The sequence below is a fragment of the Schistocerca nitens genome, chromosome 8 (assembly GCF_023898315.1).
Source record: "Schistocerca nitens isolate TAMUIC-IGC-003100 chromosome 8, iqSchNite1.1, whole genome shotgun sequence".
NCBI lineage: Eukaryota > Metazoa > Arthropoda > Insecta > Orthoptera > Acrididae > Schistocerca > Schistocerca nitens.
The window spans coordinates 479,726,677-479,798,765 of NC_064621.1; the positions used below are offsets into that span (position 1 = coordinate 479,726,677).

Sequence of the window (72,089 nt, forward strand, 5' to 3'; positions counted from 1 at the left end):
CCTAATGGTTTTAAATTGCAGCTAATGATACAATTAAGGAAAAGAAATCATCGAGTAACATAAAAAGGAGAGATATGTTGTGAAGCAGTGCAATACATTCATTCATAGTTGAAGGATCTAAAGTTGGAAAGGATACAGTTCTTTAGAGTTCTGAGGCATAACTATAAACAAAGGGGTCAGGTAGGATGTGATGTGAAAATCAGAGTATATAAGGGGAGGGCAGTAGGAGACAGCAATTGAAGGGGGCTGGGGTGTGGATGGGGCAATAGTATGAAGAAAAAGGAACTGGGAAAGAAGGAAAGAGAAGAGAGGGTTTTGGAATGAGGGTATAACTGTGGGAGTCAGACTGACAGTAAATTTGAAGAAAAAATAGATTAATTGTGTGGAAGTGGAATTCGGTTGAAATTTTGTTGTGAGAGGGAATATCTGTGTGCTCTTTGATTTGCTGGTAAGTGGTAAGTCTGAGATGTGATCACGAGTTCGGTGCTCCATATGTCGTCACTGATCCACCAGTAATGTTATCAGGTTTCAAATGGGGCCATAACCTCTGGCTTCCCATATGTTGCCTGGTGACGATAGTTGGTGTCAGATGGGCTTCGAATATATGTTTCGTTGATTCCCCACTAGCAGTGACAGGTCTCAGATGTCGTCATTACATCCAGTGCTGTATATGACGTCTCTGATGCACTGATAACAGTAGCTGGTCTTAGATAGGGCCATCATACCCAGTGCCACGAATGTTTTCCTGGATCCACTGGTCGAAGCGGTGGTTCATTTCTGGGGACATGCGCAGCCTGGCCTGGCCCACTTTGCCCTCTCGCATGAAGGCCTGATCGGAGGGCGGCGGCGGTAGACCAATGCTGGTCCTCAAACTGAGCATCACGTCGCTGCAATTGGTGGCCGGATTGGCCCTCATGCTGCTGAAGCTCAGGTGGTCTTCCAGTTGGTGCAACTGCTCGTCTGTCACGCTCTTACCCAGGAATGCGGCTGTCTTGCGGATGACTGCTCCCAGGTCCTGTAAAGAAATCACCAACTACGACATCCTGTAGGCATGCCACAGAACCTTTGAAAGATTATCGTCAACCAATCCAGCAAATACCAAGGGCAGACAAGTGTGTGAACTGTATGAGAAGAAACTTGACAGCACATAAATCCAAGGTACTGACCCGAACAAAATACACAAAAATGGAAAAGAAAATTGAGGATGTGTACACGACAATCAATTTTGCTTAGGGGTAGGCACCATAGAGACAGTTCTGGCATTACGCCTGACAAAGGAAGTAAGACTTGAAAAAAGAATCAAAGCACTTTCGTAAGATTTTTTGATCTAGAAAAATCCTTCGACAGGGTAAGATGAAACAGTATGTTTAAAATCATACAGAAATATTTATTTAAATCAGAAACTGTTTAATATAACACGTTTTCAAAACCAGTCTGAAGAGTAAAAATAATATCACCTAGACCCATACAGATTCCTAACTCCATACAAATAGTCCTGAAAATCTGTGCTTCTGAATTTTTTTAATATCTATGACAATATTTGTAAAATGTAAAACGTAGGGCACGTGCAACGGTTAAGTGGTGCATGAATAATTGACATACGTCACTAACAGTTTTATTGGACTACGAACAATATGAAAAGTTGCGTGATTTTTCTCAACTATGGCAACTCTCTCTATTAAAAATTCGCAATCACAAATTTCAAGACTATTTGTATGGGGTTATAGATCCGTATGGGGCTCCGAGAAACTATTTCACACTTTTTAGTTAGTTTTAAAAAGTGTTACATTAAAAAGGTTTTTGCTTCAATAATTATTTTCTGCTTTTTAGTCTTTCGTATCAGATGTTTCAGTCGTTTACAAACATTTTGAGAAGACGACAACAGAGACGTGTGCTAAATTCAGTTTTGTTCACCTAAGTCACAAAAGTCCATAAAGGCAAAATGTAGAGCTATTCGATCTCACATGGACGCTTACAGCAATCTTTGTTACCTTGAAACGTCCGCGATTGGAGCTGGAAGAAAAAAAAAAAAAGACGGTGGGTCGCAAAGTACCCTCCGCCATACACCTGAGAAGAAAGCTAGCTAAAACTGAATTATGATCCAGTTGTGAGTCATGTTCAAAGTTTCAAGTTTCTAGCTTATCGCGTAGTTCGTTTAAAACCAACTGTAAAATTTGTTGAAGTAGGTAAACGTTACAGGGAAGGAAAAGTAACATACAACAGATACAGGAAAGAGGGAGGAACGCTAAGAATGGATGGTCAATAAAGAAGTGTGGGATTAAAACAGGGTGTAAAGCAAAGATGCAGGCTTCCTCTCCTGTTGTTCAACAAATATGTCTAAGAAGCAATGAAGGAAATAAAAAATAGTTCAAGAGTCCGATAGAATTGGGTAAAAAGATACCGAATATGTGAAGGGTTGAAATGTTACTTAACAGCAAAACTGAAAGAAACGTAACAGATTAAACAAAGGAGTTTTTCTGCATCTGAAGCAAAATAACTCGTGATGGACGAAGGAATGAGGGCATAAGAAGCATACTAAGATAGACAAACGTGGCATTCCCTGTGTACAAATATTAAACATAGATCTTAACTCTGAAATAAATTCCAGAGAAATTGAGCACAGTACTGTATGGAAGTGACTGATGGGAAATCGGAAAAAAAGATAGTATGCCGTAAATTACTTGTACTACACTTGTTTGGAGATGTACAAAGAAAAAATTATTCAGTATAACACATATTGGAATATGTTACGAAAATAATAGATAATGTTGTGTGTAAGTGCTCCTCTAAGATGAAGAGGTTGGCATGGCAGAAGAAGTCATGACAGATGGCGATAAACTGGACATAAAATTTATGACAACTTTCCCTCCTCCCATTGTCCGAAACAGAGCTCTTCCTGCTCTCATGAGTGAGAACATTTTTGTAAATAATAAGAAACACAAATACCGCTTTAGGGAAGTAAGCCATGCAGAAATGAGAAGTAAATACAAGCAGCAGATATGAAATGTTCGTAATTGCGGAGAGTGAAGTGTGTACCAGAAGATATGGCTCAGCGAAAGGGTGAAAAAATTAAGAAGGACGCACTCGCAGTTGCTACTCCAGGTAAAATTTTGAGACAGGGAAACACAGTCTGGGAGGTCATATCAAGAAGATGTCAGCTACAATCTACGCCTGATAGTTAAACACGACTACTGCACTGCAGAAAAGTGAAGCGTAAGTAACTGCGAAGAGCTTGTACAGTACATTAATGTAAATATCAAACGTACACAATAACTCTGACAATCTGGGTCCTACAGTCCCCAAGATTGCCTTTCACAAAAAAAGATAAAGTAGTAATGATAGAGAAGTAACACCTCTTGAAAAACCTTGGTCTACGCCCCCTTGGCAGGGTGACAGTGAAGACCTTACGACAATGAAGGTGAAGAAGACAGACTTAGGAACAGTGAAGGTGGGGAAAGAGGCACCCTCTTGTCTGAGGCTAAAATGGACAAAGGGCACTATGTTCCGCATTTCAGCAGCGGTAACTCGGCAGCTTTGCTTCACACTTCACTGACGGCTGAACTAGATGAATTCCTAACTAACAACATGGTCACACTGCGAATTCAGGAATAAACCTGGATTCCTTGCTCTCTGTAATTTACAATTTCAAACAACAAAATGTTATGTTCATGCGGTGGATGCACTATCCCCGATGTAACTCATTTATATACAAGTGTACCAGTTAAGGAAACAATTAACTTCTTTGAAAATAATCTATTGGCATAAAAGAAGATGATTAATAATAAAACTGAGATGTGTAACACATTTAGTATAGTGTAATCTCGTTGTTGTGCTCTCCATGCTACTCCATCCTGTGCAAGCTTCTTCGTCTCCCAGTACCTACTGCAACCTACATCCTTCTGAAACTGTTTAGTGTATTCATCTCTTGGTCTCCCTCTACGATTTTTATCCTCCGCTCTGCCCTCCAATACTAAACTGGTGATCCCTTGATACCTCAGAATATGTCCCACCAACCGATCCCTTCTTCTAGTCATGTTGTGCCACAAATTTCTCTTCTCCCCAATTATATTCAATACCTCCTCATTAGTTATGTGATCTACCCATCTAATCTTCAGCATCCTTTGTGTAGCACAACATTTCGAAAGCTTCTATTCTCTTTTTGTCTGAACTATTTATTGTCCACGTTTCACTTCCACACATGGCTACACTCCATACAAATACATTCAGAAATGACTTTCTAACACCTAAATCTATACTCGTTGTTGACAAATTTCTCTTCTTCAGGAACGCCTTCCTTGCCATTGCCAATGTACATTTTATATCCTCTCTACGGTCGGTCGGGGTGGCCGAGCAGTTCTAAGCGCTACAGTGTGGAACTGCGCGGCCGCTACGGTCGCTGGTTAGAATCCTGCCTCGGGCATTGATGTGTGTGATGTTCTTAGGTTACTTAGGATTAAGTAGTTCTGATGACCTCAGAATTTAAGTCCCATTGTGCTCAGAGCCATACCCTCTCTACTTCGACCATTAACAGTTATTCTGCTCCCCAAATAGCAAAGCTCATTTACTACTTTAAGCATCTCATTTCCTAATCTAGCTGCCGCAGCATCACCCGACTTAATTCGACTACATTCCATTATCCTCCTTTTGCTTTTGTTCATATTCATCTTATATCCTTCTTTCAAGACACTGTCCATTCCGTTAAACTGCTCTTCCAGGTCCTTTGCTGTCTCTGACAGAATTACAATGTCATCGACGAACCTCAAAGTTTTTATTTCTTCTCCATGGATTTTAATTCCTACTCCGAATTTTCCTTTTGTTTCCTTTACTGCTTGCTAAATAGACAGATTGAATAACATCGGGGATAGGCTACAAGCCTGTCTCTCTCCCCTCCCAACCACTGCTTCCCTTTCATGCCCCTCGAGTCTTATAACTGCCATCTGGTTTCTGTACAAATTGTAAATAGCCTTTCGCTCCCTGTATTTTACCCCTGCCACCTTCGGAATTTGAAAGAGAGTATTCCAGTCAACATTGTCAAAAGCTGTCTACAAATGCTAGAAACGTGGGTTTGCCTTTCCTTAATCTATTTTCTAAGATAAGTCGTAGCGTCAGTATTGCCTCACGTGTTCCAACATTTCTATGGAATCCAAACTGATCTTCCCCGAGGTCGACTTCTAGTTTAATCCCAAAATTATTTTTTATTCAATGGTGCCTTCTATAAAAAGCGACATGGTTAGCCATGAATATTTGCCTGGCAGGAACACTAGGAAACATTTTAAAATGATCTTGGGGACAATTGTTTCTCTGAACAGCAGTAGCAAAGTTACAAAGGATGCACAACAGTGTTCAAAGTTTACATAACAAATTTAATGATGTATAGCCGAATATCAACTTCAAAACTGAAGTGAGAGAAAACAATTCTAAAAGTTTTATTGATTTAGGGACAATCAGACTTAACTTACAACATATTTAGAAAACCCACTACCACACCTCTAGTTACAGCTGTCTTCTCATCCTTTGAGATATAAACATGCATTTTTCCATGCCATGCTTAACAGGTTGGTTAGAACTCAGCAACTTATTACTATATATGACTATGTTAGTGGATAAGTTATGGATGAAAAAGGTTAGACTAAAAGAAAACTTAAGGCAGCAGGAGATCACATTACAGAAACTTACAAATGGGAAAAATCCTATGTTTGTAATCTAGCTATATTTGGGAAAAATCGCTGATAAAATAGGGCAGCTTTTCAGAAACAGCACTGTGAAAGTTGCTTTTGAAACAGAAATGAAGTAAAGACAGTGTGAGACATAAAACTGAGGAGGAATGAATATATATCAGTTGGGGATACATAAGGTCACTTGCAGCCAGTGTTACCACATATACCACAGCCACAAAGCTGCTTTGAGTGACCACCTTTAGACATGAGAACATACAACAGGGGACACTCTAGAAGGAGACACGAAAGTAGTACATAAAGTCGAAAAAGTATTCACATGAATTTTCTTGAAGAAGTGGAGATATATACCACCCTTAAAGTTCACCCTGACAAAATATTTATGACTGAAAAGTTGTTCAGAGTGTGAAACATTTTACTAATTTTCTGAAGTTTTAGCAATAATGGAAGCTTAATTACCAATGCAGGCTTAATTAACAATGGTAACAGACATCTTTATACCTTATCACTAACAACTGTTGACTATTGGGTACACCTACACTACAACACATATTATCTTAATTAATATGTTGCTCCCACATTAGTATCTCATGAGATAAAGGTGTGGATCGAAGGACTTTTTACTTCAACCTATTTATATATCTGCTCTTAAAAAGTTGTGACAGTTATCAAATCATCAAACGTATCTGGTACTGCTGATCAGACATAAATAGATTTTAGGTTTATTCTGTTATTGAGCTGTTGTCCACTTATATATCTATGCACATTTTGTTTAGTTAGTAACTGTTTTAATGAAATAATACTGTTTACAGTGAGACAGTGACGGTTTTGTTCAGCTAGTGACTATGGGGAGACACACAGATAAAAAAGTTCTTCTTTACAGTAATTAGTTATGCACTGATAATTTTAAAATATTGTATTTCACTTTCTGTGATTTGACAGAGGCAATTACACCTGCACAGAAAATGTGTGATTTCCTGTTTTGTTACAGATGTTAACCCAAAATGACATAACGTTTTATTTGGTACAATGTACCAACCATGACATACATAATGTGACTTATTATGTTGGCTCCCACAGTCATATTCATGCAATATGAAGCTGTGACCAATGAAAAAGTTTTGCTACAAATTGCTAAAATAGGTGCCAATGACATTCCAGCGTGATCCACAGACAACATTAACCGTCCGAGTATTGATCAACCAAGTACAAAAGGTATGGAACTCCATCTCATGTACTTACATCTGACACCAGTGCAACACAATGCATGCATGTGTGTATCCAGAATTATGGCGGTTACATCGGTTATTAATATACCAGCATTTCACATTTTCAATGACTTATCTCACATTTACATTAACCTGTGATCTTGCAATATTAATCAGTTAAATATATTACGTAGGCAAATGTATTCCCAAAATTTCATTACTCTAAATTAATTATTTTTTGGTATTGCATTTATTTTTCTGTTAGTTTATTTTAGTGTCCGTGATTATGTAGTTTCTTTTCACCTGAGTAAAATGTTTGTAGTTAAAGTACTTTGTAAAAGATGGTAAATAAAAATGATATAATATTGTATTTGGTATGGTCTATGTAACTATGACTGTATGTGTTTGGAGAAGTATTTTTGTTTTAATGTTCTGCTGTGAAACTAAACACAGTAAAGGGATCAAAGTGTTAGAACTACTACTGATTATAAAATGGTATAAAATTAGTTGCTTCCAACATAAAAAAATGAAATTTGTACATGAAATTATTGTACATCTAGATGATCGAATAACATAAGCTAAATACCTTCAATATATAAAGCCATATTGCAACTTCATACTTTTTTTATTCTATGTTTAATGACAGTGGGCGTCATTACTTCATGTATGTCTATGCAATTTCAGCTCGTTACAGATATAGTTATATAATGTAGATTAACACCTCCAGACGATGTTATATGGAAGTGATGGGGAAGCCCATAGCTCATTTGCTTAGGTAAATCTTTAAGAAAATGAATAATGTGGCATATGTTACTGAAATACAATGATACACTTATTATTTTATCATTAAGGAGAAGTTACAAAAGATCGTACTAATAAATTTTTTACTGTATGTTAGTACATAGACAGCCTTTTTGAGATATGATTTGTGGCTACAGATAATCATTAAATTAGACAGCGAGTGCAGCTTAGTGGACTTGGTGGAGGTAACCAACAGTGATTGATTATTATGTTACAGAAAATGTGGGGATATGCCTCTGCAGGTCCCATCAATAAGTTCCATCTTTTATACTATTATATAAAAACTGTACCTGTAGAAGTAATTCATTGTTTTGAAACAAAATCAATGTAACAATAACCATGTACGTGGCCAAAAAGAAATGTTGGAAGGTATTGGGGCTCATAGCCAATCTATTATTTTAAATAGTGTGACATGAATCAATCAGACATTGGAATAGAAAAGGTTTTAATAACTTAGTATGGTGTATGGGCTGCAATTTCAGGTTATAACTTTTAAGAAAAATATTGTTGTGCATAGGCTGCTATAAAAGGGGAAGATGTAAATTCGATCTAGAAAAAATTAAGTTTTAAATAATGTATGGTACGACAACGTTATATGCTATGACAAGGAACTTTATTATTTTCATCGTATTTATTACTTCATTGTAATACACAGTTCTTTTACGTATGTTATGCAGCCACCAGTAAATACAATTAGACAGTGAAATAATAATGTTGTAAAGTCTAGTGTACACATTCAGTAGTAGCATCTATGATATACTGACAGTCGATTTAATCTGTAGTCATTATATCATTTTGGTACCTTAAGTCATCCAACGAATGGTCTTTGACTCAGTACACCAAAAACCACAAGCACAAGCACACACAAGTGTCTCCAAGGCTGATAGAACTTATACGTAATTTACTTTCAGCTAATACACTGAAGAGCCAAAGAAAGGGGTACATCCGCCTAATATAGTGTAGGACCCCCTGCGAGCCCGCAGAAGTGCCGCAACACGACGTGGCATGGACTCCAGTAATTTCTGAAGTAGTGCTGGAGAGAACTGACATCACGAACACAGCAGGGCTGCCCATAAACCCGTATGACCATGATTTAGTGGAGACCTCCTCTGAACAGCACTTCGCAAGGTATCCCAGATATGCTCAATAATGTTCATGTCTGGGAAATTTGGTGGCCAGCGGAAGGGTTTAAACTCAGAAGAGGGGTCCTGGAGAAACTCTGTGGCAATTCTGGACGTGTGAGGTGTCACATTGTCCTGATGGAATTGCCCAAGTCCGTCGGAATGCATAATAGACATGGATGGATGCAGGTAAACAGACAGGATGCTTACGTACGTGTCACCTCTCAGAGTCGTATCTAGACGTATCAGGGGTCTCATATTACTCCGACTGCACACGCCCCTCACCATTACAGAGCCTACACCAGCTTGAACAGTTCCCTGCTGACATGCAGAGTCCGTGGATTCATGAGGTTGTCTCCATACCCGTACACGTCCATCCGCTCGATACAGTTTGAAACGAGACTCGCCCTACCTGGCAACATGTTTCCAGTCATCAACAGTCGAGAGTCGGTGTTGACGGGCCCAAGCGTGCAGTCATTACGGATACATGACAGGGCCTCCGGCTCCGAAAGCCCATATCGATGATGTTTCTTTGAATGGTTCGCCTGCTGACACTTGTTGATGGACCAGCACTGTAATCTGTAGCAATTTGCGGAAGGGTTGCAGTTCTGTAAAGTTGAACGATTATCTTCAGTCGTTGGTCCCGTTCTTGCAGGATCTTTTTCCGGCCGCAGCGATATCGGAGATTTGTAATTTCCTAGATTCCTGATACTCACGGTACACTCGTGAAATGGTCGTACGGGAAAATCCCCACTTCATTCCTACCTCGGGGATGCTGTGTCCCATCGCTCGTGCGACGACTATAACACAACGTTCAGTTTCACTTAAATCTTGCCATTGCAGCTGCAGTAACCGCTCTAACAACTGCGCCAGACACTTGCTGTCTTATATAGGCGTTGCCGACCGCAGTGCCGTATTCTGCCTGTTTACATATCTCTGTATCTGAATACTCATGCCTACAACAGCTTCTTTGGCGCTTTAGTGTATATGGTTAACGATGAACCACGTAGGCACTTTAGAAAGTAAGTTACATAGTTCATCCTACTCAGACCACTGCGCAACAAGATTGGCGTTGTGTGAGAAGAGAGTACATGTTACAGATTTCCTGCAGACGCCTTTCTGTTGCTGTACGGATAACAGGTTCATGACAGGGTGCAAATGAAATGTCGAGGTAGCTGAATTCGTACTCCAGAGTTGAACTAGACGGGACAGTAGATTCTTGTGCGCAAAACGTAAAGAAAAAGTGGTGTGGAAAATCAAGCAAACGCATTGTTATCCTGTATGCCAAAGTAACTCACTACATGGTTCACACAATACGTGCTTTGCTTGAGCGTTTTCGATGGGAGGTTTGGAAGCGCCCACCGAACAGTCCATATCTTGCACCTTCCGATTTTCCATATTTTTGGTAGGTTGAAAGAACATTTGTGGGGAAAGAGATTTTCCAACAATGAGAACGTTCTTACAGTGGTTATCGAATTGATTCCTCGACAGCGAAGATGATTTCTATCGTCGACGGTCATGGATTTCCGTTATTTTGTTATGTAGTGCAGCATTCAATAAATGTTACTTTGCATGCCATAATAAAGTGTAATTTACTTATTGATGTCCCCTAGTACAAGGTGCACAGAACAGAGGTACTTGGGAGATCAACAATTAGAAAAAGTAATGGCTAAAATAGAAACTACAGATGGCTGGAAAATGAGATGGGAGAAGTCCTATCAAAATGTAGAGAAAATATCGGAAGCAATGGCAAAGCGATGGTTAATCTTGTTCGGACACTTCTACCGAATGAGTGAGAACAGACCAACGGAACAAATATTCTGTATGTAGATAAATGCTCAGCAATCCACTGAAGCTGTGTGTCAGAGGGCACTTCTTGTACCACTAACTGTCCACCCCCCCCTGCCCACCTCCCCTCCACCCAGTTCCCTGTTCCACTCTCTGATGGTACGTCAGAAGAATGATTAACGGTAACCTTCTGCATTGGCTTTAATTTCTCGAATTTTTTTCGTCGTGGTCCTTTCCCGCTCTTTACATGGGACCAAGTAAGACGTTGCCCGACTTTTCCCGGAAAGTACTCTCTCGAAATTTCAGTAGCGAACCTCTCCGTGATGCACAACGCCTATCTTGCAGTGTCTGCAACTGGAGATTGTTGAGCATGTTTATAACGCTCACACGCTGACAGGAAGATGATCTGTCCCCTTTGCTCTTTAGTTGTACCCACATTACGAAGATTAGGAATGGTGACCACTTACCTGTTCCATTTCTTCGTAGGTGTTCCACGAAATATTAGGTTCATTCCGCAGTTTCCAAAATTCCAGAACGCTTGTCCAGTATGGAGTGAACTGAACTGCAAGGATACAATATATTTTATAGCAAAATACATGAATTTTTTTGACAGTGAGACAAGCAGAAAGGTGTTGAGACGTTTCTTACAAAAGGGAACACCTTAATTCTGACAGTACTAGGTTATCAGTATTTTTGTTGAGATCAGGAAGTCCTTCTGGAGTGTCTATGAGTGTATTATATAATAAATGCTTTATCCCCTCCCGCTCCAAAAACGGGGTCCCATCATACTGAAACCATGAACGTTGCCTGAGCATTAGTGGGACATTCTTCGACATTCAGTTACGCAGCAGCTTTCGTCCGTGCAACAACACAGCAGAGCACAACGTATCGTTTGTGAGTCGTTATGAGCTTCTACCTAGATGTGACTCACTTTGATTTTCCTTTGTGCTTTTATTTACATTCTTAAATTTCCTGTGTGTTTGTGTTTTACTAGGAACAGTCCAGCGCGTTAACCACTGTATAGTTTGTACACTCCTGGAAATGGAAAAAAGAACACATTGACACCGGTGTGTCAGACCCACCATACTTGCTCCGGACACTGCGAGAGGGCTGTACAAGCAATGATCACACGCACGGCACAGCGGACACACCAGGAACCGCGGTGTTGGCCGTCGAATGGCGCTAGCTGCGCAGCATTTGTGCACCGCCGCCGTCAGTGTCAGCCAGTTTGCCGTGGCATACGGAGCTCCATCGCAGTCTTTAACACTGGTATCATGCCGCGACAGCGTGGACGTGAACCGTATGTGCAGTTGACGGACTTTGAGCGAGGGCGTATAGTGGGCATGCGGGAGGCCGGGTGGACGTACCGCCGAATTGCTCAACACGTGGGGCGTGAGGTCTCCACAGTACATCGATGTTGTCGCCAGTGGTCGGCGGAAGGTGCACGTGCCCGTCGACCTGGGACCGGACCGCAGCGACGCACGGATGCACGCCAAGACCGTAGGATCCTACGCAGTGCCGTAGGGGACCGCACCGCCACTTCCCAGCAAATTAGGGACACTGTTGCTCCTGGGGTATCGGCGAGGACCATTTGCAACCGTCTCTATGAAGCTGGGCTACGGTGCCGCACACCGTTAGGCCGTCTTCCGCTCACGCCCCAACATCGTGCAGCCCGCCTCCAGTGGTGTCGCGACAGGCGTGAATGGAGGGTCTTCAGCGATGAGAGTCGCTTCTGCCTTGGTGCCAATGATGGTCGTATGCGTGTTTGGCGCCGTGCAGGTGAGCGCCACAATCAGGACTGCATACGACCGAGGCACACAGGGCCAACACCCGGCATCATGGTGTGGGGAGCGATCTCCTACACTGGCCGTACACCACTGGTGATCGTCGAGGGGACACTGAATAGTGCACGGTACATCCAAACCGTCATCGAACCCATCGTTCTACCATTCCTAGACCGGCAAGGGAACTTGCTGTTCCAACAGGACAATGCACATCCGCATGTATCCCGTACCACCCAACGTGCTCTAGAAGGTGTAAGTCAACTACCCTGGCCAGCAAGATCTCCGGATCTGTCCCCCATTGAGCATGTTTGGGACTGGATGAAGCGTCGTCTCACGCGGTCTGCACGTCCAGCACGAACGCTGGTCCAACTGAGGCGCCAGGTGGAAATGGCATGGCAAGCCGTTCCACAGGACTACATCCAGCATCTCTACGATCGTCTCCATGGGAGAATAGCAGCCTGCATTGCTGCGAAAGGTGGATATACACTGTACTAGTGCCGACATTGTGCATGCTCTGTTGCCTGTGTCTATGTGCCTGTGGTTCTGTCAGTGTGATTATGTGATGTATCTGACCCCAGGAATGTGTCAATAAAGTTTCCCCTTCCTGGGACAATGAATTCACGGTGTTCTTATTTCAATTTCCAGGAGTGTAGTTCCGCCGTTTGCATTGCGACAGTCGTTTGTTTTAGTTTGAACAGCCAGTTATTCACTACTCCAGTTAGAGGTAGCTTCTGCCCATACACCGCCACAACAGAGCACACCTTTTTGTTTGTGAGTTTTTACGAGCTTCTAGCCAGTGGCAGGCAGTGAAAGACTTTCCAGCTAGGCCGAGCGACAGGCCTCATCTTTTCGTCTGGTAAACAGGCTTGGGCGCTATCTGTGGCTGGTAGGAATACTGAGCCAGAAGCCATCACTTGCCCTGTTTCAGAGGAGGCCTCTCGGCCTGCAAGATCTGGGATTACTGGTACTTGTGAAGTACAATGTTAGGCGTGTAATGGGCACCTTGGGTATGTCACTGCCAAGAAGGAGAATAAGGTCAATGTGGACTTTATCTGCATACTGAGTGGAACCATCCTAGCCGTGGAACAGGTATCACTAAGAGCACAGGGTAGGTGGTGGCTCGTGTCAGTAATAATGATGTGTGTCACTGTGGGTCAGAATAGATTCTATCTGGCTTCGGATGTCTATCTGAGGTGATAAAGACTACCTCTCCTGTTTGCGAGATGAAGGCACAGCTCACCATCTATAGCATCGTCGAAAGGGCCGGCTGTAGGCCCTCGCTACAGAGTGGAAGGTCTGAATCAGAGGCTCAGATGGTTCTACCATCGTTTAGGTCGCAGATCCATCGACTTGCACCGTAGGGTGGTAAGGTTTCGGGTTCCGCTTAATAGGAGTCTATTACACAAAGGAGGCAGCTACATGGGTAACGTGGTGTGTATGGAGTGCACTGGGTGAATTTTTAGGTCAGGTCAAAGTATCTCGGCAAAGCACTGAAAGTCTTCCATCTCAAAGGCTGCATTGCAGACACAGGACGAATGGAGACCTAGAAAATTGCGGTAGCTACGTTGCGAAAGACCCAGGGCCCCGAGTGCTAATAAAAAGTCATTGAAACTCAAATCGTTATAGGTGCTGAAAGTTGGTTAAAACTGGAAATACGTCTAACCGAAATGTTTGAAAACTACCTAACGGTGTTCAGATAGAATTGATTATATAGAGTTAGTTGTGGAGTGTTTAGTGCTGTTAGAAGTAATTTACTTTGTAGTAAGGTGGATGGATCCTGTGAGTTAGTATAGGTAGAGAGCTACACTTGACAATCAGAATAAATAAATAACTGGTTGCTCTTACCGACTCTCCGACTCAGATAATACAGTTGCTGATGAGGTGAAACCAAACTTGTGTCTCATTTCAAATAGGTATCCCCACTCATACACTTATACAGGGTGTTACAAAAAGGTACGGCCAAACTTTCAGCAGACATTCCTCACACACAAAGAAAGAAAATATGTTATGTGGATATGTGTCCGGAAACGCTTACTTTCCATGTTAGAGCTCATTTTATTACTTCTCTTCATATCACATTAACCATGGAATGGAAACACACAGCAACAGAACGTACCAGCGTGACTTCACTTTGTTACAGGAAATCTTCAAAATGTCCTCCGTTAGCGAGGATACATGCATCCACCCTCCGTCGTATGGAATCCCTGATGGGCTGATGCAGCCCTGGAGAATGGCGTATTGTATCACAGCCGTCCACAATACGAGCACGAAGAGTCTCTACATTTGGTACCGGGATTGCGTAGACAAGAGCTTTCAAATGCCCCCATAAATGAAAGTCAAGAGGGTTGAGGTCAAGAGAGCGTGGAGGCCATGGAATTGGTCCGCCTCTACCAATCCATCGGTCAGCGAATCTGTTGTTGAGAAGCGTACGAACACTTCGACTGAATTGTGCAGAAGCTCCATCGTGCATGAACCACATGTTGTGTCGTACTTGTAAAGGCACACGTTCTAGCAGCACAGGTAGAGTATCCCGTATGAAATCATGATAACGTGCTCCATTGAGCGTAGGTGGAAGAACATGGGGCCCAATCAAGACATCACCAACAATGCCTGCCCAAACGTTCCCAGAAAATCTGTGTTGATGACGTGGTTGCACAATTGTGTGCCGATTCTCGTCAGCCCACATATGTTGATTGTGAAAATTTACAATTTGATCACGTTGGAATGAAGCCTCATCCGTAAAGAGAACATTTGCACTGAAATGCAATGAACCATTCGCAGAAGTGTACCCGTGGAGGCCAATCAGCTGCTGATAGTGCCTGCACACGCTGTACATGGTACGGAAACAACTGGTTCTCCCGTAGCACTCTCCATACAGTGACGTAGTCAACGTTACCTTGTACAGCAGCAACTTCTCTGACGCTGACATTAGGGTTATCGTCAACTGCACGAAGAATTGCCTCGTCCATTGCAGGTGTCCTCGTCGTTATAAGTCTTCCCCAGTCGCGAGTCATAGGCTGGAATGTTTCGTGCTCCCTAAGACGCCGATCAATTGCTTCGAACGTCTTCCTGTCGGGACACTTTTGTTCTGGAAATCTGTCTCGATACAAACGTACCACGCCACGGCTATTGCCCCGTGCTAATCCATACGTCAAATGGGCATCAAAAATGGTTCAAATGGCTCTGAGCATTATGCGACGTAACTTCTGGAGTCATCAGTCGCCTAGAACTTAGAACTAAGTAAACCTAACTAACCTAAGGACATCACACACATCCATGCCCAAGGCAGGATTCGAATCTGCGACAGTAGCGGTCGCTCGGCCCCAGACTGCAGCGCCCAGAACCGCACGACCACTCCGGCCGGCAAATGGGCATCTGCCAACTCCGCTTTTGTAAACATTGCACTGACTGCAAAACCACGTTCGTGATGAACACTAACCTGTTGATGCTACGTACTAATGTGCTTGATGCTAGTACTGTAGAGCAATAAGTCGCATGTCAACACAAGCACCGAAGTCAACATTACCTTCCTTCAATTGGGTGAATCGAGGAAGTACAGTGCATACTGACGAAACTAAAATGAGCTCTAATATGGAAATTAAGCATTTCCGGACACATGTCCACATAACATAATTTCTTTATTTGTGTGTGAGGAATGTTTCCTGAAAGTTTTGTCGTACCTTTTTGTAACACCCCGTAGTTGGTGGGGGTTTCAGTCCACTGTTGGCATATTGGCGACAATAAACGTTCAAAGCCGGTGGTAGGCATAAAACGTCGTCAGAAATAATACTGAATGCTTTAACAGAAAATTATTTTCAACAGTTTGCTCAGAAGCCGACTCGAAGCTCAAATATTTGTGAAAACATACTTGGCTTCTTAGCAACAAATAATCCTAATCGAATAGTGTGCGTTATGACGGATGCAGAGATTAGTGGTGATACTGAAATCCGAATATTCAAATCCACCAAAAACAATCGTTCATTTAATAGAACAGATAATAATTCTCTTGACGCCTTCCTAAGAAACAGTCTCCACGCTTTCCAAACTAACTATGTAAACACAGTACAGATGTGACTTGGAATCAACAAAATAGTACGGACAGCAACTGAGAGATACAGAATATGCCAAATAAATTAATAAGATATGGTACTGATCGCCAATTGTACACAAAACATGTCAGAATACTGTTGCAGAAACAACAACAAAAAAATAGATACCATATTTGGAAGAACGCTAAATCTCAGGGACTATCGCTGTTTCACTGCAGCTCGAAATTCAGAGCGGAATTCAACGTGAAATGCTTATAGTAGTTTCTACATCGAAACTCTGTCTCGAAAACTGGTAGAAAATCCAGAGACTCTATTCGTATGTAAAGTACCCCAGCGGCGAGGCACGATCAATCCCTTCATTCCGCGATAGCAATAATAATGCAATCGACGATAGTGCCACTAAAACGCACAGTTATTAAACGCGGTTGGTTAAACGAAATTCCTTTACGAAAGAAGAAATCCATATTTCAGAATTCGAAACAAGAAGTGTCCCTCATCAGAAGCCTAGGGGTAGATATCCTCGACGTATGGAAGTACCTTAAATAAAGGCAAGTCATTTGGTCCAAATTATATACGTTACTTTCCTTTCAGAGTATGCTGACACAATAGCCCCTTACTTAGTAATCATATAACTCGAAAAAAACGATGTACTGATAAATAGAACGGATCCAGAAAATATCATCTTGTGAAAAACAATGAGCTCTTTATCCACACGATGTAATGAGTGCTATCGACAGCGGATCTCAAATTGATCTACATTTCTAAGAGTAGCAGAAAACTTTCGACACAGTTCTCATAAGCGACTTCTAATCAAAGTGCGTGCCTGTGTGCCTGGGTTCTTACCTGTAAAAAATGTCACAGTAGTAACTGACGGATAGTAATGAGTAAAACGGAAGTGGTACCTGGCACTCCCAACGAAGTGTTATAGGCCCTCTGACGTTTCCTAATCTCTATAAATCATTTAAGGGACATTCTGAACAGGCCCCTTAGATTGTTTCCAGATGATATTGTCATCTACAGTCTAGTAAAGTCACCAGAAGATGAAAACCAATTGCAATGTGATTTAGACAAGATATCTGTATTGTGCAAAAAGTGGCAATTACACCAAGTCAGGGCCGGCAACGGCGTGCCAAATTTCATGCGAGCGCGAGTTTGCGGACCCGGTACGGGCCTGCCTGGCTTGTGTCGGTTTTGCTCGGTCCTTCTCGGTAGTAGCCGAAGCAGCGCGACGTTTCGTTGACTATTGTGGTCCGGCATTTTTCGGTCGGCACAACTCGCCTCACTTCGGCAGAATCGCGAAATCAGCGCTGTTTACCACTTGGAGTTTCTTCGCGGTATGAAGGACGTCTACGGGTCCGGTGACTGTTTACACAGCGATCTCATCGGAACATGCATTTAAGAATGAATGGGAGTGACAGCGGACAGGGATGAGAATTCGCATAAGCGACGGTACTGATTTTTGTTACGAAACGACGCTATAGTATCATGCAGATAGAATTTAAACTTTTAGATGACAATGAAAGAGCAAGAAATTACTACGATGGACAGACGGGATTCATTGTTCTGTACATCAAGAAGCGCTTTGCGCTAGATTTAGAGGCATGGAGCACACGAAGAAATTGGTGGTGCGAATAAAATAATATCATTCAATCGTAAAAAAGCTGTTTTTTACTAACCAGTTGATAGTTCAGTATCATTTCTTCATTAACGCCCGAGTGTTTAATGGCGACCTCTGGAACTATCAGTTGGCCAGTTAAAACTATGTCTTTTTTTACGACTTATTGATAGTAACTGTAAGGTTCTTTGGTTCCTTCCATGAAATTCTTTACTTCCAGATTCTCTCTGTGTTAATGTGTGTTTTTGTCTTAGTATTCGTTCGTTTATCTCTGGTATTTTTATAGAAATTAAAATTTTTAACGGTTGTTTTATTTTTATTCTGATGTCATAAACAACATTGTATGCTTAGAAGATATTTTTGAGTCGTGTATGGTTTTATTTAAGGTTCCCTTGGACACCTTTATAGACTATTTCAATTTAAATTTATAAGTTAATGTGTTTGCCCTGTAGCCCTTCGACATTTGTGACACATTGTTCGCGAAAGCTATTTCTTCGGCCTCGCCATAATTTGCAATTATTTTATTAATGCTGTTATATTTATTTTATCTCGCTATTATGAGCATTCATCTTACATTATTATATTTTCTGTGTACTTTTAACTGTTATTAGCAGTTTCCGTTAGTTCTTTTCAGTTTCGTAAATGTCCTGTTATAAGCGACATCGCATATATTTTAATAAATTTTAAATTGTTGACATTAAGAAATGCAGTTAATGTATCCTGTTACATTTGAGTCTGTACTAGCGTGACATGTCCGGTCGCACGCCTCACATCTCTTTCTTGTGCTGGGTGGAGTTGCTTAGCCGATTGTTTTCTACTTTGCGTCTTTATATTGTACGCGTGGCTATTTACTGTCTAAATCGTGCTACGAATGCATTAATACACATAAGGTACCCTACTGGTCTAGTATTTTACCTGCTTTAGATTGACGTTTCTCCCAACAATCAATATTTATCTTGGTTAATTTTACGTTTCACTTTTACTTCCCATTTAGTTCCTTAACGTATTTGATGAGACATTTGACGACCGTATGTTATATCCAGGGGCTTCTTATTCGTATTTGATGTTCTTCCGCGTCAACTGAGAGATCAAGGCTATTCTAATACATTTTAACGTGTCTATGCATATATATTGTATTTACCATTCTGTCATATTAATTTTTTGTTCGATTTTCTCCAGATAATCTGATGATGCTATACAAGAAAGAAACGCGTAATTACTGTCAACAAAAAATATTGCAAGCGAAACCGGTTACATTTAATAATATTAACAACCGGTTGCTACGTCAGACATCCAGAATGGAGTAGAGCCAATATTATTAGTAAAATTAATTTTTTTTATATCTTGTATAGGTGAGCCAGCTACAAAGCGGCGTCTTTTGGATGAGGCTCAGCAACAGCAAAGTTTCACCTGTATGTGACAACCAGGGCGACTGTCGAAATATTGTGTCAAACTGAATCGAATACCCGACTGCAAACCCGGGTAGAGTACTCAAGTTACTCCGCCAGAAAGTTTACTGTCACAGTATTCAGACCTACTCACAAGCTTGCATTGATCTGTTACTCCATCTTTTCCTGGAGATTTTATGGAACTAAATAAAACTGTCATCTGCAAATCGGAGGGAGAGTCAGGCAGCCGTTTCTACGTATTCCCACTTCATCGCAGTCCCTACGAATTCCTCTCCAACGCGAACCTTTCCATCTTCCTACGTCTTCAGTTATATGCTGGATGTATTCAAATCTCTGCCTTTCTCTCCAGTTGTTACCCTCTACAACTCCTTCTAGTGACATCCAGAGTTATTATCTGTCTTAACAAATGTTCTACCATCCTATCCCTCCTTCCTTTGGTAAGGGAGGCTATCGTTGTGCGTGCTTGTCTATTTATGTTCTCCTTGCCTCATCCGTGAAGTGTTATTTGGCTTCGAAGTAGCAGAATTTCTTAACTTAGTCTACTTCGTGGTCACTGATTTTGATGTTAATACACTCCTGGAAATGGAAAAAAGAACACATTGACAACGGTGTGTCAGACCCACCATACTTGCTCCGGACACTGCGAGAGGGCTGTACAAGCAATGATCACACGCACGGCACAGCGGACACACCAGGAACCGCGGTGTTGGCCGTCGAATGGCGCTAGCTGCGCAGCATTTGTGCACCGCCGCCGTCAGTGTCAGCCAGTTTGCCGTGGCATACGGAGCTCCATCGCAGTCTTTAACACTGGTAGCATGCCGCGACAGCGTGGACGTGAACCGTATGTGCAGTTGACGGACTTTGAGCGAGGGTGTATAGTGGGCATGCGGGAGGCCGGGAGGACGTACCGCCGAATAACTCAACACGTGGGGCGTGAGGTCTCCACAGTACATCGATGTTGTCGCCAGTGGTCGGCGGAAGGTGTACGTGCCCGTCGACCTGGGACCGGACCGCAGCGACGCACGGATGCACGCCAAGACCGTAGGATCCTACGCAGTGCCGTAGGGGACCGCACCGCCACTTCCCAGCAAATTAGGGACACTGTTGCTCCTGGGGTATCGGCGAGGACCATTCGCAACCGTCTCCATGAAGCTGGGCTACGGTCCCGCACACCGTTAGGCCGTCTTCCGCTCACGCCCCAACATCGTGCAGCCCGCCTCCAGTGGTGTCGCGACAGGCGTGAATGGAGGGACGAATGGAGACGTGTCGTCTTCAGCGATGAGAGTCGCTTCTGCCTTGGTGCCAATGATGGTCGTATGCGTGTTTGGCGCCGTGCAGGTGAGCGCCACAATCAGGACTGCATACGACCGAGGCACACAGGGCCAACACCCGGCATCATGGTGTGGGGAGCGATCTCCTACACTGGCCGTACACCACTGGTGATCGTCGAGGGGACACTGAATAGTGCACGGTACATCCAAACCGTCATCGAACCCATCGTTCTACCATTCCTAGACCGGCAAGGGAACTTGCTGTTCCAACAGGACAATGCACGTCCGCATGTATCCCGTGCCACCCAACGTGCTCTAGAAGGTGTAAGTCAACTACCCTGGCCAGCAAGATCTCCGGATCTGTCCCCCATTGAGCATGTTTGGGACTGGATGAAGCGTCGTCTCACGCGGTCTGCACGTCCAGCACGAACGCTGGTCCAACTGAGGCGCCAGGTGGAAATGGCATGGCAAGCCGTTCCACAGGACTACATCCAGCATCTCTACGATCGTCTCCATGGGAGAATAGCAGCCTGCATTGCTGCGAAAGGTGGATATACACTGTACTAGTGCCGACATTGTGCATGCTCTGTTGCCTGTGTCTATGTGCCTGTGGTTCTGTCAGTGTGATCATGTGATGTATCTGAACCCCAGGAATGTGTCAATAAAGTTTCCCCTTCCTGGGACAATGAATTCACGGTGTTCTTATTTCAATTTCCAGGAGTGTATTTCTGCTACTCCTCATTACTTTCGTCTTTCTTCGATTCACTCTCAATCCATAGTGTGTCATCAGTAGGCTGTTTATTCCATTCAACACGCTCTATAATTTTATCTCACTTTCACTGAGGACGTCAGTGTCGTCAGCGAATCTTATCATTCTTTTCACCCTGAGTTTTAAGCCGTTCATGAACGATCTTTTATTAACATCATTGCTTCTTAAAAATGACGAGTGCAAGCAAACAATTTTCTAGATCTGTGTCAAAAATGCAAACTGATAGTCTCCTGAGTAGTAACTGCCATAAAACGGAGGTAGAATGCCCAGACATTTGCTACTCGTGTATATCCAAATTGAAAAATGCAAACGAAATCATCGCAAGGTGCAAGGCAAAACTTCAAACAAACGAATCTGAGAGTGCAAATCAAAACAAATACACTGAATGTATTAATTTATGACGATAAATGGCAATAAAAGCATTAGAGATTAATGATACTAAGTTAACAGTGAAGCACTTATTGAATAATTTTCATGAAATAGGAAACTTAAAACTGTGAGTGGTGAGTTTAACGAACCATGTTAACGAGTTTCACAGAAGTTTAACAGAAAATAGAAACCGTGTGTGTAGTGTCTGGGACCCAGTTTCTACTATTACTCCTGCTACCTGTATAATATTACCAGCACATCAAGTTAGTAAATTCAGTGTGCTTGAAAAGAATGATCCTGCCAATAATGTAATACCTCCATCGAAGAAGTGAGTCACGTAACTCTCGTTAGTCCTATTCCTGAGTGTAGCTCGTGAATCTAGGACCTTTGTCAGGTTGGATAAATAGGAAAGATACAGAAGATCCGAAGAAATTAGGTGGCGAGTTCCATCACGGGATCGTTTAGTCAGTAAGGGAGTGTTACAGAGAGGCTCAGTAAACTAACTCCAGAGGCAGACGCTACAACAGGGGCATTGTACGTGTGTAGAGGTTCACTAATGAAATTCCAGGAGCGCACGTTGCGGGGAGAGACGAGCAACATACTACCTCCTCCCAGACACGTCTCGCCAAATGACCACAACGAGAAAAGCAAAGAAGTCAGAGCTCACACGGAGGTTTACCTACGCCCATTACTTACAAGGTCCATTCGCAACTGGAGCAGGGAAAGGGAGAAATAATGGTGATACCACAGATACCCTCCACCACTCACCATAATGTGGGTTGTAGACTACAGATGTAGACGTAGATTCCAGCTGACTATCTACACGTTAAGGTCTAATAATGGTGATACCACAGATACCCTCCACCACTCTCCATAATGTGGGTTGTAGACTACAGATGTAGACGTAGATTCCAGCTGACTATCTACACGTTAAGGTCTCAACACGACTCCCACGGAGACCGTTAAGCAAGTAGCTGTCGCACCGAGAAGCGCTGGAGTTATCAGCGACTGCTGACCGCTGTCCGCTGTCCCACCGTAACACATTGCTTGCCCTCTGACCAGCGCTGCAAATGGGAAGATGGATCCCACTCTGCATCACTCCACACACACTGCTTACGTGCATAACGATAAACAAAGTGACTTTGATAGCGCGAATGTTCCCGCGATGCTGAATAAGGGACATTTGAAAATACTGCGCCGGCCGTTGTGGCCGAGCGCTGTTCTCGGCGTTTCAGTCTGAAACCGCGCTGCTGCTATGGTCGTAAGTTGGAATCCTGTATCGGGCATGGATGTGTGTGATGTCCTTAGGTTAGTTAGATTTTAGTAGTTCTAAGCCTAGGGGACTGATGAACTCAGATGTTAAGTCCCATAGTGCTCAGAGCCATTTGAACTATTTTTTTGAAAATACTGCTGTTTGTTAACTTCATAAATCATCTGCCTTGAATACCAGTCAGTAGTTTCATGGTGCTATAATAGTGTTGATATTCTATCTCCTAGACCTATAGTACTACATCACTACATTGCCTCTGTGACACCATGTAGTACTACTACAGCGTTCTACTTCCTAGACGCCATGTAGTCGTATCATCGAGTTCTGCTTCTTAGACACTGTGTAGTCCTGCTACAGTGTTTTTCTTGTTGGACACCAAGTTGTGCTATTATCGCGCACTGCTGCTTGGGCACAAAGAAGAACTTTGTTAGTGCTTTACTTCTTAGGCACCAAGTACAACTGTGCTAGTGTACTACTTGTTAGAAAACATTTAGTCATACTATAGTGCTCTGCTTCTTACACATCACGTAGAGCAATGTTAGGGCTCTACTTCAAAGACAGCATGAAGTCCTACAACAGTGCTCCGTTTCTTAGACATCATGTAAAACTGCAGTAGCTTTTCAGACACTCTGTAGAACTACGTTAGCGTTCTGCTTTTGAGACACCACGTAGTCCTGTTATAGTGTTCTGCTTCTTATACACCACGTAGTTCTACGATAGTACTCTAACTTTTAAACACCGTGTAGTCTTACTATAGTGGTCCATTTCCTAGGCATAACAGCGCTCTACTTCTTAGACGCCATGTAGTCCTACTATACGAGTAATGCTCTACTTCTCAGATATCATGTAATCCTACTTCGCTGTCCTAGTTCTTACCTAGGCAATAAACCAGCTCCTACAGCTAAAACAATAAAAATGATTTCAAAATACCGTGGTGTGTCTGTTCTGACATCTATCAATGACATTTATCGGTAAAATTCTGCACTTGTTTCGGTGTTTGAAAGTTAACGGATGTAAAGGCAGCAGAAGCACAAGTGACTGATGAAACAATACTACGTACCTACAATTACGACGAGAGTTGTAAATGAGGTGTTATATGTCAAAATATGAAACATTTGCTTGAAACGTTATATGTTAACTCATGCAATGAGGGCAGGGATTCCTCAAAACAGAAGTTTTGGAATATAACAGTTCGTGGCGGAAGAGATAGGGATAATGTGATACCTATGACCTTTGATTTCGGACTACCACAGCGTGGACATACTGAAAAGATTGTAGCCCGCTGTTTTTTTTTTTTTTTTTAATCATGTCATTGAAACTCATTTACGATGCGATGGATAAGAGATCAATGTGTGAACACCTTCATTTGGGAAATATGACTGTGAGAGTGACAATAGTAGAAAAAAACACTTTTCTGAAAAGAGAAACACATCAGTACATCAGTACCTAATATAAGTTGTAGTCATAGAAATTACTGTATTATCTGAGGTGTAGCCTGTTGAGGGATCGTTCGTAAATCAAGAGCCAGGAACCAGTCACAGAACAGGATACCGACACTACTGAACTGAATGGAAGGGCTATAAATAATTAGATAGTAGATATATTTAATAATCGTTACACAAATATAGTAGAAGGTATAGTGAGAAAGATTTCACGAGAAAAAACACAACAGAGAGCTGAAAAACTAAATCTCATAAAATTCAATCATGTCAATGTATCACCAATTTCTCCTCCTGAAATTAAGAAAATTACACATTCTCTCTTAAATATAAGCTCATCTGGTTCTGCCGACCGGTAGTGGCCGAGCGGTTCTAGGCGCTTCAGTCTGGAACCTCGCCATCGCTACGGTCGCAGGTTCGAATCCTGCCTCGGGCATGGATGTGTGTATGTCCTTAGGTTAGTTAGGTTTAAGTAGTTCTAAATTCTAGGGAACTGATGACCTCAGATGTTAAGTCCCATAATGCTCAGAGCCATTTGAACCATCTGAATCGTCTCGTTCTGATGATGTTTCCAATAGAGTGCTAAAGATTTGTTCCCATATAATAAACCCAGAATTACCTGAAATATGTATTTTTCAGAGAGAATGCCGTTGTCAAACCGCTACTTAAGGAAGGTGATAGGAGAGACGTCAATAACCACCGACCTTTTTCACTGCAAACATAATTTTACAAAATTTTTGCGAATCAGATTTATTCTAGAAATTTATCTCGCCGTAGCAACAACAATATCCTCAGAAAATCATAGTCTGGGTATCAGAAGAGTTGCTCTACTGAGAAGGCCATTTACGTTTTCAAATTGTTCAAATGGCTCTCGGCACTATGGGACTTAACTTCTGAGGTTATCAGTCCCCTAGAACTTAGACTTACTTAAACCTAATTAACCTAAGGACATCACACACATCAATGCCCGAGGCAGGATTCGAACCTGCGACCGTAGTAGTCGCGCGGTTCCAGATTGACGAGCCTAGAACCTCTCGGTCACTCCGGCCGGCAATAATCAGGGGAAGTGGCAACAAAACGACTGTTCAATTTGGTGTGTAGAATGTATGCGACTGGCGGTAAACAATCTAACTTCCGGAAAAAATATCATCCACACAATTCTGAAGACTTCAAGAGCTCACACGTGCGAGAATTATCACACAGTCAGCTTAACAGCCCATGTATCCAAGTTGCTGATAAGAAAAACTTAGAGAAGACTGGAAAAGAAAATTGGAAACGTGTTAGATGACGCTCAGTTTGGCTTTATGAAAGGTCAAGGTTCGAGACAGACAGTTGAGCTTCATAGTGGAAATGATCTTCGGTCTAATATCCAACAAGAAGAATTAGTTCTTTTTGCACATGACACTAGTATTGTAATCAATCTGAGCATACGTAGAAAAAGAGAAGAAATGGTAAACAATGTGCTTAATAGTATCATTGACAGGTTTTCTGGGAATGCTCTCACCCAATTTTAAAAGGACACAATATATTCAGTTTTTCCCATCTAGGGGTACTAAACCAGTTACAAGTGTAACATATGGTAAGGACATAATAAATAGAGTGGAAAGTTCAAAATTCTTAAATGTCAGTATCTCCAACAGCCATGTCACTAAGATGTGATTTTATTTTATTTTGACGACAATCAGTTTCGGCATTCCACTATGGCATCTTCAGGCCCCATATGCATCTCTCAAAATAAACGATAATGCCATACACTACCATATATCTCTGGGTTTCGCGAATTCAAGCCGTTTCACAAGTGGTTCGCTCGGAAACTTAGTACCAAAAGTTGTTATGTATAGGGAGACCAAAGCTTGATTACATAAGCAGGTTAGCTGGTTGTAGGGTGCATTAGTTATACAGTGTGCAGAACTGCATCAAACCTGTCTTTGGACTGAAGACCACATCAACAATCTGATTTGATTAATTTCATCGTTGAGCTCTAACAAGTCATATCGCGAGGTTTACTTACCAACATCCGCGAGAAAACACTCGAGGAACTCATCCAGCGAGAGACTAATTCCGTGAACGAGACGATTGAAGTAGTAATAGGAGGTGGCGGCGTCCGTAGGACTTCTGGCAACGTATATGATCTGGAAAACAGAGACACTTTGCAGTACATGACGGAGGATATATCGTACCAGTATTACCGTTTTTCTCACCTTTTACGTTTGCATATCGAGCACAAATAATTGGTGTGAAGTTTGTCGCAGCAGAGAAATTCGTGGCGGGCCGCATCAAAACAGTCAGAAGATTGTGACTCAAAAAAAATATATATATATATATATATATATATATATATATATATATATCCTCATAATCGCTAAGCAAGATATACAGGGGTTGTCAAAAATACGGAAATCCACAAAATTACATTACAGTGCTTAATACGGTACAGGAAACCGTTGACCTTCGGAACAGCTCCCAGTCACCTCAGAATGGAAAAATATAGGTCTTGTATAGTTTACAAGGGAACCTTATTCTATGATTCCTGCAAAATAGTGGTAAGTTCAGGTAACGGTGATGTAGATGGAAGTGAATACGCACCCTTCTCTCCAACGTAGACTGCAGACGCTCAGTAATATTGAGATCTGGCGACTATGGTGGTCAGAGGAGATCCGATAACTAATTCTCGTGTTCACAAAACCAGTTTTAGACGATGAGAGCTGTATAAATAGGGGATCTATCTTCTTGGAGCATAGCATCATCTTTGGGAACAAAAATTGTACCATGAAATGGACCTATTCAGCCAAAATGGTCACATAATTGTGGGCAGTAATGCGACAGAATACCCATTGAGCCAATAGCATAACATACATGGCTGACCAGATCATCTCTGCAGTCTCTACCCTACTTTACTCTTGGGACATAAACTCGGCCAAAAGTATGAAACAAGGCTCATGCTACCAGATGACTTTCTTATTCCTTCCATGGCTCCATAGTGGCTTCAGCTCCATGTTTTTATGTTATGAGCGTTTGTATCGCTGATGAGTGCTGTTGGAATTCCAGCTCACACTGTAATTTCCTGCTTATGGAGAACAGTTCTTGATGTTTTGGTGCTCACAGGGCTCGCGAGTGTGACACTCGGTTCTGCGGTGACTTTGGTAGCTGCCGTTCTCTTATTTTTCGCCATGAGCTTCCTCAGTGACCATCTCTCACAATCACTCAGACATCCGACCACGTTGAGACTGCGGATGGTGGTTTTCTGCTTTCCCTGTATACGGTATAAACTCTGGATATGGTGCCTCTTGAAACAAAAAGTCTGGTTATCTTGGTTACAGAAGCATCCATCATATGAGCACCAGCAACCTGCCCACGGTTGAGTTCACTCACGACTGTACTTACCACTGTTGTGACTACGACTGGCAGTTCCAACGTACTGAAGATGTTTCGCAAGTGCCGCTCATGAATAAACAGAACAGTCAATCTGCAGGCTCGGCTAGTTTGCTCAAGCATGTATTTCTTGCGACCTTTCTCCCTTTTTATCCAAACCCCGTACAAGTTTTCTATTCTTCTTCCCTGGTACCGATTTTACGACGACATCCAATTGCGTGCCGCTTCTTACACGACTCAGCTTCCTGAAAACGTTTACCACTAGCGCTGTAGTCAGATGATATCGGTTGGTTTGTTCTTTTATGTAGGCATTATGTTGATCTATGCACATTTAAGCAGTGGAAATTTTACATTCCCCTACGATCGTCAAACGGCGATAGATTCCTGTTCACAACATCGACGGCGACGAATGGGATAGTGCTGCTGACACTAATAGACCGTTTGTTTATATCGAGAATATTGGAGGTGCTACTACGCTTCATTGTGGCGCACCCTACATTCCTTTCGCGTCTCTTTATCCATGTAGCCCGGTGTAAGATAGTTCTAGTAGCCAAATATCCTTCAAGGCAACGACATCTCCGCGGATATACCTCGTATGATGGTATCGTGTTTAGCTGTCGAGGACACAGCGTCGAAAACCTTTCGTAAATCTAGAAAGACTAAATCTGCCTATTTATCTACATCTATCGTTTCCCAGACTTCTGTATGAATAATAATATGCCCCAGGAAACTGCAACAGACGTGCCCTAACGATGTTAATCTGTGACTCTGTGCATCGGACCTATAACCCTTTTGGCACACAGAAGAATCCTTAGCCGTTTTCCATTTAAACGTGACTGAAGTTGCTCAAGCGATTCTAGACAAAAAGAATTCTAATGGTACCCAACAGCAGCCTTAATTTGAGGAGAAATTTCTGAGAAAGTACTTTCGGAGCGCAGCATTGTATGGTAGTGCATCATGGACTGACAAGACTGGATTTGAAGGGAATGGGAGCGTCTGAGATGTGTTGCTTGCGGGCTTTCATATAATGAAATGCGGAAAGAAGGTGGTGTGGTGGCCCTCAACTACATACCCTCCGAATCAGAGTTGAAATATTAAAAGTTTTGGCTGGTTTAGTTGTCTAGGGGCTGGGATACGTAGTTGCCGCATTACAGGCCAAATACTGCTGAGTCTATAGTATACGATAAGAATACACACATGAATCGAATGATCGAAGGTTCCTATCACTCGGCAATCGCGAATACGACGTGGAAATTTATAAATAAAAGATTGCAATAAATAAAATCTGCAGGTACTATCTTAACGACTTTAAATGATGAGTACGATAGTAGAAGTGCTTTTGGAAATGTGGTATATTTTTGCAAAACAGTTATTGCTGTCGATGATCCAGCAATTAAATGAAATATAAGTTGAATAACAGGGAAGCAATAGATTCCTACTGCACGTAAATAGTTATGAACGACAACGCATACTACATATTCACTGTAGAAACCTCGGAAATCTCACAAGTTCACAAGTCCGCACTCCGAAGTATTTCTATCTCTCGCGACCACGCGCAAACCGCTCCACACTCCAAGTCTCTCTCGCGACCATCGCGTCCAGAACTTCCCGTGTCCTGTGCCGTACTTTCCCTCGCGCCGCACTCTTCCAAGCTACCTCATGTCCTCTGCGGAAACGATGCTCCTCCCCAACCGCCATACATCTCTCTTAGTAACGAGCGCTATGATTGGCTAGAGCGCTCCCTCCCTGTCTCCAAGCCAAAGTACCCACACAAACATAATCAAACACATTCGAAATACTGGATTTACATTTGAATAACTTGAAATTAAATAAATATTCCTAATGCTGGACCATCAACACGTTCTAACACACATTATTAAATACATAAACAAATTAAATAAACATATATAAAGCTTTACTGTATGACTAAATGATGATGGCGTCCTCTTGGGTAAAATATTCCGGAGGTAAAATAGTCCCCCATTCGGATCTCCGGGCGGGGACTACTCAAGATGACGTCGTTATCAGGAGAAAGAAAACTGGCGTTCTACGGATCGGAGCGTGGAATATCAGATCCCTTAATCCGGCAGGTGGGTTAGAAAATTTAAAACGGGAAATGCATAGGTTAAAGTTAGATATAGTGGGAATTAGTGAAGTTCGGTGGCAGGAGGAACAAGACTTTTGGTCAGGTGATTACAGGGTTATAAATACAAAATCAAATAGGGGTAATGCAGGAGTAGGTTTAATAATCAATAAAAAAGTAGGAGTGCGGGTTAGCTACTACAAGCAGCATAGTGAACGCATTATTGTGGCCAAGATAGACACAAAGCCCATGCCTACTACAGTAGTACAAGTTTATATGCCAACTAGCTCTGCAGATGATGAAGAAATTGATGAAATGTATGACGAGATAAAAGAAATTATTCAGGTAGTGAAGGGAGACGAAAATTTAATAGTCATGGGTGACTGGAATTCGTCAGTAGGAAAAGGGAGAGAAGGAAACATAGTAGGTGAATATGGATTTGGGGGAAGAAATGAAAGAGGAAGCCGCCTTGTAGAATTTTGCACAGAGCATAACTTACTCATAGCTAACACTTGGTTCAAGAATCATAAAAGAAGGTTGTATACCTGGAAGAATCCTGGAGATACTAAAAGGTATCAGATAGATTATATAATTGTAAGACGGAGATTTAGGAACCAGGTTTTAAATTGTAGGACATTTCCAGGGGCAGATGTGGATTCTGACCAAAATCTATTGGTTATGAACTGCAGGTTGAAACTGAAGAAACTGCAAAAGGGTGGTAATTTAAGGAGATGGGACCTGGATAAACTGGAGGAACCAGAGGTTGTAGAGAGTTTCAGGGAGAGAATAAGGGAACAATTGACAGGAATGGGGGAAAGAAATACAGTAGAAGAAGAATGGGTAGCTCTGAGGGATGAAGTAGTGAATGCAGCAGAGGATCAAGTAGATAAAAAGACGAGGGCTAATAGAAATCCTTGGGTAACAGAAGAAATATTGAATTTAATTGATGAAAGGAGAAAATATAAAAATGCAGTAAATGAAGCAGGCAAAAAGGAATACAAACGTCTCAAAAATGAGATCGACAGGAAGTGCAAAATGGCTAAGCAGGGATGGCTAGAGGACAAATGATGTAAGGATGTAGAGGCTTATCTCACTAGGGGTAAGATAGATACTGCCTACAGGAAAATTAAAGAGACCTTTGGAGAGAAGAGAACCACTTGTATGAATATCAAAAGCTCAGATGGCAACCCAGTTCTAAGCAAAGAAGGGAAGGCAGAAAGGTGGAAGGAGTATATAGAGGGTTTATACAAGGGCGATGTACTTGAGGATAATATTATGGAAATGGAAGAGGATGTAGATGAAGATGAAACGGGAGATAAGATACTGCGTGAAGAGTTTGACAGAGCACTGAAAGACCTGAGTCGAAACAAGGCCCCGGGAGTAGACAACATTCCATTAGAACTACTGACGGCCTTGGGAGAGCCAGTCATGACAAAACTCTACCATCTGGTGAGCAACATGTATGAGACAGGCGAAATACCCACAGACTTCAAGAAGAATATAATAATTCCAATCCCAAAGAAAGCAGGTGTTGACAGATGTGAAAATTACCGAACTATCAGTTTAATATGTCACAGCTGCAAAATACTAACGCGAATTCTTTACAGACGAATGGAAAAACTGGTAGAAGCGGACCTCGGGGAAGATCAGTTTGGATTCCGTAGAAATGTTGGAACACGTGAGGCAATACTAACCTTACGACTTATCTTAGAAGAAAGATTAAGAAAAGGCAAACCTACGTTTCTAGCATTTGTAGACTTAGAGAAAGCTTTTGACAATGTTAACTGGAATACTCTCTTTCAAATTCTGAAGGTGGCAGGGGTAAAATACAGGGAGCGAAAGGCTATTTACAATTTGTACAGAAACCAGATGGCAGTTATAAGAGTCGAGGGGTATGAAAGGGAAGCAGTGGTTGAGAAAGGAGTGAGACAGGGTTGTAGCCTCTCCCCGATGTTATTCAATCTGTATATTGAGCAAGCAGTAAAGGAAACAAAAGAAAAATTCGGAGTAGGTATTAAAATTCATGGAGAAGAAGTAAAAACTTTGAGGTTCGCCGATGACATTGTAATTCTGTCAGAGACAGCAAAGGACTTGGAAGAGCAGTTGAACGGAATGGACAGTGTCTTGAAAGGAGGATATAAGATGAACATCAACAAAAGCAAAACGAGGATAATGGAATGTAGTCAAATTAAATCGGGTGATGTTGAGGGAATTAGATTAGGAAATGAGACACTTAAAGTAGTAAAGGAGTTTTGCTATTTAGGGAGTAAAATAACTGATGATGGTCGAAGTAGAGAGGATATAAAATGTAGACTGGCAATGGCAAGGAAATCGTTTCTGAAGAAGAGAAATTTGTTAACATCGAGTATAAATTTAAGTGTCAGGAAGTCGTTTCTGAAAGTATTTGTATGGAGTGTAGCCATGTATGGAAGTGAAACATGGACGATAACCAGTTCGGACAAGAAGAGAATAGAAGCTTTCGAAATGTGGTACTACAGAAGAATGCTGAAGTTAAGGTGGGTAGATCACGTAACTAATGAGGAGGTATTGAATAGGATTGGAAAGAAGTTTGTGGCACAACTTGACTAGAAGAAGGGATCGGTTGGTAGGACATGTTTTGAGGCATCAAGGGATCACAAATTTAGCATTGGAGGGCAGCGTGGAGGGTAAAAATCGTAGAGGGAGACCAAGAGATGAATACACTAAGCAGATTCAGAAGGATGTAGGTTGCAGTAGGTACTGGGAGATGAAGAAGCTTGCACAGGATAGAGTAGCATGGAGAGCTGCATCAATCCAGTCTCAGGACTGAAGACCACAACAACAACAACAACATATAAAAGGAATAGGAAAAAAAGGTAGGCCAGTAGCCTTATGTCTCTGTACTTTCTAAAACACAGTAAATATTTAACCAGAACAGGAGTTCAAACATCAATGAATAATTTCCATGGTACTTGAAAAAGCTATACAGGATTAAAACTTTAGGAGAAGACAGATATTGGAATATATTCCATGAATGATTGAGAACGTCAGATAAAAGTCGTACTCTGAGATGAAGCAGCTGATACAATTGTGGGTATGCTAAATTCCAGACGACCTCGAATTTGTGTATTTTTGTCTCAAAAACTTGATCTAAATTTCAATTCACTGTCTGTTAATGGTCTGTAATTTTCTCCCTGTTCCCTTCATTAAGACATTTATTCAAGCAACAGGATCTCCTTCTGTAGGTGATCAAGGTTGATGTCACCACAGTCTAGGTGAAAAAAGATTAGCAATGAGATTGTTTTCATCTCCTAAGGAGATCTAAGACTTCTACCAAAACAGTCAGTAGAAGGTAAGAAACCGAAATTTCCCGTTTAAGAAATCGTTCATGCAGAGGAACTGTACCAACATGCTGTCATTTGACCATCGAATAGACTGGCATATAGAAACAAATTAAAGAATTGGAAGTACTTAAGTCCAGATGGAATGCAAATTCGGTCTTACAAAGAGCATTCTGCAGTACTGAGATCTTCCTTAGCTTACATTTATCGCGAGTCTCTCGCCCTGTACAAAGTCCCAAGCGACTGGAAACAAGCGCAAGTGATTCCTATATATAAGTCGTATAAAAGAACGGACACAAAAAATCACAGACCAAATTCCTTAACATCGGCGCGCTACAGTATTCTTAAACAGTTTCACTCTTAGAATACAAGAAATTTCCTTGAGACGGAAAAGCTCCTGTCCGCGATCGGCAAGGTTTCAGAAGGCATTGCTCGTGGGAAACTTAGCTCGCCCTTTTCACACACGCTATTCTGCTAACCATGGATGGAGGACAGCAGGAAGATTCCATACTCCTGATTTCCGAAAAGCGTTTGACAGTACCCCACTGCAGACTATTAACGAAGATATGAGTATGTGGAACAGGTTTCCAGATATGTGAGTGTCTCAAAGAGTTAAATACTAGGACCCAGCACGTCCTCGACGGTGAGTGTTCATCAGAGACAAGGGCGTCGTCAGGAGTGCCCCAGGAAAGTGTGATAATATCGCTGTTATTTTCTGTATACACAAGTGATCTGGCAGACAGGGTGAGCGCAACCAGCGGCTGTTTGCAGATGATGTTGTGATATACAGGGAGGTGTCGTTGTTGAGTGACTGTAGAAGGAAACAAGATGACTTAAACAAAATTTATAGTCGGTATGATGAGTGATAAAGATGTAAGTTAGTGCAGATGAGTAGGAAAAACAAACCCATTATGTTGGATTACAACATTAGAAGCATGCTGGTTGACACAGTCATGTCTGTTAAACATGTGGGCCCAACGTCGCAAAGCGGAATGAAATGGAACGAACATGTGAGGATAGTAGTAGGGAACGCGAATGGTCAACTTCGGTTTGTTGGGAGAATTATATGGAAGTGTGGTTCATTTATGAAGGAGACCGCCTACAGAAGACTAGTGTGACGCAATCTTAAGTACTGCTCGAGTGTTTTGGATCCCCACCACGACAAATCAAATGGAGATATCGAAGAAATTCATTATTGGGCTACTACCGGTAGGTTCGATCAACAAGCGACCATTACGGAGATGCTTCGTGAACGCAAATGTGAATCAAATGGTTCACATGGCTCTGAGCACTATGGGACTTAACATCTGACGTCATTATTCCCCTAAAACTTAAAACTACTCAAACCGAACAAACATGTCTGCGCATGCAGTTGCTAATTACAGTATCAAAAAAATGGCTCTGAGCACTATGGGACTTAACATCTGTGGTCATCAGTCCCCTAGAAATTAGAACTACTTAAACCTAACTAACCTAAGGACATTACACACATCCATGCCCGAGGCAGGATTCGAACCTGCGACCGCAGCGGTCACGCGGTTCCAGACTGAAGCGCCTTTAACCGCACGGCCACACCGACCGGCAATTACAGTATCGATAAATCTTACTACCTAAAAAAGCCGAAATAAATTAGAAAATTTTATGGCCCCTGTTATGAACAACATGATTTTAAAGCGCTTTTTTATGTAGTAATTCGATACAGATGTCCCAAATTAGTCTAATATGATATTCGTTTAATCAAATGGTTCAAATGGCTCTGAGCACTATGGGACTTAACTGCTGTGGTCATCAGTCCCCTAGAAATTAGAACTTCTTAAACCTCATTAACCTAAGGACATCACACACATCCATGCCCGAAGCAGGATTCGAACCTGCAACCGTAGCGGTCGCGCGGTTCCAGACTGAAACGCCTAGAACCGCTCGGCCACAGCGGCTGGCCATCTAACTTCCATTCGATAAACCCACAGCCCCAGACCAAACCAAACGTCAGGATCTAGAACGTACCTTGGGCCTGACGCTCCACAGCTGCCTCGGCAGCAGTGACGGCGGCAGGTGGCTCTTGATGAGTCTGGGGGACGGCTGGTCCTCGGCCAGCTGGATCGTGTCCGGGGCCCCCCGTCTGGTCACCTTGGGTAGCGTACTCATGCGCCTGTCACCAGCAAGGAGATTTTGCATGCAACACTATAAAGGAGCCATCATGACGGTATTTCTGTACGCAGTACGGTGTACTTACTCGATATAACGGAACCGTTCGGTGATGCAGATCGTTTTCGCGGTTTTGAAGTCCAACTCGTTCATCAGTAGCCAGACCAACTCCTGTGTCCAGGTGGTACCTGTTGAATGATCGTGTTGAACTGGTAATCATTTGACAAGAAACATCTAAGCTCGAACAGGTTGTGAGGTTTCAGTGTCTTCAAATGTAGAGTTTTCACGGAAATGTTAATGCTGTTCACGCGTCTAGTGAGCAGCGATAATCAATATAACCGATTCAGAACGTACGTCATCACTGCTGGACGAAGCTACGAATAAAATTAATCTTTGAATAATAAAGATGAATTTTGGATCGACAGTGTTAAACGCTGTTTGCGCAGGAATGGTAAATGAAGTCGAGTCGAAACAGTGTAGTCTGTGTTAGTGGAAGTCGTACTATCCAGTTGACTCCCGTATCAGTCTGAAGTTGAGCAATGATACAAGTATGGAATGGAGTAATGATGATTATTGACACATTGTATGAGTGATTACAATAATGAATAAATACGATGTGCTCTGTTTTGCTGCTAACCAATGAATACAGCTCAGAGTTCGTTACTCTTGCTAGTGATTTTTAGTTACAAAAATGAATGGAAATTGAACCACATGGCTTGTATCGTCATACTCAGGTGGAAACAGGCGGGTACCGTCATAAGGTGTACGCAAGGTAGCTCTGGATCAAAGCCAGGCATGAGAGACGTGCCCTCGCTATGTTAATGTGTGCTGATGTACTCTTTTGTTGATTCGTTGGCGCTAAGGATTGAGTGCGAAATAATTACACACACTGACGCACTCAGTGAATATTGACGAAAAGTTCGAATTTGTCACGTGCCTCGTATAAGTAATCGATAAAACGCAGTCGTTACTCAGTCTGATTTTCACCAGGTAAGTTTTTCACAAATGTATAAATAAAATGTGTAACGGAAGAGTCGTCTTCAAGTTAGATAGGCATTTCCTACATTCTACAATGTCTAAACATAAAGAACTATTTCAGACCAGATATAGCTGACAAATGTTCCATAGCTATTCACATCCTAGGAACAGTCCACAGCTTCAAAAATGGCAAGACCCATCATTTCCTTCTCACTTACCTATCAGTTGGCCCATGCACGTCGCAGAGGAACAAGAATCAGCTGCTAATAAAACCAAGAGCGAAAGAGATATGCTGAACGAAGTGACAAATTTCAGGAATAATTTGCCAGAAATTCTTACCCATCTGATAACATAATAGCTATCCTTTACTATAAATACACTCTTATAGTTTGTATGTGCTCGAATTTACTCATTTCTGTAAATACACACTCTGCCTGTTGTAAATTATTAATTAATTAGTAGTAGAGAACATCGTTTCATGCCTTCAGTACCTATGTTTTTACCAAAACGTCAACAGAACATTTATCCTTCACCATATTAATTCATGTATTGTCTATTTTGTTAAAAATGGTACCGAGCTTATTAACAATTTCCCTCATCAAAATCATGTCTCTGTATATATTAGCACGGACCTCAGTGAGATAGACAAGCTATCTTAAATATGGAAAAAAGACTGTTCTTTAGTGGACCAATAGATGTTGCACAACGTATTCGCAGTTACGGAGTAACCTGTCGTACAAACGTTACGTAACGCAACAATTCCTTTTGTAAACAGAGGCCTTTCTTATGTCGTGGCATAAACAAGATGCGGTGTACTATGAACTGCTTCCAGAGGTATGCCCATCGCAGTTGGCATTTTGTGCCAACAGCTGAGATGCCTTGTTATTGCGATATAAGAAAACTGGACAATTGCGAGCGGAATTCGCACGCTGACAATCCTGCAGAAACTTAATTACGTACGAAGATAGTTCGTCTACAGATTTTGACTAGTGAGGTTGCGAGTGTCAAAATATGTGACAAAATGGCAATATCTTTTTGATTGCATTGACTTAGAACGTAAATTTTTTTTACATTGGTAAGGGACCGTAGGCCTTGGTATTTACATACATTTCAACTTGATAGTTTTAACCGATTCTGAAAAAACAATAATTAACAGACGGACAGACAGTCACAACAAAATAACGTAGGATTAGGTTCGCTGTTGTTATTTGCTCATATATTTTTCAGCAAATCTCAAGATTGGTTACAGTGCACACAAACCAGTAATCCAGTAATCAGGAAAACAATTATTGACAGACAGGATGAAAAACGTTTGATCTTTTTCCTAGGAATAAAAATCTAAGTTCACTCCTTACTGAGCAGTATGTCAAATTTCATATCTTCCATATTAAATAGCATTGTCTTATTATATGGTGAATCACTCAAGTGGAAACTAAAATCTCTACACAGCGCTACACAAACTTTGATACAGCTGTGTTACAATTGGAAATTGTGAACTACACTTTCCGCAGTGATTTGTTCACCAGGACTAATCCCATGCATGCAAATTATTCTAAGACTTTCATGTCGACATCGTGATGTAAGTAATTTCAGGTCTTCGCCACATAACAATGCTTGTTCTGCAGATTTTTTTTCTCGTACAGCTACACAACGACACCCACACTGCTACAGCCAATTACAAAGACTGGTATACAATCTACGGAAGAGCTGCTACGTGACTTGAAATCTGTAATGGTAAAATGAAAAAATTTCCACCATCCCAAAAGGTAATTAGTTGCAGTCATTTCTGAATATCTGTAGACACAGACTTGTATGAAGGGTGAAAGGCCTTTCGTGTGATTCTGAAGTTTTGTCAAGTCCTGAAAAGTGTTTTTTTCCTGCTTGCGTTTTCTCATACTTCTATCATGCGAAGGAGCAAGATCATGATGGGAAACAAAATGACTGATTTTTTATCTTAATTTTTATTACATCTGAAATTTGGCAGCTCTTGTACCTTTAACCGTCTTTCCTGAACATGAATGATTGCTAGATTGTATGAATATAGGTGTAATTGCGAATGTATTCACACTGTTAGTTGTACGTTCACTTTCTGGGTTCGCAGCCTAGTAGAGCCTGGGAATGTTCAGTTTAATTGTTCGAAGCGAGCTTGGGGTGAGGTGTCTGTCTGCAAGCGCTTCCTTGAAGCACGGCCTCTCGTTGGTTTCCTTAGATCCATGTATATGCAAATGCGTCTTCAAATTTCAGACGTCGAAGAGATGGAAAAATTTTGAGCGAAGGAAAAAAGCATTGTTTCTCCTATCTTCTAACTGAAGGAGACGCCTGGTACCACTGCAAAATTCGTCTGTCCATTGGTTAGTTCGCCGCCTGCAAGACACTTCTATCTCTGTCCATGGAATCTAACCTGGTTGGATTTTGTAGAGTTTGGATGGAAATTAGTTCCGATTTTCGTGTTAGGAACTTTCTACGATTTTCAAAGTCATTTGTCAGAAGTATTACGAGGTCCTCTATAGTGCCAATTTCGCTGTCGTTCAGCTAGTTCTAGATTGGGACGACGTTGTTCATTATCTGCTCACGATCCCCTTCATGCATCGTGATCCCGATGAAGTTTCGTGTTTCTTTTCGTTGCAAGTCACAAGCAACTGAGCTTTTATTAGGGTGTGGTGAATCCAGCCGTTGGTTATTCTTTGGATATTTAAATCTTTGGGTGTGAGTACATGAAAGCGCACATTGCGTTCCCTAGATAACAATCATCACTGAAAAATGATAATCAGTATAATGACAAACAATTTTCCCTCGTGAAACCACAGTGTTAGATTTTTGTAAGTGTTAAATGTTCACTAGAAATGAGGAATAAGCTCAATTCGTGAATAAATGTGAACTTGCAATCTACTTAGTTCGTTAAACGTTTCCGCGATATGCAACCCAACTTGTTTACCCTGTAAAAGAAAGATACTGGGAAGCATTTAGGGAAATTCATTTCCTGATCAGTTGAACTTCAGCAGTAAAATTTCTGTTACGTTTTTTTTTTTTTTTTTTTTTTTTTTTTGTGACGGAACATTGCGCCAAACTCAATTAATGTAAAATGGCATGAAGTACTGCTCCAAAATTTTTTATGTGGAAATTAAAAGTTTTTATATAAAACAGCGTTATTAACATTCACCATTTTTTTCATGTCTATACATGTGCAGCCCTCTGTCGCTACAGGACTCCGAATTGTGGCGTGTGACATGGCGGTGTTTAACGTAACTATGTCGGTTCACGAGAAACAGCGTGCTGGAATCGAGTTTCGAATTCGAAGAGTTCGTCCACACATGTCCCTCTTCTTCAGCAACTCGGCGCCCTGGGTTCACTGTCGTCGATGTTCCTCCGTACAGTCCTCACTAGGCCCCATCCAATTTTCATCTGTTTCCAAAACTTAAACAACATCTTCGAGGACTTCACTTTGATAGTGAGAAAGCGGTGCCGGCCGCGGTGGTCTCGCGGTTCTAGGCGCGCAGTCCGGAACCGTGCGACTGCTACGGTCGCAGGTTCGAATCCTGCCTCGGGCAGGGATGTGTGTGATGTCCTTAGGTTAGTTAGGTTTAAGTAGTTCTAAGTTCTAGGGGACTAATGACCACAGCAGTTGAGTCCCATAGTGCTCAGAGCCATTTGAACCATTTTTGAGAAAGCGGTGCAAGCGGAGTTGAGATTGTGGCTACGTCAAATAAATCAAACATTCTTCTGGGACGGTATCAACAAACTGGTCTCTGTTTAGGAGAAACGTGTTCGTCGCCACGCATGTTCAGAAATAAGTATGTAGACATGAAGAATAAAGGTGTACAACGATACTAACGTTTGTTTTACTTAAAAAGCCATAAGAATTTTTACATAAAAAATTCGGAGGCATTACTTCCCGGCACGTCATCGTATATGTGACTTCCATCGGCTTCGCACTCAGTGAAAATCAGAGAATGATAAGCGCTCCCGCTTCCGCCGGAGGTTGGAGTCCTTCCTCGGGCATGGGTGTGTGTGTTGTCCTTAGCGTAAGTTAGTTTAAGTATTGTCTAAGTCTAGGGACCGGTGAATTTCACACACATTTGATAAGCGCTCTTTCAATCAGTAGGAAGCTCGCGGCTACAAAAAAGGCCATGTTTTGTGGCGAAAGTACATCTCATCGAAGAGTCAGTTACTAATATTTAGACATTTTCAGTATTTTACAAACAGTGGCCGGCCTTTAAGGCTTGTGGAAAAGCCTACTGCAATTGCAAAGGAAATCGCATACAAGACGCTAGTGTCGCCGGCTTTAGTGTAGTGCTGCATGACAAAAGACGTCGAACTAACATAGAACCGCACTAATACGATCGTAACAGGTCGATATAAGCCATATCAAAGGATAATTTAAATGGGAATCTCTTGGAACACTGTTTCAAAAATTTATAGGAACTGCATTCGAGGAAGACTACGATACAGTAGTACTGCTGCAACTGTCATATTTCTCGTTCAAGAATAATGTGGACATGATAAGAAAGATAATTGTAACTACCCCTCCGTTCAGAGAATTTGTTCCACCATTAATCATAAACTGACCAGAAATAACCTTTTCTTCTTCTGCAAAGAACTCGAGGACAATTCAGAACCATCATTTGGACTGAATTGAACAAACAGCTGCAGTGTGTAAGAAAGTGTCAGCGTCAGTTCACTTCACTCACTACAAAAGTATAAAAAAAGTATTTCCTTTCGAGCTTAAAAAGTAGCTCTGAAACACTAATACGAGGGCAGCTCAATAAGTAATGCAACACATTTTTTTTCTGAAACAGCGGTTGTTTTATTCAGCATTGAAATACACCAGGTTATTCCCCAATCTTTTAGCTACACAACACTATTTTTCAACGTAATCTCCATTCAATGCTACGGCCTTACGCCACCTTGAAATGAGGGCCTGTATGCCTGCACGGTACCGTTCCACTGGTCGATGTCGGAGCCAACGTCGTACTGCATCAATAACTTCTTCATCATCCGCGTAGTGCGTCCCACGGATTGCGTCCTTCATTGGGCCAAACATATGGAAATCCGACGGTGCGAGATCGGGGCTGTAGGGTGCATGAGGAAGAACAGTCCACTGAAGTTTTGTGAGCTCCTCTCGGGTGCGAAGAATTGTGTGAGGTCTTGCGTTGTCATGAAGAAGGAGAAGTTCGTTCTGATTTTTGTGCCTACGAACACGCTGAAGTCGTTTCTTCAATTTCTGAAGAATAGCACAATACACTTCAGAGTTGATCGTTTGACCATGGGGAAGGACATCGAACAGAATAACCCCTTCAGCGTCCCAGAAGACTGTAACCATGACTTTACCGGCTGAGGGTATGGCTTTAAACTTTTTCTTGGTAGGGGAGTGGGTGTGGCGCCACTCCATTGATTGCCGTTTTGTTTCAGGTTCGAAGTGATGAACCCATGTTTCATGGCCTGTAACAATCTTTGACAAGAAATTGTCACCCTCAGCCACATAACGAGCAAGCAATTCCGCACAGATGGTTCTCCTTTGCTCTTTATGGTGTTCGGTTAGACAACGAGGGACCCAGCGGGAACAAATCTTTGAATATCCCAACTGGTGAACAATTGTGACAGCACTACCAACAGAGATGTCAAGTTGAGCACTGAGTTGTTTGATGGTGATCCGTCGATCATCTCGAACGAGTGTGTTCGCACGCTCCGCCATTGCAGGAGTCACAGCTGTGCACGGCCGGCCCGCACGCGGGAGATCAGACAGTCTTGCTTGACCTTGCGGCGATGATGACACACGCTTTGCCCAACGACTCACCGTGCTTTTGTCCACTGCCAGATCACCGTAGACATTCTGCAAGCGCCTATAAATATCTGAGATGCCCTGGTTTTCCGCCAAAAGAAACTCGATCACTGCCCGTTGTTTGCAACGCACATCCGTTACAGACGCCATTTTAACAGCTCCGTACAGCGCTGCCACCTATCGGAAGTCAATGAAACTATACGAGACGAAGCGGGAATGTTTGAAAATATTCCACAAGAAATTTCCGGTTTTTTCAACCAAAATTGGCCGAGAAAAAAAATGTGTTGCATTACTTATTGAACTGCCCTCGTATTTCCCGTGCTCGACTACATTGATGCCATACTTCCAGAATTTCTGTATGAAAGCCCACGCAGGTTGGAACTGTCGATGAATGACTGTGCACGGTATATTTGTGACGTACGCTTTTTCGGCCATAACACATCTACATCTACATCCACATTTATACTCCGCAAGCCACCCAACGGTGCGTGGCGGAGGGCACTTTACGTGCCACTGTCATTACCTCCCTTTCCTGTTCCAGTCGCGTATGGTTCGCGGGAAGAACGACTGCCGGAAAGCCTCTGTGCTCGCTCGAATCTCTCTGATTTGACATTCGTGATCTCCTCGGGAGGTATAAGCAGGGGGAAGCAATATATTCGATGCCTCATGCAGAAACGCACCCTCTCGAAACCTGGACAGCAAGCTACACCGCGATGCAGAGCGCCTCTCTTGCAGAGCCTGCCACTTGAGTTTGCTAAACATCTCCGTAACGCTTTCACGGTTACCAAATAACGCTGTGACGAAACGCGTCGCTCTTTTTTGGATTTTCTCTATCTCCTCTGTCAACACGACCTGGCAATACTCAAGTATAGATCGAATGATTGTTTTGTAAGCCACCTCCTTTGTTGATGGACTACATTTTCGAAGGACTCTCCCAATGAATCTCAACCTGGCACCCGCCTTACCAAAATTAATTTTATATGATCATTCCACTTCAAATCGTTCCGTACGCATACTCCCTGATATTTTACAGAAGTAGCCGCTACCAGTGTTTGTTCCGCTATCATATAACCATACAATAAAGGATCCTTCTTTCTATTTATTCGCAATACATTACATTTGTCTATGTTAAGGATCAGTTGCCACTCCCTGCACCAAGTGCCTATCCGCTGCAGATCTTCCTGCATTTCGCTGCAATTTTCTAATGCTGCAACTTCTCTGTATACTATAGCATCATCCGCGAAAAGCCAAATGGAACTTCCGATACTATCTACTAGGTCATTTATATATATTGTGAAAAGCAATGGTCCCATAACACTCCCCTGTGGCACCCCAGAGGTTACTTTAACGTCTGTAGACGTCTCTCCATTGAGAACAACCCGCTTTGTTCTTTTTGCTAAAAACTCTTCAATCCAGCCACACAGCTGGTCAGATATTCCGTAAGCTCTTACTTTGTTTATCAGGCGACAGTGCGGAACTGTATCGAACGCCTTCCGGAAGTCAAGGAAAAATGGAATCTACCTGGGAGCCTGCATCTAATATTTTCTGGGTCTCAAGAACAAATAAAGCGAGTTGGGTCTCACACGATCGCTGTTTCTGGAATCCATGTTGATTCCTACAGAGTAGATTCTGGGTTTCCAGAAATGATACGCCAGCAAAAAACATGTTCTAAAATTCTACAACAGATCGATGTCAGAAACATAGGCCTATAGTTTTGCGCATCTGCTCGACGACCCTTCTTGAAAACTGGAACTACCTGTGCTCTTTTCCAATCATTTGTAACCTTCCGTTCTTCTAGAGACTTGCGGTACACGGCTGTTAGAAGGGGGAAAGTTCTTTCGCGTTCTCTGTGTAGAATCGAATTGGTATCCGGTCAGATCCAGTGGACTTTCCTCTGTTGAGTGATTTCAGTTGCTTTTCTGTTCCTGGGACACTTATTTCGATGTCAGCCATTCTTTTCGTTCGTGCGAGGATTTAGAGAATAAATCAGCCTGTGAACAAATACCACGGCTACGTGCCGATAAACATAGAGACTCTCATACTTTCTCTCTCTTCTCAGTCATTGCTCTACCTCTTATTGTCTTCAACTCCTACAACTCCTATTTGAACAGGACAGCAGAAATACTCGTTCTCAACAAAATTCTCTCAATACCACCACATACTACTGCCATTATTCTAAAGCATCCTCTGTGTCAGAAATCCGACTTTGGAGCTACTTTCCTCAAAATATCATAGAAATCAAATTCCTTCCTAACTTCAAAAGGCAGCTAATGGTCAACCATCTACCACAAGGCCACGTCTCCCACATTTTGTGCAGCTCGCTGTCGTTAGTCTCCCTCCCCCACTACTTCTCCCTGCCCCTTGTCAGCAGCGTTCTCTACTTATATTCTGTTCTTTCCTAACGATCATTGTTAGTATCATTTCAATCTTTTCTTCTTCCTCGATCCATTCCGATTCTGATAACACTAAAAATGGCTTCAAATGTGCTAAGGTGATCTATATAATCCTAAATAACCTTTACTATAATAATGATAATAATAATTATTATTATTAGTATTGTCATTAGTGTCAATTATTATTTGTATTGTCATTATTATTATCGTTATTATTATTGTTATTATTATTATTGAGAAGTTATGTAATACACTTTGTATGCCTTCCTCCTGGTCGGATATAATAGAGGGCCTTAAGGCCCTAATCTCGTCAGGTTGAATAAATAATACATACACTACTGGCCATTAAAATTGCTACACCACGAAGATGAAGTGCTACAGACGCGAAATTTAACCGACAGGAAGAAGCTGCTGTGATATGCAAATGATTAGTTTTTTAGTGCATTCACACATTGTTGGCGCCGATGGCGACATCCACAACGTGCTGACATGAGGAAAGGTTCCAACCTATTTCTCATACACAAACTGCAGTTGATCAGCGTTGCCTGGTGAAACGTTGTTGTGATGCCTCGTGTAAGGAGGAGAAATGCGTATCATCACGTTTCCGAATTTGATAAAGGTCGGATTGTAGCCTATCGCTATTGCGGTTTATCGTATCGCGACACTGCCGCTCGCGTTGGTCGAGATCCAATGACTGTTAGCAGAATATGGAATCAGTGGGTTCAGGAGGGTAATACGGAACGCCGCGCTGGATTCCAACGGCCTCGTATCACTAGCAGTCGGGATGACAGGCACCTTATCCGCATGGCTGTAACGGATCGTGCAGCCACGTCTCGATCCCTGAGTCAACAGATGGGGACGTTTGCAAGACAACAACCATCTGCACGAACAGATCGACGACGTTTGCAGCAGCATGGACTATCAGCTCGGAGACCACGACTGCGGTTACCGTAGACGCTGCATCACAGACAGGAGCACCTGCGCTGGTGTACTCAACGACGAACCCGCGTGCACGAATGGCAAAACGTAATTTCTTCAGATGAATCCCGGTTCTGTTTACAGCATCATGATGGTCACATCCGTGTTTGACGACATAGCGGTGATCGCACATTGGAAGCGTGTATTGGTCATCGCCATAGTTGCGTATCACAGGGCGTGATGGTATGGAGTGCCATTGGTTACACGTTTCGATCACCTCTTGGTCGCATTGACAGCACTTTGAACAGTGGACGTTACATTTCAGATGTGTTACGACCCGTGGCTCTGCCCTTCATTCGATCCCTGCGAAACCCTACATTTCAGCAGGATAATGCACGACCGCATGTTGCAGGTACTATACGGGCCTTTCTGGATACTGAAAATATTCGACTGCTGCTCTGGCCAGCACATTCTCTAGATCTCTCACCAATTGAAAACGTCTGGTCAATGGTGGCCGAACAACTGGCTCGTCACAATACGCCAGTCACTACTCTTGATGAATTGTGGTATCGTGTTGAAGCTGCATGGGAAGCTGTACCTGTACACGCCATCCAAGCTCTGTTTGACTCAATGCCCTGGCGTATTAAGGCCGTTATTACGGCCAGAGGTGTTTGTTCTGGGTACTGATTTCTCAGAATCTATGCACCCAAATTGCGTGAAAATGTAATCACATGTCAGTTCTAGTATAATATATTTGTTCAATGAATACCCGTTTATCATCTGCATTTCTTCTTGGTGTAGCAATTTTAATGGCCAGTACTGTACATGAATAAGTAAGTAAATATTAATCCTGCGATTGATCTGTTGTGGTGCTTCATTCCTGCCGTTTTCCAGCTATGCTCTTCCACTCCAGCACACAGCTGCTCTCATTTCACGGGTGATCTGTCTTATGCATTGATAAGTCAAAACATGCTGATAATTTCCATTACGAGACTGAATATCGCCTGGTGACGCGGTAAGGGAAGCATAAAGGATGTCCCAAGGGGAATTGTCTGTATTCAATGATATGACAGAAATGCTCATTTGTAGCAAAAAACTTCATGTGGATATATGGTACGCTCTATTCCGAAAGATACAATTCGTTTAATGCAAATGTCTATGATGAATAAATTCGCTCCGGTTGTATCTACAAATATTTTACTTGGGTGAAATCATACACACAACCTGAGCTTCAAAATGTAAGTCCCATCATCAGGCGCTTGAATGAGCCCCAGAAAATCGTATCAGTCACATACAAAATGCAGCAAATTTGTCAAGTAGCATACGAGATCCCGTGCGAGTGGGGCATGAAAAGGTTCTTTGAGTCAACCAGTTCCACACTGAGTAAACGGGGCCATATAAATATCCCGCACGTCCCACGTTTTGCACGGTCAGCAAGATCGATCAACAGACACTGCGAAGGGCAAGTTAGCTTTCGTGATCGGAACCGCTTCTTCTCCATCAAGAAGCTCCTGCCTCACAAGAGCTGAGTACGTACACCGTGCTTGCCAACAGCGCTCGGCAGACCGGAACAGTAACTCATCCAGCTGACAACAATGCCCGGAAGCGCTTAACTTCGGTGCTCTGATGGAAATCGGTGTTACCACTGAGGCAGAGCCACTGGCATTTTCTCTTAACAGGTGACTAAATTTTTCTTTTGGCGTGCTTACTTGCTACAAACTAATACTACAGAAAACTAGTACGACAATAAAGACAGATAAAAAGCTTCTTCATTGGACTATTTCATACTGTCGACGAAACACCCAGCTGTCAGCAGCTTGGTCTGCACTCTAAGGCTGCCACTGTGACCTCTACCAGTTTTTTTTTTTTTTTAGGACTGACCGGACTTGGGGAAGGTGACCAGCCAGACGTCGTCCTCCCTGACTCGGAAGTCTAGTATGCGCTGCGCGTCCAGCAGGAACTCCGCGGGCATCACTATGCCACCGGGCTGCGTCACCACGAAGCCCTCCCGATAGCGGTGGTCGAACCCGGCACTCAGACGCTCCGCCAGTGGGTGTTTCAACGGCTCGCCCGTCACCGACATCGTCTTACTGGAAAGAGAGGAACGTGACTCTGCCTAAGAAGTCCATTTCTGATATTTCATTTGACAATGAAAGCAAAACTTGCTAAAAGTCTAAGACACTTTATACAGCTTGATTTTGCTAAATGGGGACAAACTGCAGGAATCGACCCCACAGAGGAGAGGGAGCAGAAGAGTTGATACTAATATATGGCCGGAAATGCGTTCCACTTGAAGGTGGAGACAAAAGATCCCTGACGATGTAGCTTTCAATGATTGAAAGCACTCGTGAGGAGACACCAAGCAACTGGGTACATTGTGTCTGTGCTAGTGTTTTCGCTCCACAGTCAAGAGGCGGCCAGAGTTAGAACACCATCACGTAGTAACCACGTTACCCTTAGCACTTCAGCAGGAGAGGCGCGGTCACCCGCAGGAAGTATAAATGTGCCTCTCTTCTGAGGCAAAGAATGAATGGTCCAAGGAGGCAGTCGTGAATAATCCGTGCCACTCACTAGGGCTTGTGACAGCAAGACCATACAGCTTTCATTTCTTGTGAAACTTTTATATAGTAATAATATGTGAGTTAAACTGATGAGATTGTTTGTAATCAATTTTCGTCCACACGCTCTGCTGCCTGACGCCTACAAAACAACAGACATTTATCTGAAAGCTCTCTGCTGAGAAACAAGATATCAGTAACAGTTCTAATAAAATTTTACAGATATCTTCAACTTTTGTAATCCTGTCCCCCTCAGTTGCTTATAAGATTACGGTATGTTGATAATTTTTCTGTTGGGAGAGTGTAATTACGACTGAATGAATCACAATTTTAGCGCCATACGCGTTTCGCCTTTATGCTATGTAAGACATCTTCAGTTACCTAGAATACATACATATTTTTGTTAATATTATTTACCGAACATTTAGGACGTTGTATGTATATATATATATATGTTATAAATACTTCCGACACATTTTGCTCTTCTACGACGAAGTAATAATTTGTAGTTCTACTTACTGATGGCGGTTGGTCTACAAGTTGTGTTTTCGATCTTTTGCTATCGCTGTTCCTATTTTTATAACTGTCATTTCAGATTTTGTTTTCAGGTTTCATAGCCCTAGGAACTGAACACTCGTTTTAATATTTTGTTGGGCGCGAGAGCGGAAAGGAGCGAGGGCGCTAGGGCGCGAGGGCGAGAGGGCGAAAGGGCGGGAGGGTGAGAAGGCGGGAGGGTGAGAGGGAAACAGGGCGCCAGGGTGAGAGGTCGAGAGGGCGAGCGCGCGAGTGAGTGCGTGTGCGAGAACTGAACTACTGATGGTTTTGGTCTGATTATGGGTTTTTTGTCTCGTAAATATGAAACAACTATACCACATTTGCAGAACACTTAAACACGACAGCCACCATCCTACAAACGTGGAATAAGATATGAAAATAATCAAAATAAACAGCCATAAGAGACACCTTACAACCACATTCAGAAAGCCATTGCTGAGAACAAACATGTCATAAATGAGCAAACCAGAACAAACAACCATAACAGGCACTTTATGACAACATACAAAAAGTCACTGATAAGATAAAACTTGCGACAAATGAGCAAACACACATCAATACAGACTCGCTACTAAACTTAATAAAAGGAAATATACGATAAAAATCATTCCTCTTGCGCCTGCACTCATATCAAAACAAATACATATTTTCTCTTCCCTCTCCTCCCTCTAAAATAGACAGAAAAACTTTCTGCACTGTTGACCATGGGGTGGACAATTGTCATGACACTGCACGACCACTAACACGACCCAGGGAACGTGCGGGATGGTCAGTTCGTAATGCTATTGTAAATATAATACTGCCATTAATCTGTATATTTTAAATTTTTTTTGTTCCATAATAATCTTGAAAAATTAAGAAAATACTATAACGAGAGTAAGCTTTTGTTAAGTGTAGCTTATCTATTAAAAATAACCTCTTCGACGTAGGTGGAATAAATGTATTAAAACATATTTTGTAAATAATTATGTAATATTATAAGTACAACTGTAATTAATTATGTCAATTTTGTATGTATATGCTGTCATGCAGTTGTAGATGGTTCATACTTACGGTTTTTGTAAGCAGAAGTGTAAATTGAAAAGGTATAGGGATCATAGGTAGAACGGAACTCCGTTCCGTGGTGGAATTGAAAAGGTGGTGGGGCGGCGAGTGAGAATTGGCGCGCAAGTGGCTCACACAGTGGGTAGCTGCCCTGCAAGTGGTGAACACGCTTTACGTTGGTCAAGCACTAGAGGCACCGAATTTACCTGCAAGACTGGGTTTTGGCCTCGTACGTGTTCCGCATGATTTGCGCAGGACGGCAATAAATTAACAGCTCAGAAATTTGCAATTTTATCGTCGCCACCAAGAGGAAGACAGAGCTATGTACATAAAGAGCCATACCTGCGCAATGTTACTACGCAGTACCGCCTCACGCCACCTTCGACATCAGTAACAGGCACAGTACTTTATTTAGAAGTATATCACAGTATGCACCATCCATCTCCAATCAGTGGAATATAAGTGTTGAATGTACCTTTGTGTTTAACCGTGATTTTCCTATGTCATTTACCTCAGTAGGGTCCTTACCTAAACGAATTTATTCCGAGCATCCTGATGTTTATTGAAGCTCGAATAATAGGAAATTACTGGCAAGAGTACTGTTTTGGTAGTAAATTCTGAAAATCATTATTATATACTAAAGTTTGCACGTATCAGTTTAAGGTCCACCGATTTGCGTGACCATGAGGATAAGTTTTCAAGTTCTAGACGCTACAGTCTGGAACCGCACGACTGCTACGGTCGCAGGTTCGAATCCTGCCTCGGGCATGGATGTGTGTGATGTCCTTAGGTTAGTTAGGTTTAAGTAGTTCTAAGTTCTAGGGGACTGATGACCTCAGAAGTTAAGTCCCATAGTGCTCAGAGCCATCTGAATCATTTAAGTTTTCAATAGTATTTCTGAAAGTAAAGTAACACAATTCTTTAACTGCAACAATCTTAACAGTAATTGTTCGTGTTGCTGCTCCATGTCAAAGAAAGCTAGATAAATATTGGTGTTAGAAAAACGTTAACAAATAACAGTCCTAAAGAAATGAAATTTAGTCGTGTTAAATAACAGTTTTGGTCATATGAATGATAGCTATAAGTTTAATATTTTTTTTGTATCCTTGTTGAAACATATGTGTGTCTTCTTTAAATAATTACTGAAGTATAGTGATAAATTCAGAAAGTGGGATTAATAGTACTTACTGCCAAGTGACCGTAGTAAGTGAAAGTAGTTATTTATTCAGTGTCGAAAATTGACTTCATATTTTTGTTTAGACACTGTGCTCGATTTGGGTTGGCGACCGTTTTATTAAGTGAAACAGTTTATTGTTACAACAGACTTCGTCTGATAAAAGGTTTCCAAAAGTAATTATTGTCACTGCTTTTCCCCCAAACTGTATGATTCGGAGAAAAATAGTCCGATACTTTACCATTAGGTTGAACACGGTTAAAATCTCTCTCCGAGAGTCGTTGGTTTGGAGTGTTAGTGTTGCGTAATTTTGTGGTGGTGTTCCTGCCGCTACTTACTACACAGTTCTGACATTCCGACTCGCGGATCTTCCGTCTTTACAGTGGTAGAACTTAAACGTTCTGGTACCGTATTGAAGAGAACGCGAAAGTACCGTTGCAAGTTGCAGCAACAGAAACATCGATGATAACTTCACCGGGATAGGACGCCTTCCTCTTCTAGGTGCCACACCAAGCTGACCCGGGTTTTCGAATTTCATTATCTTCTTTGGACCATTTAATGACATCGGCACTCTCCTCAGACCTTTCAGTCGGCGATGCTCTTTCAATGCAGCCCTGCAATTACTGCCGTTTACATAAAGCAGTTTCACTAACAGCGCACGGTCTCTCTTCTCGGAGGAGAGGGAGGAGATTAATGATAACGTCCCTTCGACAAGGAAATCATTATAGCCGGAGAACAAGTTCGGATTAGGAAAGGACGAGGAAGAAAATCAGCCGTGTTCTTTCAGAGAAATCATCCCGGTATTTGCCATACACGATTTAGGGAAATCACAGATTACCTAAATGCGGATGGCCGGAAGTGGGATCGAACCGTCATCCTCCCGGGTGCGAGTCCAGTGTGCTAACCATTGTGCTGCCTTCCTCGCTCTCTCTTCCGATGGCCATACTCTTCACTCACGATATGGCTTTTCAAACGACAGCGTGGATATCGTACCATCATACAAACAGTGCATAGCGCCAGATTTGCACCTGGTGGTCAAAACTGGAACTAATTTTTCCCGGCGTCACTTGGTTCCACTTTAGCATATCCACCTAGCTTCGTTGCCATACAACAATTACAGTCCACTCTGAACCTCAACAAAAGCTTAAATCTGGAAAGCGTGCAAATTTCAGCCAAATTTTGTACATACGCTATTTACTACCTCTTCAGACTGAGTGAAAGGCTGATCCTTAATCGAATCAATAACAACACTGATTCAAAGTCAATCCTGCAACCAGCTGGCTTCAGGCCAGGTAAACCTCGAACTGTCCAGATCTTGGCATCCACAGAGGATATAGAGGAGGTATATGAAAATAAATTAATAACGGTCTTGGTTCTGGTCGATATAAGTTCCGCCTACGATACAGCAAAACACCAAGAACTATTACTCAAAATTTATAATATTACTAGAGAATATCAAGTTGTAAACGGGTTACTAGCATTAATAGGCAGCCCAGGTGGCTGACTAGAGGGATAAGGATGTCATGTAGAACAAAGCGGGAATTATATCAAAATGTTTGAAGTGATCACAATCAAGCTACAGTAGCCCATTACAAACAGTATTGTAAGGTGCTTAAAATGTTATTAGGAAGGCAAAGAGTATGTGGTATGCAAATAGAATGGCTAATTCACAGGATAAAATTAAAACCATATGGTCACTTGTGAAGGAAGTGTCTGGTCAGCAGCACAAGGTCGACGATATAAAGCCAATTCGTAGTAAAAATATTACTGTTACTGATAAATCAGATATATGTACAGTATTTAACAATCATTTCCTGAGCTTTGCTGGTGAATTAAATAAGCATTTAGAGTCTACAGGGAATCATACAACTTTCTTGGCAAGTGCCTTTCCGAAATTGATGTCTGAAATACTCCTCTATGATACAGACAAGGGGGAGATTGAGTCAATAATTAAATCACTGAAGACTAAGGACTCTCATGGTTATGATGGAGCGCCTAGCAGTATTGTGCTGCACATGTTAGCCTTGTATTTAGCCATATTTGTAATTTTTCCATTAAGAATGGCCAGTTTCCTGAACGATCATTCAGTAGTAAAGCCGCTTTACAAAAAGGAAGAAAGGGATAATGTAGACAATTTTAGACCTATTTCTACGCCATCAGTGTTTGTTGATGTTATTGGAAAGGCTGTGTATGTAAGGATAATTGATCATTTTATACCACACGATTTGCTACCAAGTGCACAGTTCGGCTTTAGAAGTCGTTTAACAACTGGAAATGCTACATTCTCTTTTCTTTGTGTGGTACTGGGTGGGTTAATCAAAAGGTTTCGAACGATAGGTATATATTTTTTGATTTGACTAAGGCGTTTGATTGTCTTGATCACAAAATATTGCACCAGAAGTTGGAACATTACAGAATACAGAGAGTAGCTCACAAGTGGTTCACCTCTTACTTTAGCAACAGACAGCTAAAGGTCATCATTATTCAAAATGTGATGTGAGGTCTTAGAGGGGTACAGTCAAGTGTGTGTGTGTGTGTGGGGGGGGGGGGGGGGGGTGCCCCAGGGATCAGTGTTGGGGCCACTCCTTTTCCTTACTTATATAAATGATATAATCTCTAGTATTACAGGTAACTCTAAAATATTTCTGTCTGCTGATGACACTAGCTTGGTAGTAAAGGATGTAGTGTGCAACATTGGCTCGGTTTCAAATAATGCAGTTCATGACCTAAGTACATGACTTGTACAAAATAAGCTAACCATAATTCTCAGTAAGACTCAGTTTTTACACTTTCTAACACACAATTCAACAAAACCTGAAGTTTTAAGTTCACAGAATGGGCATATGATGAGTCAAACTGAACAGTTCAACTTTCTAGATGTTCAGATAGTATATTGTCGTGGAAAGGACACGTTCAGGATCTTGTTCAGAGACTGCCATTTGTACTATTCGAACGGTATCTGAAGTGATTGATCGTTCGACACGAAAATTAGTCTACTCTGCTTATTTTCATTCGCTTATGTCGTATGGTATTATATTTTTGGGTAGCTGTTCCCTTTCTAAAAGTAAAATGCAGTAACTGGTGTAAGCTCACGAACCTCTTGTCGCCCCTGTTCACGAGTCTGAGTATTTTGACACTGGCCTCTCGATATTCGAGTATATATTTCTTACTCTCATTTCTTGTTAACAATATTAGCTTATCCCCAAGGATTAGCAGCTTTCACTCTGTTAATTCCAGGCAGTAATCCAATTTGTATTTAGATCGCACTTCCTTGACTCTTGTTCAGAAATGTATGCACTATACTGCTGCATCCGTTTTCAATAAACTACCACTCGAATTAAAAAATCTTAGCAATAATCCACGCGATTTCAACTCGAAACTGAAGAGTTTCCTAATGGTTCACTCCTTGTATTCGAGGAGTTCCTTGAAAAATTAAGCCGATTCTTGTTGTATTGTTTATTGCATTTACTTAAACTTATGGATTGACTTTTTTCGGGTTCATAAACATTTTATTTTTATCTGTTATTACTTTTATGTTGTAATTTCATGTACCGACACGTTCCATGACCTTGGAGATTTGCTCCTCAGTTTGGTACTGCGGAACTTGACGTGTAAATAAAGAAGAAAAAAGTAGTAAGAATTATAGAATCCTTGCTTCAGATCCAACAGTTCTACGTCGCTATAGACGGGTAAAAAGTTGCTCGAGGAAGCTGACAAACATCCTTGATCCGAAATGTGTTCTAGCTCCCATTCCGTTCAATATATATACGAACGATCAGCCAGTACGCAAAGAAACGAGACATTTTCTCTATGCTGAATATTTTGGTATCACAGCACAAGGAAGAACCTTTAAGGAAGTCCCTAGAAGCTATGTCAACAGATTACGATGACAACTCTCCGAAGCCAAATCCAACGAAAAGGATATTTTACGCTTTTCACCTACACAGAAGCCTAGTAGATAGAAAGCTCCACGTGAACTGGAATGGGTCTACCATTCAACACACCTTGGAATGACGCCGACATTCATACAGCACTGCGAGAAGACCCGAAATAATATTGCTGCAAGGTACAATATCCTTAGAAAGCTAACTGCCAGTACGTTAGGCGCCAAACCTACAGTGCTTAGAACCATCGCGTTACCTCCTGGTTTTCCACAGAAGAGTACACATGCCTCGTCTGGTCAAGATCAACGCATGCACTGAAGATCGAGACAAGCCTTCACTAAGCCTGTAGGCTAGTTACAGGATGCATGAAACCCACTCCACTGGAAAACCTCTACCAAGCTTCAGCTTCCATCAGCTTCGTGTCTAGTATGGTAGCTCATAACGAGCAGTTCAAAAAGACTTTTGATGAGCGTCATCCACCATAAGATAGCCTTTATGGATCAAAAAGAATACAACCAGGTTATCGGTTCCTCAGTTACATGCTGGGTGAACCTCTTGCCGGGTATCATGTACCAAGTGATCATGAATAAACTACAATTGACGTAAAATGCTAAACCTATCGGAAATTGTGTAGTGCCTGTAAATATCTGTCCTATAAAATGGGGCCGCTTACATCCTGATGACAATAAGTGTAACTGGAGAAATACAAAACATGGAACATCTAATATGCCGAAATCGTCCTGCACATTGCTCCCTAGACGACCTCTGGCTAAGCAAGCCTGAAGCTTTTGACTTAGCCTAGTACTGGACCGAAAAATCGACACCTCCGGACACTAATGTAGGGGTAAGACCTGTATACACCTGTTTGCGAATTGGAGTGGGAAAACTGCTGACACGTAAGGAAAGTTGGCAACAGTCGATATCAGTGTCGAATGAACTGTATGTAAAGCAAAGCTGTACTCAACAGGATCTTTGATTATAATACCAGCACTAGACGTGGCCCTGAAGAAGGTAGTATGCCGTTGCCTTCCGGCGACCTTAGAACTGACTCACCCAGCGAGTTATAGGGGACTCCTACAGTATGAAGCAAGATGCACCTCGGGTTTCTTTACAGTTTCAAATCATTGTCAGAGATGATCTCAGAGCAGAAAAGAAGTGCAGTGGTCGATTGGAAATGGAACTCCACAACTTTTCACTTGCGGTCTAACACGTATACATTGAGTCACCGGCCGGCCGGTGTGGCCGTGCGGTTAAAGGCGCTTCAGTCTGGAACCGTGTGACCGCTACGGTCGCAGGTTCAAATCCTGCCTCGGGCCTGGATGTGCGTGATGTCCTTAGGTTAGTTAGGTTTAATTAGTTCTAAGTTCTAGGCGACTGATGACCTCAGAAGTTGAGTCGCATAGTGCTCAGAGCCAGCCATTGAGTCACCGAACCATACAAACATCACGCACTATCTACCAAAAAATTAGAAGGAGATAAGCCCCTACATCCACATTACCTGCATTTGTGGCGGAACAAAGTAATTAAAGGGAACCAGCATTAATAATCATTCAGCGCAGAGCAAGGACCTAGTTAGTGAACACGTTATTTACGTGGTCCATGAATCATTAAATACGAACACTCCCTCTGACGTGGAACCAGTCAGTTTCACAGTTACAAAACACGTTTTCAGTGGAAAATATGATGAATGCCTACCATTAACATACAGTGTTTTCGTAAATGCTCGTTACAAATTTCTAGGTCTTGTAGAGGCGAGTGAGTACATAATATTTTGAATGGGAACCCATGTCTGGAAACGCGCCGTTTCCGTGCTATAGCCGTTTAAAAACATGTTTGTTAGGTAGCTATGCCACAAGGTAGTCATGGTGGGAGATAGTTACGTCGGATCAGCTGATGTCATTTGACATCTGTCCTAACACTCTGGCATGGTTCGAGCCTCATTCACTTGTCAGTGGGTGTTACGGATTGACTAAACGTTTGCAGAATACATCGACATGGTCCTTCTGAATGCCGAAGCTCACGGTAATGGTAGAGCTGCTCGTTGCCGTTATCGAGATGGTTTTGCACAACGTTCAACTCCACCGCATACCATTTTCGCCACAATCACGCACCGGCTTCGAGAAAGAGTACCTTCGCCGTCAGCATGCGTGACTGTGGGGCTCCAAGGAGATGCCGTACGCTCAGAATGGAACAGGACCTACTGCATCACATTGATGAGAACTTGTCAACGAGTACACGAGCAATTTATTTCGCTCATCACTTAACACTTCCGGGCTGAGATGCCATACATACATAAGGGGAGAGTCTTATGTATGGACCACGGCATCTCAGCCCGGAAGTGTTAAGTGATGACAACACCTGCCGTGAAAGCCTTCATTCTATGATAAAACGCCTCTACGGGGAGGATATGTCAGCATCGGTTCGACGGTTCGATAGCATGCTCAAGAAGAAGTCACAACTGTGTTCGGTCACCTGCCTGTTACGCTGCAGGGACACGTCAACTGTTCCGAAATTTTTCCAAGTGAAGAGGACCTTCAGTTCGGCACAAGCTCATTGAATTCACAGCCGTTTGGAATCAGCAATGTTACGAGAGAGGATTCACCAGACGCGGTGAGCACTGGCGGAAACCAACAGTAAGCTATTTCAACTTCATATTCTCATTAGTAATACCATGCTGTATGACGATTGGAATAAGATTGACAACCTTCATTTAGAACCATGGAATTAAGTGCAGAAATATCAGTGGTTAGACGAAAGAGGAATTTCGATAGCTTACAGAAGATCACATCGGGAGGCACAAGAGAGGATAATTCTCGGACAGTTATTAACCTGTCAGACAAAGTCATGAGTGTAGATGAAGTTTCAGTACTTGCTTAAGGTGGAAATTTTGCAGTGGCACCCCGAATGGCTCCCACGGAAGATATTGTGGCAGGTATCCGCCAGCTGTCACGGCAGTCCGCTGATATTATAAGAATGGAAACAGCTAGAATGTTGCGCACATGTAAGCCACCTAATAGTAATCTATCAAAGGCATAAAGGAAGGCGCTGAGGGACATCAACGCAGATGAAAACATCATCGTGCTTTCTGCAGATAAAGACAATGCTATTGTCGTAATGAAGAGTAAAGACTATCATGAAAAAATCATGGACCTTTTGGATCCCAACAATTACAAACAACTTCAGAAGGATCCGACATCGAGGATTTTAAAAATGACCAGTCAATTGGTGAAAGCGTCTTCCCTCTCATCAGTTGACAAGAAGCAACTCAAAATCAGAAGCTTACTCGCCCAGACTCTATGGGTTAGCCAAGGAACATAAACCGCTGGTACCTTTGAGACCTATAGTCAGCGTAATAGGGTCTCCCACCCATGAATTAGCTGGACACCTTGCCTCGCTGCTGAAACCTAATGTTAAAAGTTTATATCACTTCATCGATATTATTAAGGAAATTAGTGTGGGCCCTAATGATTTCCAGGTCAGTTTTGATGTGGCGTCATTGTTTACCATGATTCCGGTGAATGAAGCGATCATATGTATAGCGGACATTTTTCATAATGATATTTTGGCATTATTCAGACATTGCCTTACAACAACTTATTTCCAATATAATAAAGTTTTTATGAACAGATCGATGGGGTGGCTATGAAAAGTCCTCTTAATCCAGCTGTGCCTAACTTGTTCATGGAGAACTTTGAACAACGGGCACTGCAAACAGCTAGAAAAAGACCAGCCAGATGGTATCGTTATGTAGAAGATACATTTGTTATATGGACTCATGGGAAAGGGGAACTGGAAGCCTTCCTGTTACATCTGAATAGTATTAATCCAAGAATTCATTTTACTATGGAAAATGCGATCGATGGTCAACTGAACTTCTTAGATGTGACTGTAATCAAACGAGAGGACGGATCATTGGGTCATAAGGTTTTCAGAAGAGACACACACACTAATCGTTATCTGCAGAAAGATTCTAACCACCACCCAAGACATAAAAGAGGGGTGATTAAAACATTAAAAGACAGGGCGCACAAAATATGTGAACCAGCTCACTTAGATGATGAGATTGAACACCTTAGAGCGACCTTAAAGAAGAATAGGTATTCCAACAAAGAGACAGACTGACAACCAGGACGGAGGAGGATCAACACCAACCCAAGGGGAAAGTGTTCTTACAATTCATCAGTAAGGTCACTGATAGCACTGAAAAAATTTTAAGCAAGTACGATGTGGAAATTGTTTTCAGATCCACCACGAAAATAAAAGAATGTTTAAGATCCGTAAAAGATACATAGGTACAACAAAAAGAAGCGTCAACACCCGTCTGGGTGAACATAAAAGGAACTGCCGCCTCGGTCATATTGATAAATCGGCTGTAGCGAAGCATGTGTATCAGGGAGGTGATCGTGAAATAAAGTTTAGTGAGACGACCGTCATAGCAAAAACGACGCATTATTATGCGCGAATGTACAGAGAGGCCATTGAGATTGCCAAACACTGTAATAATTTTAATAGAAAAGATGAAGGCATTAAGCTGAATAAGATATGGATGTCAACATTGCAGCAACAGTCTGAGAATCGATTAATTTCAATTGAGAAAGTTGGCAATATCAGAGATCATAGCACTGCCGACGTCACATGACTGACAGCGGCGCCCTCTGGACGGCTTATATATACGGCGCTCACTCGTGCTCTCGTTGCAGTGCGCCGATTGTTCTCGGAGGATGCCTTCTGCGGTCGAAGGCGAAACGTCAGGGGAAAGTCTTATATATGGACCACGGCATCTCAGCCCGGAAGTCTTAAGTGGTGACAACGCCTGCCTAGAAAGCCTTCATTCTACAATTTATTTAGCTATTAAGGAATGGAACTATGAAACAAGTGGTGTACTGGGTCACGTCTAATCAATTACTTGTAAAAGTAGTCGCGTTACCAACACGTTTTCAAATGTTTGGAGCACGGAAACGGTACCTTTCTTGGCTTGGGTTGTAAAATACTATCTACTCACCTTCCTCTACAAGTCTTAGAGGTCTCTCTCTCTCTCTCTCTCTCTCCCTCTCTCACTCTCTCTCTCTCCCTCTCTCTCTCTCTCTCTCTCTCTCTCTCTCTCTCTCTCATTCACACAAACAAACAACCAGAAACACACTCACCAGTATACTACCAAACAAGCGGACATGATTTCAATTTGTGTTTGAATTGAATTTCATTATCTATTAAATTCATTACACCACTGTGAAAGTGGTTAACAATTTTCCCTGTTGAACATCTCACTCCTTCCTGTACCATATCAAGGCTGATAGACGAATAGAGTGGGTCATTTCTCCTTCTAGTATAAGGGAGCGATTGATTAAAAGGAGCGATCAAAAAGTGTCTGTCCGAACGCCGTACAGTTCAGAATCGGTATGCCAATCAGGAAAAATCACGTTGAGCACTGAAGCAATCATTTGACCGACGCACCAGGTTGAAGATACACATTTTGTAAAACACCGTCTCCTGCTCGTGAAGAGGTCCGTAACTGCTTGCTGCACATCCTCGTCCGACAGGAATCGTTGACCCTTCAAGGCCTTTTTTAGTGGACCGAAAGCATGATAATCGCATGAGAAGATATCAGGACTACAGCCCATGTATTCGAATGTCTCCTAATTAAATTTGTGTAATTTCTGTACTACGACATTTGTGATATGGGGACGTGCGTTGTCATGAAGTATCAGCAACCTTTGGTGCACCATTCGACAACCGTGATTTTCGACAAACATGCTCCCCCAGACAAATTCTTCATTCTCCGATGGATGTCTACCGGTGTTCGTCCGGCAGCAGCCATAAAAGAATAGCGTCACGTTGGTTATAATCGAACACCTTTGGTAATAACGTCACCATAATCACGTTTCCTCATTTACGACAAGTTCATCACAAAGACACGAATGAAACACTAATCCGTTGCCCAACCATCGGTACTTCCATACAGGCATCGGAGTCGCGCCACGTTGTATATACGCTCCAGTAAGGCCCTCAAACGGCAACTTTTTGATCGCCCATCATATTATACGAAGTGTGTTCAAAAACTAACAACAAATTTTGTTTTTGGAAAGAATTTTTATTCGTCCACATCAATATTACAACTTCGAAAAAAGTTCCACTAGATTTTATACAATATTTCCAGAGATTTTCCCGAAGCACTTCAGGAAACCGATCCTTGGAGTAACTTATAGCTCTGTCAGCAACGCGTTTTTAATCTCTTCTTTGACTTTAAAACGTCGACCTTTAAAGTTTATCTTATTTTCTGAGACAGAAAAGTTACATCGGGCCATGTCGGTCAAGTATTATTGATGGGGCATCATTGCAGTTTTTTGGGCAAAATTTCACAAACATACAGCGAAGTGTGGGCAGGTGTATTTTCATAATCCAAAAACCATGAAATGTTACGCCACAAATCCGAGAGACTTTTATTTCGGTCAGCTTCATGCAAACGCCGTCGAACATGCAAGTTGCTTGGTATTCCTTATTGATCATTGACCTTGTGGCAAGAATTCATGGCGCATTATGCCGTTAAAGTCGAAGAACAGAGCGAACATAACCTTCACATTCCACCGCACTTATGCAGCTTTTTCCCGTCTGGCATTTCAGAATGCATTCACTGGGACGACTGAGACTCAGTTTCCACATCATGTTCTTAAACCCATGCTTCATCATCAAATACAAAGGGAGTCTGTGTTGCAAGTGTTTATTTTAAAATTGACGCAATTCGTGCAAGTGGCGCATCTTTTCATTTTCTTAAACAGTCACTGGTCAAAAAGTAAACTCTGAATGGGAAAGCGCAATTGCCAAATACAAAATAGGAAGTCAAATCATGGAGAAAATCGATATGTGGATACAATTGCGGTGAAGAAGCATATTGCAAAATAGTGATTTTCTCTGCAACAGACACTGCCTTTTTATTTGAAAATTGGATTACTGCTGCTGAACCAGGCCGGAAATGTAATGGAGAGACATATCTTGTTTCAGCACTTTTCATGACACATTTCGGTAGTTCTGCTTAGTTGTTGACTTCATCTAGCTACTACCATGCCACTTGCATTCGGCGTAGTTTTCAGTCTAATTCCAGCAATTCTTGTACTAATTCAACTGCTCTTGTTCTAATTTCAACAATTTTTGTTGTAATTTCAACCATTTTTAACAAATTTTGGTGTCACACTTTTCATACCAAATATATCCGAAACAGTGTCTGTGATTCGGCGATCAGTAGTAATCATTTCTTTCACTCTGTCCACATTTAGACGGTTGATAATGTGTGGGGCGACCTGTGTGTTCGTAAGCTGCATTATCTTCACAGCCTTCTACGACACGAGTATACCACTCGTAAACCGTTGTTTTGCTCACCAGACTCACGAAAAGCAAAATTTTAGATTTAATCCTTTGTTGAAGTAAAATTTAATATAAACTCTCTGGCAACAAAAATTCATAAAACAATTCCAAGACGCGTTTCAAGAGTTTACACTCTCATCTTCAACTGGAACAATGATATTGTGTTACATATTTGCTACATGGATGCAGCCGGTTGTTTGTTGTGGTTTCATTCTGTTACAGTAACGTATAACGGTCATTTGTTAGCATAATAAGGCACTAAGATAATAAAAACTCAGTCACCGGTGGAAATTATTATGCTAACAAATGCCTATCAAAGTGAAACAACCACAAACAACCCGCTGCATACAGATAGCAAATATGACACAATATCACTGTTCCACCTGAATACGAGAGTGTTAACTCTCTAAACGCATCGTGGGATGAAATAAAAGTAGCAACTATAGCACATAGTTGTTTTATTTGAACTTTTACTTGCATAAACAGTCGCAGCTCCTTACTAAAGCCCAACATGGACGCCATAAAGTTAAATTCTCTGATTCGTTTCCATACAAAACAAATAATCGCCGAAACCAAGAAAACAAACATAATCTTTTCGACAGCTGACAACAGACTAAATCTACATCTTCACCACATTCCGCAAGTCACTTAAAGTTTTGTGGCAGAATGTCTGATTGTATAGACATGTTTCAGACATATTTCGCACCACAAAAACGAAAAAATCACACGTATCGGACTAATTAAAAGCGCCCGTTACTTTTAGAAGACACTTCGCATTTATGAATGTTACAGTTGGATTCTAAATCTCACTGGTAGTCGAAAACGAATTTAGTAAACGTGTAAGTGTACTATCAATATGCCAAATTGTTTGAAGAGCTGTCTAGAAGAAGTTCTAGAGTTGATAAAGCGAATTATCTTAACTACGTCCTTCTGTGTAATGAATATTTTCTTTGTCAACGACGAATTACCTCGGGCATCCAGTTGTAAGAAGTTAGTGACTGAAAATGGGAAAAATACGTCAGCTTTCTGACAATTTCATCACAAAAACTGATATTATCCGTAAAGTAAAACTCACGAAGCTTGGACATGCATGACCTGTAAAATGTGCCCCCTAGTTCAGAATATTAACAAAGTAAACACCTAAGAATGGGGAATATTGTATTTCATTTATCTCCTCCCATGCGTTATTCATTATGGTGTGGTCAAGTCACGTGGAGTACGTAACTAAAAGTACAGCGTTTCATCCAAATACAATGACAATACATTTGCAGAGAATCATGTATTAGTTTTCAAGCAAATTTTGTTTATAATTACAAACGTTGAAGTTTCTCCATTAGGCCTGATTATATTACTTATACCGTCAGCAAAGACAGCTACTTGTACTTCTTGGATGTACAATGGCAAATTTATGAAAGAGAAGATCTAATATCGATCCTTGGGGGTAATCCTGTAGTGATTATTCCCCTGCTGAAGATCCTGCTACAGCATTGCACGTATTGTGCTGTATCTGTGTTCGGTGACAGCCCATTAGCACAAAAATCACCTGTATATGAGAAATTCGGCAGTACTTACGCCTTCTACTAGTGCATGTGTCTCGCCCTGGAAAGTTGGACACTCAGTGGGGACCGGTTTAGGAGACTGAGCAGCATACGCACGGATATATGTACACGTGGGAGAGGGGGCCAGCTCAGAGATTCCCTTGGCCGAGAACCAATCCCGCCTCGATCTCACTTCAGACCTACACCGGGAAGGAGGATAACCTCTCAAGGAGAGGGACTTTACTCCCGTTTCGTAAGCAGCTGGCGCGGGGCGACACAGATTAAAGCAGCCGCCGTCGCAGGGTGCACAGTTCTCAGAGCTACAACAACTGCGTTCTAAGGCTGTCAGGCCCAGAACTACGCATTCGCGCGTCGCTGATTGCTCCCAGGCCTCGCCAGAGTCGCGATAATCGTTGGCACAGCAAACAGGGAAAGTCGAAGTTAATCGCGGAATGATTTACTCCCAACCGTTATGCATTGTGTGTCGTCAAGTCTTGTACAATAAAGAACTCTTACGTATTGGGTTTTATCGAAATACAGCGACAGCATGTTTGCAGGGAAAGCCTTACGCTGCGATTAGATGCGGAGACAATTACATCTGAAATTTTAACGATATAGCCTCCCTTTTCTACAGACATGTCCATTGATTTGTACCATCTTCTACTTAACATAGTTTCAGTTTATCTGTACTAGCAGCGAAATATATTGAACCTTCGTACAACTAAATACAGTAATGTCTAGTCTGTGCGGTTTCCTGTAGAGAAAGTGTCAACTTCGTACTGTTGCATATACTATGTTTCTGAATTAGAATTTTCATTTTTGTTTTGTATCTGCTAACTGTCGATATGGATGTAATGGCATGTTCCAATGTGCATATTTTGTGTAATTGCATGAGAAACAGAAATAACTTTATTATATTTTGAAACAGGGTCATAATAATTATTTAAACACGAGATGCAGTGGAAGTTGGAGTGAAGAGTCGTGTGGCATGAGTGTGGTGCGGGAAAGTCTCCATAAATGTCTAGATTAAAAAAGCTGATGTTGGGAATACGTTGACCGTAACCAGTCAGGCGATAACATAAAGTATCAAATGATAATCGCTAAATCTAATGATTTCTTCCTGCAGAAAATAGAACTTGATGACTTTGTTTTCGATACATGGAGAGTCAAATGATTTCTATTGATACCATTATTATGAATTTTAAGGTTTATTATTGACTTTCGTGTTTCTTTGGTAACTGGAGAAAGCTGGTTCAAGTGACAGAGTAACCCCTACCGCACACGGAACTCGAAGTAGGTAGGAAGTGACAGTTTGGTAGTGAGTTGAAGAAACCAGCGAATGTGAATGGACAAAAGTTAGATGTGCTGACAGTCTGATCTATTCTGCAGTCTGAGGTCTGCGTTCGATTTAAATGCGATAATTTTCTTGTGAGCTGCTGAAGCCAACGAATTTCAACAGTACAATATGACTGCCTTAATAAAGTGACATGTAGCGTAGCCCAGGATACACTTTCGCCATTGCAATAACCTACTTACATGTCTTATTTCTGATTTTGCAGAAAATTCCGATGTTGTGGTTAAATTCTAAGAAGGCAAAATATCAGGTAATTTTGTATGCAAACCATAGGAAATTATGTACGACTGGCTGAATCAGAACCTACATCTGTCTCATGATTCGTCTTGTTGACACATTATGATTGTCACGCTAACCGTTACCAACCTCCGCACACAACAGAAAAGCTGCCGGCAGTGTAAGCACACTTTTACCTATTTATTTTGTGTGATAAGCGCCGAGTTCCTCAGAACTGGCCGAGTTGGATGCTGAAGATGGTCTCCGTATTAAAGGATGAAAACGATGTTGCACTTTACCGCCCTTAACTGAGTACAAACCTATTTGCACCATCTCTCGATCCTGCAACGTAAAAAAGAAAAGAAAAAATATCACATGGTGCAACGAACGCTCACACATGATAGCAAGTCACCAGGAACTATATAGCCTGTAGGATTGGCGGAAAGCCGTAATTGACTGATGGCATAACACAAGCCCCCACTGATAACACAGAATACCAAATCCATAACATCCGAGCGAATGCCTTTTCATCTTGTAGTCACTGGTTGTCCAGGGTGAAAGCCCATGGCTTCATGATAAAAGTGAAGTGTCTTTTTTTAACTTTGTAAAAAACAAACAAATGTTTTTATTTACATGATTTCATGACTAAGCAACAAAACGAATGAGATGCGCCGAACTACTATGCTGCATCAGTGTTGCTACCTTCTTCACACCCGGCAAAAACAATACAACGCCATTCCGAAAAGCGTACGAGTACTTCTACAACTGTCCAAGTGGCTGCCTGCTACACCTGTCGATATTGTGCCAAGAGCCCCAGCACGTGCTGAGTGATCTGCTTCTAACATGGACGCTTGTGTCATCGTTGTTATAGTGTCAACTGAGTAATATTTGACATATTACTCAGTTGACACTATAACACTCTGTCTTCTGATTCATATTACATTTCATATAATTTTTAGTTACGATAATGTCAATTATGTGGATAATTCACTGAAACCAAGTGATTTTCGGAGTCTCTTACAAATAGGCTATTCTACTCTCATGAAAATCTTTTTTATGACATACTGATTGAAATGCAAGAGTAGGTTTAATAATGAATAAACAAATAGGAGTGCGGGTTAGCTGCTACAAACAGCATAGTGAACGCATTATTGTGGCCAAGATAGACACAAAGCCCATGCCTACTACAGTAGTACAAGTTTATATGCCAACTAGCTCTGCAGATGATGAAGAAATTGATGAAATGTATGACGAGTTAAAGAAATTATTCAGGTAGTGAAGGGAGACGAAAATTTAATAGTCATGGGTGACTGGAATTCGTCAGTAGGAAAAGGGAGAGAAGGAAACATAGTAGGTGAATATGGATTGGGGGGGGGGGGGGGGAAGAAATGAAAGAGGAAGCCGCCTTGTAGAATTTTGCACAGAGCATAACTTAATCATAGCTAACACTTGGTTCAAGAATCATAAAAGAAGGTTGTGTACCTGGAAGAATCCTGGAGATACTAAAAGGTATCAGATTATATAATGGTAAGGTTTTAAATTGTAAGACATTTCCAGGGGCAGATGTGGATTCTGACCACAATCTATTGGTTATCAACTGCAGATTGAAACTGAAGAAACTGCAAAAAGGTGGGAATTTAAGGATATGGGACCTGGATAAACAACCAGAGGTTGTAGAGAGTTTCAGGGAGAGCATAAGGGAACAATTGACAGGAATGGGGGAAAGAAATACAGTACAAGAAGAATGGGTAGCTCTGAGGGATAAAGTAGTGAAGGCAGCAGAGGATCAAGTAGGGAAAAAGACGAGGGCTAATAGAAATCCTTGGGTAACAGAAGAAATATTGAATTTAATTGATGAAAGGAGAAAATATAAAAATGCAGTAAATGAAGCAGGCAAAAAGGAATACAAACGTCTCAAAAATGAGATCGACAGGAAGTGCAAAATGGCTAAGCAGGCATGGCTAGAGGACAAATGTAAGGATGTAGAGGCTTGTCTCACTAGGGGTAAGATAGATACTGCCTACAGGAAAATTAAAGAGACCTTTCGAGAGAAGAGAACCACTTGTATGAATATCAAGAGCTCAGATGGCAACCCAGTTCTAAGCAAAGAAGGGAAACCAGAAAGGTGGAAGGAGTATATAGAGGGTTTATACAAGGGCGATGTACTTGAGGACAATATTATGGAAATGGAAGAGGATGTAAATGAAGATGAAATTGGAGATAAGATACTGCGTGAAGAGTTTGACAGAGCACTGAAAGACCTGAGTCGAAACAAGGCCCCGGGAGTAGACAACATTCCATTAGAACTACTGATGGCCTTGGGAGAGCCGGTCATGACAAAACTCTACCATCTGGTGAGCAAGATGTATGAGACAGGCGAAATACCCACAGACTTCAAGAAGAATATAATAATTCCAATCCCAAAGAAAGCAGGTGTTGACAGATGCGAAAATTACCGAACTATCAGTTTAATAAGTCACAGCTGCAAAATACTAACGCGAATTCTTTACAGACGAATGGAAAAACTGGTAGAAGCGGACCTCGGGGAAGATCAGTTTGGATTCCGTAGAAATGTTGGAACACGTGAGGCAATACTAACCTTACCACTTATCTTAGAAGAAAGATTCAGAAAAGGCAAACCTACGTTTCTAGCATTTGTAGACTTAGAGAAAGCTTTTGACAACATTAACTGGAATACTCTGTTTCAAATTCTGAAGGTGGCAGGTGTAAAATACAGGGAGCGAAAGGCTATTTACAGTTTGTACAGAAACCAGATGGCAGTTATAATAGTCAATGGGCATGAAAGGGAAGCAGTGGTTGGGAAAGGAGTGAGACAGGGTTGTAGCCTCTCCCCGATGTTATTCAATCTGTATATTGAGCAAGCATTAAAGGAAACAAAAGAAAAATTCGGAGTAGGTATTAAAATTCATGGAGAAGAAGTAAAAACTTTGAGGTTCGCCGATGACATTGTAATTCTGTCAGAGACAGCAAAAGACTTGGAAGAGCAGTTGAACGGAATGGACAGTGTCTTGAAAGGAGGATATAAGATGAACATCAACAAAAGCAAAACGAGGATAATGGAATGTAGTCAAATTAAATCGGGTGATGCTGAGGGGATTAGATTAGGAAATGAGACACTTAAAGTAGTAAAGGAGTTTTGCTATTTAGGGAGCAAAATAACTGATGATGGTCGAAGTAGAGAGGACATAAAATGTAGACTGGCAATGGCAAGGAAATCGTTTCTGAAGAAGAGAAATTTGTTAACATCTAGTATAGATTTAAGTGTCAGGAAGTCGTTTCTGAAAGTATTTGTATGGAGTGTAGCCGTGTATGGATGTGAAACATGGACGATAACCAGTTTGGACAAGAAGAGAATAGAAGCTTTCGAAATGTGGTGCTACAGAAGAATGCTGAAGATAAGGTGGGTAGATTACGTAACTAATGAGGAGGTATTGAATAGGATTGGGGGAGAAGAGAAGTTTGTGGCACAACTTGACTAGAAGAAGGGATCGGTTGGTAGGACATGTTTTGAGACATCAAGGGATCACAAATTTAGCATTGGAGGGCAGCGTGGAGGGTAAAAATCGTAGAGGGAGACCAATAGATCAATACACTAAGCAGATTCAGGAGGATGTAGGTAGCAGTAGGTACTGGGAGATGAAGAACCTTGCACAGGATAGAGTAGCATGGAGAGCTGCATCAAACCAGTCTCAGTACTGAAGACCACAACAACAACAACAACTGATTGAAACAATTGAAAGGGGCTGGAAGGGCTACCTTTTATTTTATTTTTTTGAATTATCAATCTTCTACTAGTTTGGTGCGACCCGCCACTAATTCGTCTCCTGTGCCAATTTAGCAGTTGCGCTCTACGTCCTCAATTATTTGTGTGATGTATTCCAGTCTCTATTTTCCCCTACAGTTTTTACCCTCTACAGCTTCCTCCAGTACTGTGGTGTACACTGATGACTTAACTGATGACCTGTCGTCGTGTCCCTTCTTCTTGTCAGTCCACTTTCAACATTCGTCTGTAGCACCACATCTCAGAGACTTCTGTTGTCTTCTGTTTTGGTTTTCCGACAGTCTGCGTCTCACTACCATGTAATACTGCTCTCCAAACGTATATTCTCAGACGTTTCTTTCTCACTTTAACACTTCTCTTGCCCAGGAATGCCTTTTTCGCCAGAGCTGGTCTGCTTTTGATGTCCTCCTTGCTCCGTCCGTCGTGGGTTATTTTGCTCGCAAGGTAGCAGAATTCCTTAACATAGTCTTCTTCGTGATCCCCAACGGAAATGTTTAGTTCCTCGCTGTTCTTATTTCTCCTACTTCTCATCACTTTCGTCTTTCTTCGCTTTACTCCATATTCTGTACTCATTAGACTGTTCATTCCATTCAACACATCCTGCAATTCTTCTTCACTTTCACGGAGGACAGCCGGCCGGTGTGGCCGAGCGGTTCTAGGCGCTTCAGTCTGGAACCGCGCGACTGCTACGGTCGCAGGTTCGAATCCTGCCTCGGGCATGGACGTGTGTGATGTTTTTAGGTTAGTTAGGTTTAAGTAGTTCTAACAAGGGGAAGGTCTCTGACACGGCCAACTGATTCAGCTGAAATTTGGCAGATTGCTTGTATACAACCTGAAACGAAGGACTCTAAGATATTTTGGGTCAACACCCCGCAGTTTTGAGAAAATCACTCCTAAAGGTTATGACGAGCAATCGACTCGGAATTGGCAGGTTCGATAGATAATCGTAAATAGAGAATTTTTCATCATCAGGTATATGGTCCGAAAATGCATACTTTTCCAGAAATCGAGGTAAGAAACTTTTACAACTGCCGCTTCTGTACTCACATAGTAAACGCTTTTCACCGACAGCACCGATAGCGCAACGGCCAAGGCAACTGGCTGGGAATCTGAGAACCCGGGTTCGAATCTCGAAGAAACGTAGCGGATGTTGTTCTTTTCGGCTATATTTTTCTATGTCTCAATTAATAGGGATAGGAGGGTTAATAAGGTAAGAATTATTACCATTCCTTATTGATTTACTTACCTTATTAACCCTCCTGTCCCTATCAATTGAGACATGGAAACATAGAAACGAAAAGAATAACATTCGCTACGTTTATTCGAGATTCGAACCCAGGTTTTCCGATTCCTTGGCCATTGCGCAATCGGCGCTGTCGGCGAAAGGCGTTTACCATGTGGGTACAGAAGCGGCAGTTGTAAAAGTTTCTTTCCTCGATTTCTGGAAAATTTTCCGTTTGCGGACCACATACCTGATGTTGAAAAATTCTCTATTTACAATTATCTACCGATCCCTCCAATTTTGAGTCTATTGCTCGTCATAACCTTTAGGGGTGATTTTCTCAAGATTGCGGGAGTGTTGACCCAAAATATCTTAGAGTCCTTCGTTTTAGGTTGTACACAAGCGACATGCCAAATTTAAGCCGAATCGGTTGGCCGTGTCTGAGGCCTTCCCCTTTTAAGTTCTAGGGGACTGATGACCTCATATATTAAGTCCCATAGTACTCAGAGCCATTTAAACCATTTTTTTCACTGAGGACAGCAATGTCATCAGCGAACATTCTCACTGACATCCTTTTACCATGAATTTTAATCCCATTCTTGAATGTTCCTTTTATTTCCCTTGTTGCTTCTTCGATGCATAGATTGAACAGTAGTGTCGAAAGACTGCGTCCCTGTATTATACCCTTTTTAATCCGAGAACTTCTTCCAATGTTATTGTTCCGACTAGGTTCTTTGACATATTTTATATTACCCATCTTTCTCTATAGCTTACGCCTATTTTTATCAGAATTTCGAACACCTTGCACCATATAACATTATCGAAAACTTCTTACAGGTCGATAAATTGTATGAATGTGTCTTGATGTTTCTATACTTTTGCTTTCATTATCTACCGCGAAGTCAGAATTGCCTCTCTCGTGCCTTTGCCTTTTCTAAAGCCAAACTGCTCGTCATCTAGCACATCTTCAACTTTCTTTTCCATTCTTGTGTATATTATTCTTATCAGAAACTTGGATACATGAGCTGCTAAGCTGGTTGTGCGTTAATTCTCACACTTGTTGGCTCTTGCTAACTTCGAAATTGTGTGAATGATGTTCTTCCGAAAGTCAACAGCTGCATAACTCAACGGCCGTCTGTCCGATGGAGCATGAAATGTGATTCATCTGAGAAGACCACCTGTCGCCACTCAGTGGACGTCCAGTTGGGGTAGTGCAAATTTCAGCCTTCGTCGCCGATGAACATCAGTCAGCATGGATACATGGAGCAGGCGCCTGCTGAGGACGTCCAGACGCAGCAAGGTTTGCTGAACGATCGTTGAGGAGGCACTGCCGGTAGCCCCCTGGTTCATCTGGCGATCAGACGCTCAACAGTTACACGTCCATTCGCCCGTGCACATCACTGCAGCCGTCGTTCACCCAGTCGCCTCTGTCCCGAAGTGCTACAGTCCCCTCGGCGCCGATTTTGGACACAGCCATTTTGCTGAGCACGTTATACTTTAACCACGGTGGCATAAGAACAGTTTACAAACTTAGCTGTTTGAGAAATGCGTCCACCCTTCGCCTGTAAGACAATGATCGTGCCCACTGGGACGTTATATAAATCTGTCCGTTTCCACATTACGAGAACACCTGTGTGTTATCCACATTCTCCCCACACGCTTTATGTACCCCCCACTGCTGGTGCTGCCACCTGCCATTTGTGGATGGTTATTGTACGTTGACGTAGAACATAGGCGTCGATAACATGATTGTACGACACATATTTCTGGAGATATGATGTAAAAATATTGAAATTGAATTTTACTTAGAACGGGCCACAAGTTAATAGA

General features: G+C 42.0%; 1 protein-coding gene across 1 annotated transcript; it reads right to left on the bottom strand.

Annotated features, from left to right (window-relative positions):
- Positions 1 to 706: 706 nt before the first annotated feature.
- LOC126199624 (luciferin sulfotransferase-like) lies at positions 707 to 47,639 on the bottom strand. Its single transcript, XM_049936550.1, has 6 exons — positions 47,438 to 47,639; positions 35,577 to 35,676; positions 35,348 to 35,492; positions 26,580 to 26,700; positions 11,061 to 11,155; positions 707 to 1,015 (listed from the first exon to the last, which is right to left on the bottom strand). Exons 1-6 carry the CDS (start codon positions 47,637 to 47,639, stop codon positions 707 to 709), a joined length of 972 nt encoding a protein of 323 aa, XP_049792507.1.
- Between the last annotated feature and the right edge of the window lie 24,450 nt (positions 47,640 to 72,089).

Coding starts and splice junctions, on each gene's coding strand:
- LOC126199624 (XM_049936550.1), bottom strand. CDS start 47,639: ATGTCGGTGACGGGCGAGCCGTTGAAACACCCACTGGCGGAGCGTCTG. Junction 35,493..35,576: donor GAACGGTTCCGTTATATCGA/GTAAGTACACCG, acceptor TGCTGGTGACAG/GCGCATGAGTACGCTACCCA. Junction 11,156..26,579: donor GTGTTTTCTCGCGGATGTTG/GTAAGTAAACCT, acceptor GTATCCTTGCAG/TTCAGTTCACTCCATACTGG.